Below are 72,089 nucleotides of genomic sequence, written 5' to 3'. Positions count from 1 at the left end.
GTAACATTGTACTACTTTGGGGAAGTGATCAGTATTTTTTTTTTTACACAATTTGCTTATAGCAAAGAATTACTTTCATTTACCTGAATGACATCGATTCATTCAGGGTTTTTTTTTTTTTTTTTGTGCTTAGCTGTGATTTGGCCACAGCTAATCACATGACATGTGCATGTGATTAGCTATGACCATTCACAGCTAGGCAGTAGTATACAGTGGATGGCATGAATGAAGCCATCCATTGTATACAACTGTCATGTGACCTGCTGTGATTGGTCACAGCAGGTCACATGGTACCGGCAACGGGGCCGATACTCAGATATGTCATCGGCCGTGTCCAAGGTACACGGCCGGTGACAGATCACGCCGCTGTGCGGCTCTGCAAGCGCAAAATGTGTGCATGTGCGGGAGGACGCCATTTGGCATCCACCCGGAAATCCAATACATTTTTCCGGCCGCCTTTTGGCTGTTGGACGTGCGTGTATTGGTTAATGAACAATTCAGCTTTTCCTGACACATAAACAAGACCTAATTTTTAATGTTACTCTTCCATTGAGGAGCTAAATGAAAATCCCCAATTTTTCACTATCTTGGTTTTGTTGGAACACTCCCCATTACAGATCACACTAAGCCTGGGTTCACACTGATGCAGTGCGGAATTCACACCAGTTTCTATGCAAATTCCGCACTGCATCGTACTCACACCCCATTCATGCGAACCGCTGTGGGGGTGTATGTTAACAACACCCCGAAATCGGTTTGCAAAACGCGGTGCGATGTGCAGAATCTGATTGCATGGATGTGAATACCGATGTGATCCGATTCTAGTGCAGACATGGTCTTGCGCCATTTTGGTGCGAATACGGTGGATCTGAGCCATACAAAATGTGTGGCTCAAATTGCACCGCACAGAATTCGCATGTGATTTGCACAAGAATGCGGTGCGTTTCTTGTGCGAATTACATGTGACATGTGGCACTGCAGAAGTGTGAACCCAGGCTAAAATACACTTCAGCCAAAAGTAAAAATCAAGTCTTGATATGCATACACTTTCAGACATAGCTGTAATGCACCAGTCAACCCTGCTTCTTACTTTCTTTGATTTGGTAATCTGTTTTGCTCACCTGTATGTAATGCATGAGAGCCATTCCCAAACAACACCCACTGTAGACTTCTTACTGTCATGTTGTTCAGATATGTATCAAAATTAATAGTCATTTCTCACAACCGCTAATTACACCCAAATCTGCCTTGCAAGTCTGACTCTAATTGACAATAAAGCAAGCAGAGAGAGTTACACGGCATATATTATATTAGATTAATATATAGGATTTATATTATCCAACAGTTTGTGCAATGCTTTACACAATAAAGGGAGACAGTTTGAAGGGTCCTGCTCATGAGAGCTCACAATCTACTAAACCCACCTCCCTCAAATAAGAGTTCTCTGGAGTTTGGCTGGGGTAGAATCCATAGGACACTTATAAGATCAATCTGTAAACTGTTAATGCTATCTGGCAAACACTGCAACTGTACAGAAAGTCCACTGGATTTGTTTTATTTGTCTTGTATTGTACTTTAGCAGAAAGCTGCCATAGAGAAATACAGGTGCTGCCATTGTTTACTTTCTTATGAAAATGCTAGTTGCATGGTTGTCATGCTGAATATGCGGAAACAGAGGGCCCTGCTTGTTAGAGCTTACAATCTAGGAGGGATGTGAGGTATGAGATTTACAGTGCTAGGACGTATACCTATGGGCTACCCTCAGACTTGATTTGTAAATATTCACACAAAAGATTGTTCCTGATTCAGAATCATTTTTACTGTATCAAAATTACTCTTTGCCAGACACACATGCAGTGGTGTCGGATAATATCCGATTGATGCTGATAAAGACAGTATAGATGTGCGTTGTGGGCATGCATAGGTATCATAAGATTCTAAATACGGATATGCAAAAAATGGTTTGTTGACAGAAACCAGAAAAAAATCCCAGCTCAACGTAATCCTTCTGTTGATTTATTTATACAAAGAAACACTCTGAAGAATAGACAGTTTCCATATTTTGTACTTACTATTCTATCTATATGGAATATAAAAGGTGCAGCGCTTATCTTTTATATTTCATTCACTAGTGAGGATACCAAAAGCGGTCCTTTAGTGCCAGCAGCTTATACAGACCCATAGCGCTCACTCACATTCACATATTCTATCTATATGGCTGTTCTTGGTGGTATAACAAGGTAATGGCCTCTAAACCAAACATTATATGTACGCAAATATACCTATGGATGTTTGACCAAAAATTTAGGTATATTGGTTTGTGACTTATGGATAGAGATGACACCAAAAATAGGACCGTATACCAGCAGATACACTCATGAAATACATGTTCTATTTTCTTTTGAGAGAAGGAAGGGACTGGTAATTGCACCGAAGGGAGAGAGGAGTGATCAGCAGAGATTGTCCAACAGGGAAAATCATTGATGATGGGCACTTCTAGGCCCCATAAATGTTTATAATTTCGCTCTTTTGATAACCTTTAGTGAGTTAATTCTTGCAAGTGAAGCTTGTATCCCTCACATTTTTTGCTTGTATCCCAGCAGTGATCACTGGATTGACTACCCTACAGTATATAGATCCTGTGGATAGTGCATTCAGCCTATGTCTAATAATCAGTGTATGTTTTCTATCAGTTTGTATCCGTGAAGATCAAAATATAGTAAAGCACACCCTTACTGCATCACGTGGCGATTCCTGGACATACACAGGGTAGTGAATGTGCACACAAGGTAGATGGAAGGCTTTTTCCAGGAACAATTGTTTTTTTCTATTCAGATTTTAGATGGCAAGACATATTCTCCCCTACCACTTGCTACCTTAGGCTGAGTAGATATTGATTAACATTCTTTCTTCCTCAGAGTAAGCAGAGGTCAGTTCCTTGAAGCATATCTGTGTCTTGCAGGTCACAAGTAGCTTACCTTTTGACCTAGGAGGTGACTAACTTATAAGCAAATACCATTGTTGGTTATTCTTATCTTTTGGCTGTTCCTGAAAAATAAAGATGGGTTAGATGAGTGGGCTGAATAAACACTCTGAGTAGACATTAAATATTTTTATCTGTTAATAGAACTGTGTTGAGTACTAAATCAACACTCTTTTAAAGATAAAAATAAAAACAGAAACCATATACACAAAAGTGTTTTAGAAGAAGTGAGTAGCTGCTAACCCACCTGAAAACCACAACTATCCATCAATAAGTCAAATCTGCTATAGATCTAACTGCCAACTGAGAAATATAACTGGATCCACTGGATTAGGATAGAGCTACATGGGCAACTTGTAGTAGTTCATTCACACAATTAAACTCCCTAGAGATTAATCACCAATAGTAATCACTGATCACTAATCAGATATAACAAATGGCTCCCTGTAGTGTAAGCTACATCGTTTGCAATGAATCATACTTGATTGCACAAGTCAAATTATGTGCTATTGATTGTTACTTATATAGTTGTCAAGCACCCGACCTGCAGCACACCCAGTGCTGTCTGTGGGTGTCTGACCTGCTGCGCATCTAGATCTCTGTTTATGGGTGGCTGAACTGCAGCACATCCAGTTGTCTGTGTATGTCAACAGATTTTTAAATTAAACTAAACCAGCACTCAAATTTTCATGCTGACTATGGGTACTGTAACTGTCATTCATTAGGGTGCAGCCATTAGAAGATTGGGAAATCTTGGTACTGGTAAAGAAAAGCAAAAACAGGGCACACTCTCTTTGTGCATTTCCGTGATGAATTACAAGTTTGTTTAAAAGCATATAAGTGCATACTCCCAAACCAAATGGGATTAAAACAGAGATTAAGAGTCAGCGGTGATGGTCCAAAGTAACGGGAGACCCTTATTGAGGTAGGCTGATGCGTTTCGGGAGACTTGCTACCTTCTTCAGCTCTGAACAAGGAGGTATGTCTCCCGAAACGCGTCAGCCTACCTCAATAAGGGTCTTCCATTACTTTGGACCGTCCCCTTTGGTTTGTGATTATGCACAGATTTTCCAATTGCTTCATAAAAGGACTGAGGAAATTTCTCAAAAATGGAAACTGAAGCACCACACCACTGCTAAGAGATCCAGATACAACTTTATTCCAATAAAAGTCAGGGGGACAATCCAAAATATATCCAGTGTGGTTTGGGGGTTCAAAGATGCCCCCTTAAAAACAGGCTGTCAAACAAGCTGCTGTCAAGGCATGTGCTTGTAATCACTCTGGAAGAAATAACATTAAAGATCCAATTCACTTCTGGTCTATTCACATTGTTTTCAAGCCCTGATGAAGGGGACATCTTTAGATTCCTAAAATGCAATGGATACTTTTTGGATTGTCTCCTTGACATTTTTTGGAATAACATATCTGCACTTTTTAGCAGTGGCATGCTCCTTCAATTTCTACTTTGTTGTATTACACTACAAGCTAATGAGATCATGGAGATCCTCATGTAGTAGCCACCTGCCCAGGGACCAGTTTATATACAGTATATCAGCATCAATACTTTAAGATAGTAATACCAATAAGATATCGATACAGGTCCAGTACTATTTTTCAACTTTCCTAAAATATCTGAAGAAAATTTCTCATGCACAGAATACTGGATGTATGTGTTGGGTGATCAGAAGCAATTTTCACCTGTTTGATTTAGGCAAACTGAAATGTGTTAATAAATTCCATTGTGAAACCCATGATAGTCATATATAAACTTGCATACCCGATGTGGAAAGTTTATCAAAGTGCACTTAGCTGTCATGTTGGCAAAGGACAATGTGTTCTTGCAGACAGTTAAATCTCAGCTATGTGGAGAACCGATTACCACCAAGATACAAATGGTGAGCTGGGATGAGCTTAATGAGGCCTCTTAGGATCAGCTGGATGGCTGAAAGACGCTTCATTTCCCGTGGATTTCTTGCCTTAAAAGCAGCACATGGCTCCCCCGGCTCTCACAATTATCACACTTTTTCTGCAGGTTTCTAAGTTTTCTACATTAGTCAGGTTGAGAAATTTGCAGTATTAATCATGACTGAAGTTGTTATTTATCACATGCTGAGTGAAAAATAATATTTTGGTGCTAGCAGGGCAGCAGGCCAGAGGTAAGAAATGAAGCAAAGCATCTAATCACTACTTAGAACCTTTTATCTGATTAATAGATTGCTATACAATTCTATTCATAGTGTTTCCTCAAAATGTTTATGAAGTAACGGTGGGTTCGTTTGTGACCTTATAGGTTTTAAGGAACTAGAAGTCCCATCTTGCCTTGACTGCCTCTTCAATTAAGTTGTAATGTTAGATTTTCTTGTTAAAAAAAAAAAAGGTTTTCAGAATTACAGAAGTATGGGTAAGCCTCTTTCAGACTACAGCAATTTGTTGTGTGTTTCCTGAAGTGTGCCAACGCTCAACATGAAGATTCCCATGTATTCCATGATGCCACCGGAACATCACACTGCCACTTATGTGCAAAAGAACATGAGCTTTTTTCAGCAGAATTGTTTTTGGCCTCACGAATTTCAATGGGATCTCTTGAAATCGTGCAAACTAAGCTATTTAGTGCATAAAAACTGGTCCTCTCCTACTAGCAATATCAGGCATGTGAATAAAATTGAGAATTCAGGAGTGCTCATACTTAATATGGGGACTTTTTTCAGTCTGGTGAGAGCCCACATGAACATCTATGGCTTCAGTGATGCCAATTACAAGAATCATGGCAATCTACAGTAGGCCTAGGAAGGTACTGGCATAGTGGACATGGTGCAAGAGCTCTAATAGCACAATACAACCCAGAAAAACTAGAAGCAGGCACAAGGAGGACAGCATATACACCCTGTTCCAAATTATTATGCAAATTCTATTTAGGTGTCACAAAGATTAAATATTTTGTTTTTCAGTTTAACTCATGGATGGTATTGTGTGTCAGGGCTCTTTTGATCACTGAAAACAATCTCGGACACCTGTGATAATTAGATTGGCAGGTGAGCCCAATTTAAGGAAAAACTACTAAAGGACGGTGTTCCACATTATTAAGCAGAGCACCATTTTCAAGCAATATGGGGAAGAAAAAGGATCTCTCTGCTGCCGAAAAGAGTGAAATAGTTCAATGCCTTGGACGAGGTATGAAAACATTAGCTATTTCACGAAACCTTAAGTGTGATCATCGCACTATTAAGAGATTTGTGGCTGATTCAGAGCACAGACGAGTTTGTGCAGATAAAGGCACATAGAAGAAGTTTTCTGCCAGATCCATGCATCAGATCAAGAGAGCAGCTGCTAAAATACCATTACATAGCAGCAAACAGATATTTGAAGCTGCTGGTGCCTCTGGAGTCCCACGGACATCAAGGTGTAGAGTCCTCCAGAGTCTTGTAACTGTGCATAAACCTTCTATTCAGCCACCACTAACCAATGCTCACAAGCAGAAATGGCTGCATTGGGCTGAAAAATACATGAAGACTAATTTTCAAACAGTCCTGTTCACTGATGAGTGCCGTGCAACCCTGGATGGTCCAGATGGATGGAGTAGTGGATGGTTGGTGGACGGCCTCCCTGTTCCAAAAAGGCTGCAACGTCAGCAAGGCGGTGGTGGAGTCATGTTTTGGGCCGGAATCATGGGAACATAGCTGGTTGGCCCCTTTAGAGTCCCCGAAGGTGTAAAGATGACCTCTGCAAAGTATGTGGAGTTTGACCACTTTCTTCCCTGGTACAGAAGGAAGAACTATGCTTTCCATAATAAAATCATCTTCATGCATGACAATGCACCATCTCATGCTGCAAAGAATACCTCTGCATCAATGGCTGCTATGGGGATAAAAGGAGAGAAAGTCATGGTGTGGCCTCAATCCTATTGAGAACCTTTGGAGCATCCTCAAGCAAAAGATCTATGAGGGTGGGAGGCAGTTTACATCCAAACAGCAGCACTGGGAGGCTATTCTGACATCTTGCAAACAAATTCAAGCAGAAACTGTCCAAAAACTCACAAGTTCAATGGATGCAAGACCTGTGAAGCTGCTATCAAATAAGGGGTCCTATGTTCAAATATAACGTGACCTGTTAAAATGTTTAAAAAGTTAAAATGTTGTTAAAAGTTTGATTGAAATAGCTTTTGATTTCAGTAAATATGCTGCAAACACAACAAATGACAATTTTCAGTTCTTTACAACCTATAAAGTGTTTTGAAACTTACTGTGTGAAATAATTTGGAACAGTGCATTGTAAGTTTTTTATGTTTAAAAAAAATCCTGTTATCATTAGGAGGTTTGTTCAATAAAATTTGAATTGTACTCTTAATAGTTGATAACATGAGAATTATGCTGACTGTTATTTACATCAATTATTTAGGTAAGTGAGAAAAATATCATTTGCATAATAATTTGGAACAGGGTGTAATGTCAAAGGTGATACTGCTTTGACAAAAACAGAATGCTTTAAAATCACTTGAAATCGCTCCCACTTGTGTAAATGGAGGCTAAAGCTTTACAGATCTGGTGTTTTATCTCTGCAACATATAGAATATTTGTGAATACACATATACAATGAGATGTATTTAGAAATATTACTGCAATGTAAGATCAGAAAGAAAGGAGAAAGTGTGTGCGAGTGGGGGGGTACTTTAGGACAGGTACTTCTATAGTGCCGTCAATTGTACGCAGCACTTTACATATAGTACATTCACATCAGTCCCTAACCCTCAAGGACGGTACAATCTAAGGTCCCTAAGTCACATTCATACCTACACATACTAGGGCCAATTTAGACAGGATCCAATTAACCTACCAGTATGTCTTTGGAGTGTGAGGGGAAACCAGACTCCCCAGAGGAAACCTGCACAGGGTCCAATGCAGTCTGGTTTTGATCACAGAATATGTGAAGAGTTCTAGACAATAATGTTAGTTTGATTTTAAAGGAGAGCTCCACTGACATGGAAGTAAACCAATATTGCCTGATTATGTTTCCTTTGTGTTTTTATGTTGTAACATACAGTTAAAAATATATAATGAAGCATTGGGGGCGATTTACTAAAACCAGAGCACTCAGAATTTGGTGCAGCTGTGCATAATAACCAGTCAGCTTCTAACCTCTTAGATTGTAAGCTCCAAGGATCAGGCCCTCCTAACCCTCTTGTATTGAACTGTATTGTTGCTGTATTGTCTCCCGTTATATTGTAAAGCGCTGAGCAAACTGTTGGTGCTATATAAATCCGGTATAATAATAATAACTTGTTTAATTACTTGCCTACAGGGCACTTATACTTTTTTTTGTTTCTATTATAAAATTTTGCAAACAGGTAATTTTTCTCCACTGATGTGCGTTGATGAGGCTGCACTGATAGGCAGCACTGATGAAGCAGCACTGGTGGGTGACACCGGGTGGCGCTGACTGACGGCACTGACTGAAAATCCTAACTGGCAGCACTGACTTGCACTGCTGGGCAGCACTGATGGGTGGCACTGCTGGGCACTGATGGAAGGCACTGCTGGTTGACACTGCTGGGTGGCACTGATCATCAGGGCACTGATGATCAGTGCTGATCTCCTCTGTGACAGCTGTCAGTTATCGGCAGTACTTTACTCACGCTGTGACAGTATGAAGAAAGTGCTACCGATACCCGGCAACTGTATTTACTCCGTGAACTGCTATGTCATTGGAAACAGCTGATCATGTGGTAAAAGGCCGCTGTGATTGGCCATTTTACCTCATGATGTGATCAGCTGTATCCGTAGATCGACGGCGATCACGGAGATCGACGGGTGCGCGCCTGTAGGAGTGCGCAGGAGGACACATTCTGGAAGGACGTCATATGACACCCTCCCAGAACTGGGCAACTGCGCTGTAGCCATCATTCGCCTATAGCCCGGTTACCAAGTGGTTAATTGAGCTTTGGCAATAAAACCTAGAAGCTAATTGGTTACTATAGCGGCACCAAATTCTATGTGCATTAGTTTTAGTAAATTATCCCCGCTGTGTGCAAATTTCAGTTGGACACACAGTAGGTTGTTTACATTGTTAATTTTTTTTCTCCCATTATACAGGCTGAAAACTTTGTGGATAATTGATTTTTGTATCAAATAATGCATCCAAAACAAAGTGAAGATCTAAGTCATTATATTGTATTTCTTATATATTTACATAATTTTTACTGTTGAATTAGATTTTTTTTTTTTTTTACTTTAAATATGTGTATAGGTGGGTATTCTATAAGAGTTAAGCTTTATGCAGAAAAATTCCACTAACTAGGTCCTTCCTACCATGCAACAAATATGAAGTTGCTGGACCTCAAGCAAGCCATTATTTCAATTCATGTTGTAGAAAACATGCACAAGTAGTTGTATCTATTGAATTGAATGGGCTATGGGCTTATTATGGTTTTAGGAGATTGTTGGGTTATTTTTGTATTTCTTTTGTGCCTCTGTAAGTGGTGGTCTTTGGGAAGAATTCCACCCTTACAGATAGGTAAAATGATCATTGGTGTCAATGGTTACTCATCTGAGAGGTAGGAATTGCTTATTGACCAAGGAACCCCCAGCAACCTCTGGGTGACAGGTAGGCTGCTCTCATGAACCAAGAAACTAGAACAGTCAGACTGTAAACATAATATTTGAGTGTGAAGATCGAAGTGCCACATCAAGGTTTAGAGAGTCCAAAATTAAGTTTTATTCCAAACATATAGCAGGTGCTACATCCAACACGCTTCAGGAACCACATGATTGTCCTGTTCATCAGGGCTTAAGATATTCCATATCTGTTGCGAAGACTCAATTTGACAATTTAAAATCTATGTTGCGAGCACTCAGCTATGTTCAGCAGCTGATGAACAAAAGACAATGCAATGTTTACTAGACACTTTGCTCTGCATATTCCTAAATTGTGCTTTTGCACATTTTTTTCTCTTTTTTTTAATTTCGCAATCTCTTTTTCCTCTTTGTCATGAAAGTTCTGATATGTTTATTGCTTTTTTCCTATTAGTATATGTAGCAATACCCCCTTAAGAGTTGCTGATGAATTGGGTCCCCCTGTAGTTCTGCACAGCCAGGCATCACGCATCTTCACACAGACTTGCATCCAGAGATCTGTCCTTGAGCTTTTGTTTTGTTGTTTTCTTGAGGGGATATTGAACTGGGGTAGGATCAGTACAACTTCCTGGAACTATTTACAAGCCTTCTCTGCAGCATAGTCTATTTTGGAGAGCTAGCCAGTGTCTCCTCAGTGTACTACCCCAGACCTCAGCTGAACTTCTCTTCACTCAGCAATTTGAAGGTATCCCTTAGCAGGAGATCCCGTTCCTGTCCCTTTTTAATAGGTGATCAGTCACAAGTAGGGGGCTAATCTGGTTTCCCACCAGAGTGCTTCTTTCCCTATCTCCCCAGGGGGTGTAGGTGTACTCACTCAGATCCTCTCCTGTACTGCTTGTGGGTTGGCTGCTGCTACCAGGCCTATCAGCTGGGCTGCTCCTTCCCTGCCATACAGGTGGTCCTCTCTCTGGGGGTCAGTGAGTTCTAAGCTTTCCACCTTTCCAGCTCCAGGCTCACAGGCAGGTTCCAAAACACTAGGCCTCCTGGCAGCCTCCTTCCTCACAGCCTCACATCTTTCTCTCTCCTTCTTCCACCTGACTCCTCTCCCACAGTCCTGCCACTGAGCAGGCTCCAGCACTTTTTAAGGGTGTCCAGCCCCTTGCCAACCTCTTGTTGGGGATTGGCTAGGACCCCTCAAGAGTGCAGCCAGCCACTCCTCAGATCCACCCACCGCCTCTATGGCCATCCTCCAAAAGCCCTACGGCAGGGGGAAATTCCAGAGGGGCTGGCCTGCAGAGTCTCTCAGCCCTGACCAAAATTTGACCCCTTTCTGGCTACTACACTTGGGCTGTTGCTCTGCCCCTGTCTAACCATTGGAGGTTAGCTCCCCCTAGCTAAACTAGGAGGGTGCTACATATATATCACACACTCCAATATATTGTACAATAAGAAAACTTGTTTAGAGCCGTACTCCTTGCAAATATCTAAATGCATATTTAAAATACATCTGTGAAATTATTTTTACTCTTGTTCGGCTTCTCTTGTGTTTCAAACACTCCTGCAGCACCGAACAACCAGTTTGATGAGCTCAGTTTTTCCACCTCAGACAAGCTATACAGCTTGGTCACTGCCTTCCCCAACCCTTCTAATAGGACTAGGAAAGGGCAACTCAACACAGACTCTCTACTCCCTCCTGTCAGTAAGTTCCTAGTGTTAGACATACAGCACTGTGCAATGCAAAAGAGCCTGACTTGCCCACACTGCTGCCACTCCTTCTAGTTTCTTGCTGTGTTGGGCATTCCAGAAAGAAAATATAGAGACACTCTGGTGCTTATACTGGCTGCATTATTATTTATTAATACATAGGTGGATTTATGACTGCCTTGGAGATCAGCTGTAAGACCATCTGAACATGTTGAAACAGTGCAAGGCCCTGCAACAGTGTGACTTTAGGAAGCAGATATAGAAAAGCCATGGGAGTCTCAAAGTTGCAGTTTGAGAACCTCAAGAGTATTTGTTATAAGCAGGGAAAATTGTGTTTCAAGCTTTCCCTGGGTTTTATAATTCCTGATCAGGGCCTGGCATTTGAAGGTTCCATAGTGACTTGGGTGGGATGGAACTGTCAATCCTGTGTCCAGGTTTTGCTGGAGGCTTACAGCGTGTGTGTACCCAGGTGTTGACAGGTGCAGTTAGCCAGTTTGCCACTAGGAGGCTCTACACCAGAATAGTGTCTGGAACAATACGTAGTGACATTAGGTCATTAGGTGTTAGGCCCCTTTTAGGTAGAGCTCTCCCATAAATGTCAGGGGTGAGTCAGCACCCACATAAAGGCTAGGTGGGAAGGGACACAGAACTGGGGCATGGGAACTAAACACCCCACATCTGTAAGCACGAAACCAGCATATGTAGGCCCTGAACAGGGCAGAAGGCCAGTTAGAGTGGACCTGAATGCAGCAGGAGCTAGCTGTAGTCATTCTGTCCTTTAAGGAGGTGCGGGCAGGGGCGGATTGCATAAGCCCTTTTACGCCAGGGTGGAGATCCCTGTATGAGCCTGCTTCTCTGGAGGGTTCCCGGGAGAGGTGTACCTGGATAGGAGATGTATACACAGAGCACAGTCCTGTAACTACTGATGACCGTGGGCAGAGGAGAGACTGAGGGAGATGGCTGTCAAGGTTCTGCACATTTTTTCTTCTGGGACTGCAGACTGTCCACTTTATGTGATTGTGTATATAAAGTGACCCCGGAGTGTATGTCCTTGTAGCTGTATTGCCACTCCCTGAAGAACACTAGTAAAGTGCAGTGAATCTGTTTATTGTGTGGACATTCCTTCTTTGTGATACAAAGGTATTGGAATGTCAAGAGGATGCCTACAGCAAGGAGCAGGGCACAAGGAGGAGTCAGTGGAGGGGTCAGTCTTAGCAGGTGGAATCGTGTTCTAGCAGTGCTGGGGAGGGGTTAGGGCTTTGTGCTTGGGTGCCAAAATCATCCAACCACAAGACACCTCTTACACTAATTTGTTACAAACCAAGTCTGAAGATAACACAGTGCTCACGTTTTGGAGATGGAGCCTTGTCAGGAGAGCTGTGTGTTCCTGCCAGAAACTATTTCCCATGGTGGGGGGGATTCCTTGTCACAGGATTGGCAAAGTTGGGACAGCTGTGTAAGTCTGGGAAACTGAGACAGCTAGTTAGTCCATGGGTGGTGGAAGGGATCTGGAAGTCTCTGGGTGGCCTGGAGAACCATATTTAGAGGCCAGGAGTGGGCCTGTGCAGTGTGGTGCTGCAACCGAGGCTGAGTGAGCCTAAAGAGCCAGAAAGTTGGGAGCTAAGAGTAGTGATGCTGCTGAAGCATAGTCAGGTGGATTGGTATTTTTGGTTATTGTGTTTTGCTGGAGAAGAACCCCTATTGGGACAAATTACCTTGTGTGAGCTTTTCCCTTTCTTTTGCCCAATAAAAGTGGGATACCATGCCCTTAATCTGCAGTTCGGGCTGATATGACTGACTAAAAATGCATCTAACACAAGAGCTAACAATCTCCCAGATCACAATGTGAACAACTAACATATTCTATGGTGGGGAATGTTTATCCGGTGATAGCTACTATGGCAACAACAGATTGGACCCCAGTGGCCTCCTCATTGCTAATTTATTAGATATTTCAATATGACAGTGAACTTGGGGGTCAGTACTCAAATTCCAATCCCTCCTCTCTCTAAATGTTTTTTTTTTAACTCTATTTTTTTTTTTCATCATGGAATCATTACCCATACTAATTCCTGCAGGTTAGAGCATGACCCTAATCTTTTCAGCAGCTCCAGTCAAATATTCACACTGGAATGCTATTTTCTTGCTGCATGTCAGAAGCCATCTTGCAGCAAATGCTTCACGCACCTCCGAGTGCAGCTTGTGGAACTGATGAGGTGAAGAGCACTGCAAGACAGCTCTGCGCTGGTAATCACGGGGCTGAGGAAACACATACATCATCTGCCACATAGGTTGGCATTTCAAGTAAAAACCTTCACATTGTGTAAGATGTCGGACAAATGATGGGCCATATGCAAGTGCGTCTCCGCAGATGGCTCTACATCTTCGGCGAGGGGGGAAAAGCTGAGCTCGGCACTTTCCTACAGACGCAATTTAATATTAGTGACACAGTTTATGTCCTCTGCAAAAACAATCATGGAAGATAAGGTGACATAAATTATTTGCAAATCATTTGACATATGCCGGGGTATTGTCCGTGCAGTAATCGGAGTCTGTCAGTTTACGATATGAACCGCGCCACTGCCATTTCACATCATTTCCGTAAATCCCTCTTGTGGTCTAAATTTTACATTTAAGCTCAAAAGGGTTCGGAAACGCATTGGATTTTATTAAATGTATTTGCTTCCCAATTTAACAGGAAGGTGGCTACAACAGGGCGCTGCGAGACTGCCCTGTGAGTATATTGTTCCACCTGTAGGGAGATGGGCATTACAGCTGAACTCCAGGCAAAAGGCTAAACCTAGAGATGAAATACACATATGGGGGCTGCTTTACCTGCGTTGGATTTCTATTTCTGTCTATCCAGTTCTAAGATTTACACAGCCTTGCCAAATTCCACAACCCTGCCCAAGTTTTCACTTAAAGTGAAAGTGGAACCTTACCCTACCGCCTAGGTTAGGGGTAGGCAAACTGCGGCTCTCTAGGTGTTGTGGAACTACATCTCCCATGAGGCATTGCAACATTACAAAACTGACAGTTACAGCTATGACTTGCAGAGGCATGATGGAACTTGTAGTCCTGCAACAGCTGGAGAGCCACAGGTTGCTTACCCCTGGCCTAGGTGATCAGACTGGAAGTACTCCTCCTCCACCTTCCCTGTCTGCAACCTTCTGGGACATGTCACACATACCAGAAGGCTGCAGGACCATTCATACAGCACAGCGTTGCTTTTGCATGCACAGTGGGAAGTCAGGTGTGAAGCTGCAAAGAATCACAGCCAGCATCCCTTGTTAAACATGCCAGTACCAGGGACCCAAAGACTGGTAAAGAACAGGCCTGGGTGAGGACAGCGCTGGATCTCTGTACAAGTAAGGCAGGCCATACAGTAAGCAAATGTTTTGATTCCTTCATCAACAGTGTTGAATGGGGGATTCTCACCTGCAGTGCTATTTTGTTCTGTCAGCTGGGAGCCTTCCCTGCCGGTAGAACATAATGATCACTGCTGGTGGCTATCCAACAGCCTGATTGTTCTGAAGTTAATTGATGGATCGACTTAAGTACAACCAGTCTGCTCCTAGATGGATCCAATCTTAGCTGGTCCCTGCTGAGCTGGCTGAGATTCGATCCATCCATGGCCTGCTTAAGTGTCCTTTTTTTAAAGTCAGCAGTTACAGTATTTGTAGCAGCTGCCTTTTTTATGTTTTGTTTTTAAGACTGAAGATCCTCTTTGAGTTGTCCAACCATGGCTAAAATTCATAGGAATCAGCCAAACTTCAAGCTATGGATAGTCCTGCAGACTCCACTCAGCTTGACAAAAACTTCAATTGAGAAATCCAAGGAGTCTGGTGGAAAAAATTTGGCTGAACAGTTATTGCAGCCAATCAGCTGTAGTCACTGTTTGGGTATTCTGTTAGCCGGGACTGCCGGCTGTCAGAATACAAGAGCTGGCAGCGGGAGATCCGTTCATCCACGCCATTTAATGTGGATGGGGAAATTGATAGATTTCTCTTGTTTAGTCCACCAAATGTAACAACAGAAATCTTTGTGTATGGCCAGCCTCTCAGGTCTTTTCCCTGATGAAGCATGTGGCCAGACAGTAAAAGCAGAAGCAGCATATTGATGAGATCATCACTCCCTCACTCTGCTCTCTTCTCCCATCAGCATGCTCCTGTTAGCACATGAGCACCGCAGCACACTTAATTGGCTCTTTGTGTTGCTTCTCCCTCGCCCAGTCTGAGGTTTACTGTACAGTGGACAACAAGGGGCTGATATCATGTCAAATACTGATATGTAGGCACCATGCACACTGGGCATTTAGCTGTAGGCAAAGGTGCCCCATCTGGCCTGCTGCTGGCAGTCTGTCAAACACTATGAGAAAGTGTGAGCTCTTCTGGCTGGACAGTGCACCTAGCATTATGTATTCCAGGCATTTGTCTCTGGGCACAGACTGCTTGCGTTCCAGGCTATCGCTCCTGGGCACATATTGCCCTGCACTGTCCAGCTTCACCCAGCCACAGCAGCTGTCAGTCAGTCATTGTTTGACAGATTTCCAGCAGCATGGCTGGACGGTACACCTGTCCCCTCTGCCTGCAGCTAATATCCCCATGCAGCGAGGGATAAATATCCAGCATGCATTGGAGTCCTAGGCCCCATGCACGTAAGGCAATCTGAAACCTTGGGCAGAATCGCTGTGATTATTTATTGACATCCCAAACGTGAAGAGATTATGATTATTATACAGGATTTATATAGCGCCAACGGTTTGCTCAGCGCTTTATAGTGGGAGACAATACAGTAACAATACAGTTCAATACAAGAGGGAGTTGAGGGCCCTGCTCCTTGGAGCTTACAATCTAGAAGGGAGGGGCAAATGGTACAATAGGTAAAAACTGAGGGGGATGGAGTGGTTGGAAGAGTAGAAGATTCCAGTATTAGCAGAGGGCGGGATAGGCTTCCCTGAAGAGATAGGTTTTCAGTAGAGTAGGCGATAGTCTGATAGATTGGGGTAGGGAGTTCCAGAGGATGGGTGATGCCCTGGGGAAGTCTTGGAGACGAGCATGGGAGGAGGAGATAAGGGAGCTAGAGAGTAGGAGGTCTTGCGAGGAGCGGAGAGTACGGTTTGGGTGATATTTAGAGATAAGATCGGTTATGTAAATTGGGGTAGTGTTGTGGATGGCTTTATATGTCATTGTTAGTGTTTTCAATTTTATCTCTTGGGCAACTGAGATTCTGCGACCGTTGTTGAGAGACAGAATCACATGGCAATCACGGTAAAACGCAGGTAAAAATCACACTAAGCTTGTAGCCTAAAAAGAAGCAGCAACTTCTTATGGGCGACAGGTGCACATAGAGCAGCCCATTGAAGTGAATAGGCTGTCCTATGCGCGACATGTTTCCGCGTGCAAATTTTAAATCATGAGTGGGAAGGCTGATTCCCACTACGCGAGGTCTGAACTGGACTTTACACTGCTTATATTTACAAAATACATTAATTAATGCTATTATTATTTATTAATTATTGAAATGCTGTTCTACATCACCAGGATTTCCACAGGCACCTAAAAATGTTTTTCTATCTCCTAAAATGAGACTAACGAAGAGCTGTGTCTTGTAACATATTATAACCATAACCCACATTGATTTATTTGGTGCCTGTTTGGACAGATGCTTAATAAGGGGATGGCACTTTAGCTAACAAGAAATGGCAATCTGTGTGTTTTATTACAGAACAGTGAGTGCTGATGGAACTATTAGTGCAAGCAGAGAAGAAAAGGTCAACAGATAGCATATTAAAGAACAAGTGACACCTTTTCATTTTCTTATTTCTCATTGCTGTCTGATGATGATAAGCAAAGACTTCAACATCTTCCACATAACTCCCTCACGTTTTTGTATTGCTCATTTTCATTCCCTTATGAACCATTTTAAAGTATTTCATTTCTCTTTAGATTCAAACAGATTTCTTACTATGAGTTAAAGGATAAATTCACTTTAAAAAAACAAACAAACAAATGCCCATCTTTTTTGCATTTAAAAAACTTTCACAGAACTCTGTGAATAAATGACACGGCTGTGTAGGCAGAGCCCCACATTGGCCGTGCTGTTTTCAAAAAGTTATAGCTAGTACGGGGAACTTCTCCCCATACTGCTGTCACAGGGAGGGGAGGGGGGAATGCGGCAGCTGCAGCAGCGGTGCAATATGTTGACAAAGGTGAACTTATCCTTTAAACTAGCCATAGAGGGCTCAAATTTCAGCAAATTCCTGATGAATCAGCCAAACTTTAAGCCATGGGTGGCCCTGCAAGCACCACTCCTCTCGACAAAAGTTTTTAATAATCAATTGAGCTGGGTGTAAAATTGTTGGCTGAATTGTTACTGCATCCTATTAGAAGGAATCACTGATTGGGTATTCAGGCAGCCGCTAGTGCCGTGGCTGCCAAATACAATAGCGGGTAGAAGAGGTTCAGCACCCCTAAATATCTGAGCAAGAGAAATAGAGGTGTGTAGAGTCAGCTTGAAGCTGGCCATATACCAGCAGAATTCAATTTGGAAATCTTTGTTTTCTGAACATTTGTTCAATTTTATAATGGTTAGTGGGGTCAAATCAACAATCATTTTTGACCATAGCGATGAGAAAGCTATGAGTAAGGCTTTGCAAGCTGAAACGTGTTAGTTTTCTGCTGTATCTTGAACCACTGGACTTTTAAAAAATAAAATCCACCCTAGCTTTAACTTTTTTGCTGTGGTGAGAATGTTCAAAGGAGCAGGATGGAAAACATTTGCTTCAGGGGAGGAAAAAGCATCTTAGAAAATGTACCTACAACCTCATTTTGTAAATGTGTTTAGGCACATTTAGGTGTGTCAAGCTGTTGGCCATTCATTCGTTCCATTGGCCAGAATATTAATTTATTCTGGACATTGGAAAAAAAATGTCCTGTGTATGAAACCTTAAACCGCATTTAAAGTGGTAGTAAGCGTGTTATTGTTATTTTTACCTACAGCTAAGCCTGTAATAAAGCCTACCTGTAGGTAAAATGAATGTCTCCTAAACATGCACTATTTAGGAGATATTCCAGCGAGCAGCAGCTGGTGACGTCACCGGTGCATGCGCTCTGAAGTAATGGCATACCGAAGCTGTTCCTTCAGAGCTCTGTGCCATGCCGGGGCTCCCGTGCGCATGGGTGGGAGTGACGTCATCACGGCTCAGCCAGTCAGATAGCTGGAGCCCGCAAACTGGAAGGAAGACTGGGTGAAGATGGAAGCCCTGTCAATGGTGACAGCATGCCACTGGAAGGCTTAGTTTTAAGGGAAGTGTTTCTTAGTGTGATAGCATGCGGTGCATACTAGCAAATTATAATATTACCTTGCAGGGGGAAATTTTTTTTTTTTTTTTAAGCTTTACTACCACTTTAATAAGGCTCAAGCAGAAGTCGATAAAACACATTCACAAACCTGTATTGAGCTACATTAATGGATGCTGGCAAAAGCCTGCTAAAAGCTGTTAAAAGCTTCCCCACACACTCCTATTACAACCCAACTTTATCAAAATTGTTTTCTTTGGCAGAGTGGGTAAAGATTATAACCTGGCAGGTTTTAAATGCATTGAGAATGATTTTCTGTTTGAATGCAAAGCGTTCCCTGATTTGACGAGGTGGAGAGCATGACATCACTACCCCTCCTTTCCACCTGGTCCAATCACAGAAGGCTTTGCATTCATTCAGAAAAGGAAAAGCATTCTCTGAATGTCGCCCATGATGAGCAGCCAACCTCCTGTATTCAGAATGAGCAAAGCAGCCGCTCAGCACAGGACTTGGAAGTAATGCTGGCCATAGACTGGTCGTTTATCGGCCGAATTGTCGGCCGATAAACGAAAAATCGGTCGATGCTGCCACCAATGCTTACGAAAAATGGCAGTTTTTCATAGATTTTCCAGCATGACCGATAAAAATAAACGAGAAGAACTGTGAAAATCGGCCGACGACATTGCCCCACTAACGGTGTGAATATCGGCCAATTATTCATTCGGACAAAAATTCAGCCGATAAATGACCCATCTATGGCCTGCATAAGTGAAGATCATTGGAGTAGCGGTGTCTACTAAAGTGATTTTCAGCTTCCAGGAGCATCAGCCAGTTATGGTTTATTATTATACAGTATTTATAAAGCGCCAATAGTTCGCTCAGCGCTGTACATTACAAAGGGGGACAGAACATTTGACAGAACAATACCAATACAATGCAAAACATGAGGGGATCAAGGTCACTGCTCTTTCGAGCTTATACATAGTTACGTTGGTTCAAGCTGGACCAATGCAAGCAAGTATAAAATATCTTTACCTGGAAAACATCTTTACTGATTACTAAATAAATATACTGTTTAGCTGGATAAATCACTGATTATAACTGCCAGAAGATAATGCTTTTGCATAAAGAAACTCTCCAAAAAATGTAATGGGCAAGAGCTATTGCTCTAAACTGCAAATGACCTAAAGTAGAAAATCTTAGCAAGATAAAGAAAAATTCTAAAAACCACTGAAAACATAAACAGACCCAGTAAAAGGGATATTCAAACATATTGAAACTGGTAAATTCAAGCAAACCACCCAAAAATATCTGATTTCTGGGTGTTGGAGCACTTTGCCCAAGTCTATAGACTTAGTTTTAATGGTGGATACGTCTGTAAACAGCACTGTATAAATATCACCTTTAGATCTGTATATATGATAACTACTGTATCTTCCCATTGACTGTAAGGGCATAAATAATTTTATATAGAAATAATGAAATAAGTCCTGTGTGAAAACAAGGCACAAGCAATGTGCAATTGTAGGCCTTATCTTCCAAAGCACTTTGTGCGTGATGTGAAGCCTCTTGCAGCAAGCAAATATGTCAGCCTGTGATCATCCGTCATAAATCATCAAGATCTATACTATCAGCGGAGTTGATAATTCTGAAATATGATTCATTGGTGCCAACAAGGTTTCCTGGGCACATATGACCTCAGCCCATGAAACGGCACAAGCTAACCATTTCAGATACTGATGCAATCTTTCAGCCACATCAGGTTGTTGACTTTTCATTGTTTAACTGTAACAGCAAATCTGTCCACATTAGATGTCATAATATAGAAGAGAAATTAAATTCTGACCCAAGAAATAAGGTGTGTGGATGGAGGAATACCAACAATGATAACAAAATGCTAATATGTAAAAGACCAGGAGCAGGCATATTGTTGTATACCCTGTACTATACACTGGCCAGGAGTCTATGTTTTCTGATGAGACAGCAGCTATGCATTTCTAGTTGGCTATGCAGCAATGGCTCTTTTGTAACATGTTGGGGTAAGGAAGAGAACAGATTGTATGTGGTTAGTTTTCCCAACACAACATCCTGAAGAGAGGTGCCACCATTGAAGAGTTTTGTGCCAGGGTGCGTGACTGCTCCAAAAATTATTATAGGGTACCTTTCCTTAAAGTAGTTGTCCCCCCCCCCCCAAAAACACAAAAAAACCTGTTGTCAGTTATAAAGTGTCGACACCTAGAGGCATCTGCAAGTATCTACAGAACCTTTACAACCTTAACTGTCATGGTGGAATGGCGAGCCATAACAGGTGGCACTTCGATACGCGTTGGTAGTGTTAGAAATTGCTGCTAAGTCTCACACCACACATGTCTATTAGTCCATCACTATTAATGGGCTGCCCCACTGGCAATTTAGAAAGTGCAGGAGGAAGGAAGAGACATGTAGGAAGAGCTTTTTGGACAAAAGCAGTCCATACATGCATAGATTTCTTTAATTCACCCTTTTATTCACACTAAACAGTGGAAATGGACGAATCTCCTCTGCCAGGTATTTTATTCTGTTAGCCAGTGCATGTGGCTGTCAGAATACCCTATCACTGATTGTATCTTATTGGCTGCTGTGACAGTTTTTCAGCCCGCTCTCTTTGATCTTCAGATCTAAGATTGTTTTTTTTTTTTAATTTAAATATTTATTAAATTTTTCATGTTAATACAAAAACCCAAAAAGGGAAGTAATTCTCATACAAATAGACATTTATAACATTTCTGCCTTTCCCTTACTAAAAACTCTTTTCTTTCCCATCCCACTACCCCTCCTTCCCTCCCCTCTTCCCCCCTCCTCCCCCTCTGCAGACTCTAACCCATTCTATTCTCTTGAGGCTTTTTAATTTTTTGTTAACATCCTAGTTCATGTTTTCCTATATTTCTCTTTCAATCCTGCTCTTTCCCACTTTTCCCATCTCCTGAGATAAACTCTCATCCTATCTTCCTGCATATGATATGATCTTTCCATTCTACCTATCTGGTTTACTCTGTTAATCCAGTCCATCTCCTTCGGTACCTCGACTTTCCGCCAAAACTTGGGTATCAACCCTTTCGCCGCATTCAAGAAGTACCAAATACCTGAATCTTTATATTTATTTACAGATGTCTCCACATTGTGTAGGAGACACGTCGTTGGCTCTAATCCTATGTCAATTTCAGTTATTTCTTCAATCAACTTGACTATTGTCTTCCAAAAAGCCTGGATTTTCGGACATTCCCACCATATGTGAAACACCGTGCCTATATCTCCACATCCTCTCCAACACATATTTGAACTTTCCCCATTCATCTTGTGTTCTGCACTCGGTGTGATGTGCCATCGTGTCACACACTTATAATTAACCTCAACCTCTCTCATACTAACATTATCGTGTATCAATCTAAACATCTTTCTCTGTCTATCTTCATCAAACCCAACTCCCATATCTCTTTCCCAATTTGTCATAAAGATTAACTTTGTGTTTGTGTCTAATTCTGTGAGTATTCTATACACTTTTGAAATACCGTGCTTCCCATCCCTTCGTGTCTCTAACAACCTTTCAAACATATTCCACTCCTGTTTTATTCTCAAAGGTTTCGGTAGTTTTCCAATAAAACTTTTCAATTGATGGTATTTCCACTCATCCATTCTAATAAAAATGTCTCCCTTCTTCTCTATTAACTCTTTAAGTGATCTCAATTCCCCCTCCACCAATACATCTCTCAGTTGGGTGTCCTCCTTTCTAAACCATCTCCCCGATATCTTGTTCTTTCCCGGAGGAAAGTACTCAGTGTTTGTGAGAGGCATTAATATTGAATTAAATTCCCATTTCATATTTTTATGTAAATTGTCCCATACCCTAAAAACATTTAAAGTGTAAATACTTGTGCTTTCTTTAGTTCCCCTGAACTGTGGTGGGACCCATATCATCTGACTCAATCTAATGCCACTAAGATCATTTTCAATTGTTACCCAACTTTTCCCCTTATGGTTAAATGTCCAGTCATATATTCTTGCCAAAACCACTGCTTTATAGTATCTCTTGACATCTGGTAAACCCAATCCCCCTTTCTCTTTAGTCCTACTCAATGTTTCATATGCTATTCTAGGTTTTTTATTCTTCCATATGTATCTTGTTAACATTTTTTTCATTATCTTAAAGAAGGCTTCTGGAATTTTAATTGGTACCATTTGAAATCTATACAGTATTTTAGGCATAATTACCATTTTGACTAAGTTTATACGTCCTATCCAGGATGGATTTCCTCCTTCTAGTCTTTTTAAATCTTCCCTGATCTCATTTATCAAAGAGATATAGTTTAATCTATACAAATGCTTAGATGAGGCAGTGAGTTTTATTCCTAGGTATTTTATCTCTTTTTCTCTCCATATAAAGGGGAATTCTTTTTGTAATTTTTCTTTTTCATTCTTTGATATATTAATATTCAGGATCTCTGTTTTCGTTGGATTAATTTTTAAATTTGATAGTTCACCGTACTCCTTCAGAATCTTCATTATATTTGGGAGAGTTATTCGGGGATTCCCCACGTAGAACAATAAGTCGTCCGCAAAGGCCGCTACTCTATGTTCTATGGATTCTATCTGAATTCCCTTTACCGATCCACTATTTCTTATTATTGACAACAGGGGTTCGAGTGACAATACATATAGCAGAGGGGACAGAGGACAGCCCTGTCTTGTACCATTTGACATTCCAATGGGTTCTGATCTCTCCCCATTTACCGTGATGATTGCAGTAGGCTCCCTATATAGTTTACTTATCCACTCTCGCATTCTATCTCCTATCCCCAACACTTTTAAGTTGTCCATTATAAAGCCCCAGTCCACTCTATCAAATGCCTTCTCCGCATCAATTGACAAGAGCACCACCGGGGCTTTCCCTCTTCTACTCTTCTGAATAAGCATCAGGGTTCTCAAGCCGTTATCTCTACCTTCTCTCCCCAGTACAAAGCCCACCTGATCTCCATGGATCCATTCAGGCATCACATCTCTCAACCTGTTTGCTAACACCTTTGCATACAGTTTAGTGTCTGTGTTCAATAGTGAGATAGGTCTATAGCTGGAGCACTGAGATGGGCCCTTTCCCTCCTTGTGAATAAGTACTACATGTGCCTGTAGGGATTCTCTCCTTACTTCCATCCCACCTCCCAAAGCATTCATATATTTCTCCAGCTTGGGTAACAATACTTCACTAAATTTTTTATAGTACTTATCTGTATAGCCATCCGGACCTGGACTTTTTCCCCCTCCTGTACTTCTTAATGCTATTTTAATTTCTTCCTGGGAGATTTCTACGTCTAGGGAGTTCAACTGTGCTTCGCTTAGTTTTGGTAATCCCGCATTTTTTAAGTATGTCATCCTTTTTTCCTTAATTCCCTCTTGGGCTTCTTTTAGAGGGCCTTGGGGGCTAATATATAACTTTTTGTAATACTCCGTAAACACTTTAATAATCTCTTTATTTGAGTGGACCAACTCCCCCTTTGAGCTTTTTATCTTTTCTATATAATTCCTATTTTTCTTTTTATTCAAAGCTCTCATTAGATATCTTCCTGGTCTGTCTCCCCATCTATACCTCTCGTTCAAAACCCTGTTGTATACTCTTCTCTTCTCCTCATCCATCAACCTCTCTAGCTCCTCTTTTTTATCCAGTAACTTCTGTCTCGTATCTTTTGTTATTTTCTTCTTATGGATCTGCTCCAAGTCCAATATTTCTTTTAAGAGCCCACTGACCCTCTCTCTTCTTTCCTTTTTCTTCCTTGCTCCAGCCGCAATCAAGATTCCTCTTATGAATACCTTATGACTTTCCCAGACTGTAGCTATCGATACTTCCTCTGTTTCGTTCTCCTTAAAGTATACCTTGATCTCTTTCTCGATTTTCTGAACTACATCCTCATCCAGAAGAAGAACCTCATTTAACCTCCACCCTAATCCTCCCGTCCACCTTCTTCCCCATCCCAACTTCATCACGACCGGAGCATGATCCGAGAACGTCCTTGTCTCTATGTCAATTTTTACCAGATGATCTATTAGTTGATGGTCTATTAAGATGTAATCTAATCTCGAGTATATCTCGTGTGCATTAGAGAAGAAGGTATAGTCTCTGTCTTTCATATGCATTATTCTCCAGGTATCCACTAGTTGATATTCATGCATCACTTTTTTCAAAGCTCTCAGAGACCTGCTCCCCTCTTTTTGCACAGAAGAGGTACTATCCTTTTGTGGGTCCATACAAAAGTTTAGGTCTCCAGCTACTATCAAGCGCCCTTTTTTAAAGTCCATTAATTCTTTCAACAAGCCCTTCATATACTTCTCCGAGTTTTTATTGGGGCAGTATATATTGGCTAAAGTACACTCAATCCCCTGAAGTCTACCTTTTAAAAATAAAAACCTCCCCTTTGGGTCGGTTCTTCTATCCTCCAACTCAAATCTCATGTTCTTTGCCAAACCTATTGCAACCCCTTTTGCATCTTTTAATTGGAGAATCTGCATAGTACCATGTTGGATAGTATTTGGATTTCAATTGCACGTTTGCCTCTCTCAAAATGCGTCTCCTGTAAAAATACCACTGACGTAGCCCTGTGATGTAACTCATTAAACAACCTAAATCTCTTCCCTGGACAGCTCAGCCCGTTCACATTATAGGTTATAAACTGTATTTCTTCCATCTTTCCCAATTAAGTCCATCTCTCTTCCAGATTGCCTCTTCCTCTTTATCCCTTCTGTCCTGCAGAGTATTGACCCAATACCTCCTCCCCTCCCTTCCTCCCACCCAACTCTCGTCCCCCCCCCCCCCCCCACCACCCCTCTCATCCTCCCTTCTTTTTCCCCTACCCATTTTTAGGCCTATAAACTGCCTACAAATCATTTGTGGATCTATTTCCACCATTGATTTAAAATTTGGGGCGTCAGCTCCGCCTATGTACGGTTCACCTCTCCTCCAACCGCCCCGATTCCCTCTCTCTGTCATCTAGATTCAACAAGAGTCTTTACTCTTTACCTCCCTGCCTTAATCGGAGCCTCCAAGCGGGTCTCAGCATCCGGAGGGGGAAGGCTAGGGGCGAGAGGGAGAAGTAAGAGAAAAAAAAAAAATTAAATTTCTACTTAATTCTCCCTCTCCTCCCCCCCCACCCCCGAGGCCTCCCTCAGCCCGACCTGTTGCCAGTCCTCTTTTCTTATAACATTTATGTTTCCTTTATCTTCTTTTTCTTCTTCCCACCCAGCTATCTCCATTCTTTGCAAGTCCAGTCTATCACAGAAATCTCTTAATTCATCCGGAAATCTCAGATACGCTGTGACCCCATTTTTCCAGCCAATTAGAAATGCTGAGGTACCCCATCTATACTGAACATTCTGTTTTCTCATTTGCTCCAAGAAGGGTTTCAGGGATCTCCTTCTCCTTAGGGTCTCTACTGTTAAGTCCGCATAGATTTGGATAGTCAAGTCTCCACACTTAATTAATGATCTTCCCTTGGTCTTCTTCCAGATCTCGTCTTTGGCCCCAAAATTTTGGAACTGGACAATTATGTCCCTCGGTCTTTCCTTCTCAGTAGCCCGTTTGAACTTTCCTACCCTAAACACTCCGTCCAAATTGATCCCATCAGATTCCGGTTTATCTCTTATGGAGTTTAGGATTTTTTTAACTAGTTCATATAGTATTTCCCCTTTAGCAGTCTCTGGGATTCCTCGTATTCTAAGATTACTCCTTCTTTCTTTATTTTCTTGAACTTCCATCCTAAAGATAATTTTTTTCTGGTTATTTTCTAATTGGCTTATTCTTTCCCTTAAATTATCTATTTTCTGGGCCTGGATTTTAACTTTCTCCTCCGTTTCTTCCATTCTTAATAGAAGGTGACCTAAATCATTTCGAATAGCTGTCATTTCATGTTTTATCGTTTTTTCCAGATTTTGAAACATTTCTGCCATCTCCTTCTTATTTGGTAATTGTAGTTCACCTTCTGACTCTTTTTTTTCCCAAGCCCTCCACTATTTGTTGGCTACCGCTGCTGTTCATGCTCCATGATAATCTAGGGCTATTTCCTGAACTAGTGTCCATTTCCCCCTTTGCACTTTGGGCCCTTTCTGGCGTAGTATTTCCACATGATGTAAATTTCTTTATTGTTCCTGTTTGGGCCCCTTTGGGCCCTGCTCCCTTGGGACCTTTGTTCTTCATATCTCTATATATCTTGATAGCCTTGCAATTTTTCCTATATCCTTTACTCTCCTGGTACACCTGGGCCTCCTTTCTTCTTCTCTTCTAACCCCTAGGAATCCTCCCCTCTTTGACCCCTTGGACGCCTGTATCACTCAGGGGTTCACCATGCAATAAGCCCCCAACAGTTTTCACTCACCCTTCCCTTCTCAGGACGGTGGTTCCAGGCTTATGTGGAGGGCCTTCACTGCTGCTCAGTCCTGGGGGGGATTCCTCGGGGTATCCGATACTTTATTTCTTTCTTTCCACCTCCTTTCTCTCTCCTTGGGGATGGTCTTGGGGAAGAAGAGTAGATGTCCTGATATTTATGGGTCTCCCTGACCCAGGATCAAACAGCCGGCCAGGGGGATACAGGCAACTATAAGCCGGCAGCACTTTATTTAATTAGAGCACCAACCAGCCTCCTCTTTCCCACCGAGGTCCTCCTCAGCTGGTCCCTTTCTCCTGCTTCACTCCTCCACTGGCTGCACGGCTTTCCAGTCCTGTAGCACAGGGGGAGCCGACATGTCACTGCCGCTCTGACAGGGAGCCGGCCGGCGTCTCTGCCTCCCAGTGATGCCTTGCGGCGAGCAGCGTGCTCACACCGCCCTGCTTCTTCTCCCCGGCAACCCAACAGCTGCACTGGAGTCTCCGCAGCGAGATCACCTTCCGGAGGTCCGTGCCCGCTCTCCTCTCCCCTCCACGCGCCAGTCTGTCCCCGCTTGGAGCCCTCCTCAAGCAGGTAGGGCTTCACTCCATGAGGGTCTCGGAAGGTTAGTTTTGGAGGTTATCGGAGAGCACTCACATCGTGCTCTCCGACGCCGCCATGTTTAGGCTCCACCCCTCCAGATCTAAGATTGTTGAGCCTGGTGTAGCCGGCAGGGCCACCCGTAAATTGAGTTTTGCCCAATTCCCCAGGAAATGACCAACATTCTTTTTATATGGCCAGGTTGAGTAAAAACCTGACTTTTTGCATGTATAAATGTTATATTAACTCTCAAACATCAAGAACTTTGTGCCTGACTCCATTCCCATCCACCTGGGGGTTTTAAGATTCTTTAAAATAGAACTACACTGCATCTGAGCACCAAAAAGCAAAAATGCTATTTAATTCATGTTTAATATTCCAAGCAAACTCACCCATGTCTCCATGCTTTATTTTGCTGAGAAATCACTTTGAAAAAACAACCCGTAGTGTTTCTGGCCGTGGCCATCTTGAGTAAGGGCAGATGATTCACGTAGTGTTGATTTCTTGGAATTCATTTGCCCTTAGTTCAGGCTACAAGCAGGTGGGTGTGCATAGCTGAGAAAGCCCCTGCTCCTCTCCTGAAGACTCTTGGGATGTATGACATAATTTGTCTAGACAAGAAACCGGGAAGTAACTGAAGAAATGTACAAAAAATTGCTTAAAACAAGGGTGTCAAAACAGTTGTGGAACTACAAGTCCCATCATGCCTCTGTCTGTGGGAGTCATGCTTGTTACGGTCAGCCTTGCAATGCCTCATGGGACTTGTAGTTCTATAACAGATGGAGGGCCACCAGTTTGACACCTGTGGTTTAAAACAAATAAATAAGATATACTTTCCTATCTATTTACTGATGCTAGCAGCATAAGGATTAAAAACAGTCAATGTTGATTGAGTGAAGTTTCACTTTAACGTCTCGTCTCCCGCTCTCCATTAGGAATTGGCACCTTTGGGGACTGGAGGAGGGGGGAGAAGAGGGTACCTGATTTAGAAAAGTACCTGCTCCCACTTCTGCTCCAACTGCCTAGGCGATCAGAAGCAGAAGTTCTCCCCCCCCACCCTGCAATCTTCTGGGACATGTGACAGGTCCCAGAAGACTGCAAGACCATTCACAATGAGCAGAGCTCGTGTAGTGGGCACCCGGCTGTGAAGCCACAGGCTGTCACAGCTGGGTGCCCACACTTAAGATGCTGGGGAAGATCATTGAACCTGGCTGTGGTGGGCACACTGCTGGATCAAGGGACAGGTGAGTGGCTGTTTTTTAAAAGTCAGCAGGTACAGTTTTTGTAGCTGCTGACCTTTATTTTTTTCTCCGGAAACTGGAGCTCCGCTTTAGGTAAGGATACGTACATTTGACAGCTTATGAGTACATATCATGGGTGTGGTACATACACTCCCAGAGCCAGATAGTTGCTAATATACCCAAAGAGTTCAGTAACAATAACGAAAGACCAGGCCAGGCTGGCCACCAGATGCACTTGAGACTGTGTAACCGCCAAAGCATGGAGAGATTTTTATAATATGTAAGTGGGAGGGGGGAGTGGAGAAAAAGCAAAGGGTTTCAAAGATGGGGGGGGGGGAAGGTAGCACCTCTCCCTCTGACCCAGTGGCCGGGCTCCATCTTCACGTTTTTTAGTCCTCTAATTGTGAAGAACTAGTGTGCATAACAGCCTCATACTTCAAAGTGGTTGAGAACTCAATCCAATAAAACCAGATTGACCAAAATGTATCAAAAGCATCTCTGCTTGAGGCAACTAACTCTTCCATGTGTTTAATATCTTTCCACCCATCTTTTTGAGTCATACCACCTCCTGTTGCCCTCTCTGAAAAATAAAATGAGGAAAAAAAATCCAGCAGGAAGAGTAGGACCCTTTTATAATGGTCACAGCAGGTGTGCAGTCCTGGGAACTCAAGCACGAGTATCTTACTGATGAAGTCCCCTAGAGAGTGCATGTGTGGACTAGGTGCATCGTTGTCAGAGCTCCGGCTATGACCAGAGATGTGTGGCCCGACACAGGGAAACACAGACTTCAGGTATAGCGTGTAAAACAATATAATTTATTAAGGCAACACAGACATAAATGCAGTGCAACAAACCAAACCCAAAACTAACACAAATACGTACAACAAGGTGCAACAAACCCAAACCTTAACTGATATATATATAAATATGGAGCACAACATAGTCAGATGGGCCGGGTCGGTAGCAAACGGGCAGATAAGGTACAAGGAGTAGGCAGAAGATTGGTCAGGAGTAGCCGAGGTCAGTGCAGGCAGAGTTCAAGCAGAATCAGGATCAAGCAGAGTCAGGATCAGGCAGGAAGCAGACAGGATGCAGGTACAGGGGCTCATGGGCACAATACACCAAGGCCCTGACTGCAGGCCTGGCCATTCCTTAAATACACCTCCTGCAATCAGCCTCAGATGATGGCTTGATTGCAGGAGTGAGCTTCTGACTGCCGAGAGCACCCGCTGGCCAGCCCTGGTACTGCAGCCCACAAGGCAGGTGAGTCCCACCACCATTGGCGAGTCCATTCCTGACAAGCCTGGTGTGACTGCAGTAATGTCCCTGTTGCCTGGGAAACAAAAACCAATGTATTTAAGAACTTGCAGAACGCTTACAACTCACAGTCAATGCAGCGGAAAGTCAGTGGTAGTAGTACCGAGCTGAAGATAGCATCTGCTGAAGGAGGTGGAATGCAGTGCTGCCAGTCCAAGCAAAGAGGGAGCTTGCAGAAGTTTAGACGTAGGCCCTATGCTTTCCCTACTCCTTAGGAACCCTCCCCTACCGCAAGTGCTGTCCCTGACCGACGGTTGAACTCTCCCTAGACTAGCCACTTCCTAAATGCGCACCAAAATCTGGGGGAAGGGACTTAAAAGAACTCTGCTTGGCCCAAGATGGCTGAATGGCATAGCCAACCAAAATGCCTCTCCCAGGAACTTAAGAAACCATAGAGAAACAATGTTTCTCCTGACTTCCTCTCCAGTTGCAGTACTGCTCTGGTTGAGCACCACCTACAGTAGAGAAAACAGACTGCACCTATCTACACATTTACAATATTCTGATTTTGTTTGTCAAATTATTTGTCAATTTACTTTATGGGTAAATCATTATGTAGCCAGATTGTCACTGGCCACCTGTGGTGATGGCCGCTACATGGAGGAACAGCATATTTAGAGTGGAACCCAACTCATTTACCCAGAATGGGGCCCTCTGATGTCTATGCCCACCCTTGTACAAATTATTTTAGAAGGAAATCTGCAGCTGTAGCAGCAGTCAGTGTTACATTTATTTTTGTTCTGCGTTCTCTTTCTTTAATACATTGGATGTAGATGGCAGTTTCACTTTTAAAATATAAACGATTTCTTATTTAAATAAACTGTGACGAATCTTTTAGAATTAAATTGTTTTACCAGGCAATAAAATAAAACAAATGTACCTTCCTCTTCTGCTTTTAGAATAAATTTAGTTCAATGCAATGCCATTCCTGATTTCATTTATCTGTGACGGAAAGCTAAATAAAGATAATGGAATTACTGACAACTCCAGTCTCCTCTCTATCGCTGCACCTGAAGCTGGTGTCTCCTTCACTAGATCTTTCCCGTCACCAAGATGAAGAAGGAAAAGGTGTCATTAATTTGTGGAACAAGAAAACTCGGGAAGAAATCGTTTAATAAATCATAATGATCCTGACTACCTTATGGCAGGATTTTTCTTTCAGTCGTTTTTCAGAATATTGTATCTCTGTGGGAGGGCACGTTCTACACTGTAGCTAAAAAGTATGTCTAATACAGTGTGTTTCTGTAGGCAAATACTGCATTTTGTAAATATGTGTAGATGGTATAGTGCAGCACAGGGGTCTCCAAACTATGGCACAAGATTTTTTCTGGCCAGCAGTAACCTGATGTGATTGGGGACTTCTAATGTGATTGGGGGAACTCTGATGTACAGGGGGGACTTCTGATGAGAAAGGGGGGATTCTGATTTCAAAGGGAGATCTGATGTGAAAGGATGACTCTAATAGAAGGGGGGCTTCTGATGTGAAAGGGAAATTCTAATTTGTGATGGGGGAGCTTATAATAAGAAAGCAGGAACTCTAATGTGGTGGGAGGGGTTCTGACTTGAAAGGAGATCTAATGTGAAAGGGGAACTCTTATGGAAGGGGGTGCTCTAATTGGACGGGGGAGCTTCTGATGTGCTGGGGGGACTTCTGATGTGAAGTTAGTTCCTGGAGCATGTTTCTTCTCCATTTAAACTTTAATCATCCATTTATAAAACTGATATTTTTTTTCAGTCTGTGAATATTTGTCAAATACTGTATATAACGTGGTCCTCGTACTGAAAAGGTTTCAAGCCCTGGTGTAGAAGTTTCGGCTGAAAAAAAGTGACTTTCAATGTAAGCATCCATGCCATTGTAGGAAGCTGCTGCCCTCTACTGTCTGAGTTCATAAATGTCTGTAAATATATTATGCATGCACTTCCTGCCCCTGGTTGTTGGCTTTGAAACCCCAGGAGGAGGAAGTGGAGAGAGAGAGAGAAAGAAAGTCTCAGCCACATGTCTTGTTAGTACTGCTAAATCCTGGAGCAGAAAAGACTTTTAAAATCTACTAGGGAGGGGCTAAAGTTCAGAGTAGATGGGCACTGCCATTTTTATTATCAAGCCCACTCTTCCACTTAGTGAAAATTTTGGTTCTCTTGTTCACCTACAAAGGAGGGCTACACTATATAACTTTATCTATTCTTAAAGCTGACAATACACAGATGTTTGTTTGAATGTCTGTAGAAAAATCATTTATCAGAATATTATTTCTTGCCATCATTGAGTGAACTAGTTTACAAGCTCTTAAAATTTCCTCCAAACCTGCTATTTGAATGGAAATCCAGATACACTATATTGCCAAAAGTATTGGGACGCCTGCTGTTTTTACACGCACATGAACTTTAATGGTATCCCAGTCTTAGTCCGTAGGGTTCAATATTGAGTTGGCCCTCCCTTTGCAGCTATAACAGCTTCAACTCTTCTGGGAAGGCTGTCCACAAGGTTTAGGAGTGTGTCTATGGGAATGTTTGACCATTCTTCCAGAAGCACATTTGTGAGGTCAGGCACTGATGTTAGACGAGAAGGCCTGGATCGCAGTCTACGCTCTAATTCATCCCAAAGTTGTTTTATCGGTTTGAGGTCAGGACTCTGTGCAGGCCAGTCAAGTTCCTCCACCCCAAACTCACTCATCCATGTCTTTATGGACCTTGCTTTGTGCACTGGTGAGCAGTCATGTTGGAACAGAAAGGGGCCATCTCTAAACTGTTCCCACAAAGTTGGGAGCATGAAATTGTCCAAAATGTCTTGGTATGCTGACTCCTTAAGAGTTCCCTTCACTGGAACTAAGGGGCCAAGCCCAACCTCTGGAGAACAAAACCCACAACATAATCCCCCCTCCACCAAACTTTACACTTGGCACAAAGCAGTCAGGTAACTACCGTTCTTCTTGCAACCGCCAAACCCAAACACATCCATCGGATTGCCAGACAGAGAATCATGATTCGTCACTCCAGAGTACAAGTCTCCACTGCTCTAGAGTCCAGTGATGGCTTGCTTTACACCACTGCATCCGATGCTTTGCACTGCACTTGGTGAAGTAAGGCTTGGATGCAGCTGCTTGGCCATTCATTCCATGAAGCTCTCTATGCACTGTTGTTGTGCTTATCTGAAGGCCACACGAAGTTTGGATGTCTTTAGCTATTGACTCTGCAGACAGTTAGTGACTTCTGCACACTGTGTGCTTCAGCATGTGCTGACTCCACGCTGTCATTTTACGTGTCCTACGACTTCATGGCTAAGTTGCTGTTGTTCCCAGTTGCTTCCACTTTGTTATAATACCACTAACAGTTGACCGTGGAATATTTAGTAGCAAGGAAATTTCATGGATGGACTTGTTGCACAGGTGCCAACCTATCACGGTACCACGCTTGAATTCACTGAGCTCCTGAGAGTGACCCATTCTTTCACAAATGTTTGTGGAAGCAGTCTGCATGCCTAGGTGCTTGATTTTATACACCTGTTGCCATGGAGGTGATTGGAACACTTGAATCCAATGATTTGGAGGGGTGTCCCAATACTTTTGGCAATATAGTATATGTTAAACAGGTTTCATTGGAATACGTACATTTTTTTCTTGAATGACACAAATGCCACCACATTCACAATTAGAATATCCTTCATTCGAGAAACATTTTCAATCCTGCGCCTTCAAATGTTCTTCTCACCAAAGTTGAAAACCAATGTAGATTTAATTCCACTAAACATTAGAAAATAAAACAACTGTTCCAAAAAATGTAAAAATTCTATCAGTACATGACCAGCTTAACACATCCTCATACGTAATGCCATCTCTCCCGCAAATTTTTCACAGCTATCAACTTTACATTATTTGGGAAATGAAAAGAATCCAGGCAAAAAAAACCATCCAACATGATATAGGCATCTCACATCCACAAGACATGATGGTCGAAAAAGTGTCTTAAAGAGGAACTTCACTCCCTCCTCCACACACATTTTTTTCTTTCCTATCTCATCTTGTCTGTAGAAAACACACACCCAACCAACCCAAATCAGCATTGTCTGGTGCAATCTGCTGCCCTGTTGCTGCACACCATGTCCTGTACCTACTGCTGTGTTTCTAACGTCATCAGGGAGTGTCTGTCTCTTCCTGGTTCCTGAAGCCAGCCCCCGATGATGCTGCATATGTGCAGTGTGGTATTCTGCTGCACTCCACAAAAGAAAGGTATTTAGAAAAAAGTGTATCTGTGATTTCATGAAAGGAGGGGGATAGGAACAATATTGTCAATATACTTTTTATTTTTTAAGAAAAAAGGGAGTGAAAGTCTACTTTAAAGTGGAATAAATCCCTAACTATAACTATTCTTAAAATGTCCCCACCTCCTAAATATCCTGCATACTGTATATAAAAAAGATCTGTGTACTTACCTATTTTTACTCCGCTCTATTCCATTCATGTGACCCTACAGCTATGTGTAAGGGAGTACTTGACAATAGTTGTGTATTCAGGCAGCCATAATGTCACCCTTAGGCTTCCATGGTCCAGTTGTGAAGGATTCCACCTTCCCCTTGCAGCTGTCGCTCACTGGCAGAGGGGATCTGGAGCTGCGGGATGACCAGACTTGGGCGAAGTGGAAATAAGTAAGGTGAATGAGCCCTTAGTGAAAGGCATTTACTGACCTTGCGAAGCTATGTTTTAGAAGAGTCACATTTCCTAATTTGGATATTATTTAGCTGGGCTAACAGGAAACCATAGAAAATTTAATTCTTTATATTAGTTATCAGTAGATGTAATGCATTTTTACTAAACACCCCAGCTTTTGAATATATCAAATCACCCTATGTCTCAAAATCATTACAGAATACTTGGTGACTATTGAGTGATCATAAAGTGCAAGGATGATCAGGAAGACATTCCAGGGACTCAATGCCTATGCAAGGTGTGAAAATGCAAATAGATGGCAGAGGAGACTGACAACACAGATAGAGTCAGATGGGAAAATTGCAGTTGGGGCTCGAAGTGTTCTGGGTCAGTGTAGATAGAAGGGGCTCCCTTGATGTAAACATCCTAAAGCAAGCCAGTTCCTATTCCTTGCCCTACAAACAGAGGGTTAGAAATGTCTGCAAGGTGTATTGCAGCTCTCAGATTTGCCTCATTGGTAGAAACAGAAAAAAGAGAACCAGGTATACTATGAAAAGGTCCAGATCATTAGTGGTACCACGCCAGGTAAATTAGCCATAATGTCAGGGTCTGGAATAGCCTGGAATGCTGGCTAGCCTCCTGTACAATTTCTTGACTTATCCTGCCTTGAACCTTGTTTGTCTTGAAGTTTGAACCTTTTGCTCCTCCCATGAACTGCCCATTACAGCCATGCCTTTGCACTTCCTGTTTGCTAGATCAGGGCTTGAAATTTCCACTCGTCTGCTTGCCAATGGAAATTATGGTGGGGGCGAGTGTGTCCCCCAGGGCCGTCTTGCTGAGCAGGCTTGGAGCTCAGGCCGGATCTGTCATTGGCACTGGGAGCCGTCAGGCTGCTCAATAGTTGAGCGCAGTGAAAGCAAAGCAAGGAGTGTGTGCTGTGCTCTCTGCCTCCCCCTAGAGTGCAGTACCCGGATCTGTGAGTGAACAACGAAGTACTGCAACTCTCTATGGGTGTGTGTGTATGTGTACATGTGTGTGTGTTTGTGCGTGTCTGTGTATGCATGTACAATTGTACATGTTTCTGTGTGTATGTACATGTATGTGTGTGTGTGTCTGTGTGTGTGTACATGTGTCTGTGTACATGTGTCTCTGTGTGTGTGCATGTACATGTGTGTGTTTGTGTGTATGTACGTACATGTGTCTGTGTGTAAATGTGTTTGTGTATGTATGTATATGTGTCTGTGTATGTATGTACATGTGTCTGTGCGTGTGTATTTCTGTGTATGTACATGTATCTGTGTATGCGTGTCTGTAGGTGCTTGTGTGTGTATACATGTGTCTGTATGTGTGTGTGTGTATAGGTGTCTCTGTTTGTGTGTGTTTGTTGGTGGCGAGTAACTCTAAGGCCTGGCTAGTAGCTCAGGACTTGAAATTTTAAGCCCTGTGCTAGATTATTGTGCTGCCTCCAGTCAATGTCTTGTTCATGTCACTCCTGCTGCTGTCCATATCTCTGCTACCACTCATTACTGACCTTTGGCCTGTTTCTTGACTAGGCTTTTACTTGATCCCAACCTGCAACCACTTGCTACTGACTTTTGGCTTGTTCACTGACTACGCTTCTGCTCATGCCTTTCTGCTAAATCTGCTATTGGACCCTGGCTTGTTCACCTCCTGGCGGAGCAATCCTGAGGACCGCATCCTGGTACTTACATACAGCGAAACCCATCACCAACATCAGGAGCTCCGGTGAGCACTGGTTAATACTTAGATTCTGCATCTCAGGTGAGGTGGGTACCTCTCAACTGCTATAGCTACTGGTCTCTGAGCCTGACTCCAGATCGTGGACACATAATCAGTGATTTACAGAATACTTGTCCTCAGAAACAGAGAACTTGGATGGACAGCGACTGCACAGATCTATATTAGAACCAATGTAACGGTAGTTAAGCAGCAACAGAGCTCAGCCACTGTTACATTGTTACACCATGAGGAGAGCTTTGTACTGGTTTCAATATAGATCCGGTCTGGTTCCAGTATATATCCATGGTTTATCTTGCAGAGCCCTGATGAAGGAAGAGTGGTGTTCCCGTAACGTGTTTGATGCTTTATATGATTTATTTACCAACAAATGAAATGTTATTGGACTCATTTATCTGTCTTTCTATGGTTTATATTGTCTTTCTATATTTCTATGGTTTGAGTTACTGTCCAGTGCCCATGGAGGGAAGCCGTGCTGTGTGGGAGAGATATTGAGCTTGTTGGACATTTTCCTTCATCTAACTGCACATACTAGTTTGTAAGTTGCCAACACCTCATCTGTTGTTCTTGATAAGAAACACAGAGGCTGACAAATTTTGACCTCGCTTTCTCAAAATACTAATTGCCTGACTGTTGTGGTGACCTTCTTGATTTAATATTTTGAGTTAATAATCTGGAACATGTATGTAGGTAAGTCATTCTGATTTGTTCTTGAACTGGACACGTGTTCTCAGTCAGTACTGAAGCCAGTGGGTTAACATAACAAACTGCTAGCATTTTCAGAAGGGGGTCAGGAGGGGAGTCTTTTGCACGCTTGAGCACTTTTCCTGCATGGATGAGGCCCAGTTGCTTATGTGCACAAGCAGGTGTCCGGAACCAGCTTTGCATGGAAGTTATGCCTGCCATTGCTATGTACTGCGATGTGCTGAGAGAGGATTTTCAGCACTATTCTGCACGCTGTCTCTTTCATCCAATTTATTATGAATTGTACTTATTTTGTTTCCAACTGTTTTGTCAATCTCCGTGTACATTGAATTAGATTTCACAGTATGCTCTAATTATTACTGCACTTATTTATGGCCTTTATTTTAATTAGGAACCCCTGCGTATCCTATAAAAATACAATTACATGTACATACGCACCAGGCTCTCCATCACTCTAAATCATAAGCCTATTGGAAATGACTGCTTGCATGGCTCCGGCTCATCTTCAGGCATATGCTGGTGAATCTGCCTAGCACGGTCTGTTTAAGCTGCAGCATCCATTGCAAGGGAATGACCACTACTTGTCCACCTCTACAAGGAGAACTGGAGCGCCACATGGTCATGTGACCCAACCTTGCCATCAGGTCACATGGATTGAAGAAGCTCTGCATTGTGGTCACTGAGGTCAGAAAATTGTTCTTTCACGTTGGCTGAAAACATTGCTGATGTCAGCACCCTAGGACACGGCGTTCACAGTATTAGCACACATGACAAAGAAAACAAAAGGAAATTCATGGGATCCCCTTGTTACAGTGGCCAGGAACATTCATGGTGCTTCCAATACCCAGCATTCTGAAGACATTTTTAATTGTTAAAGAGGATCCACATTTTGCATTCAAAGGAAAACTGTACTGAGAGAAATGTCAAAGCCGACCTGTTTCTGAAAATGCTAGTTGTCTGGCTACCATGCTGTTGCTCTGGGTTCAGTGCTTGCTGACTTACTAAATAGGAACACACATTCAGTCAGAGTAAAAGTAGAGTCAGAAGTTAGTGACATTGTATTAATGAGACTGAACAAGCATGACAGCCAGGCAACTAGCATTTTCAGAAAGAGAACTCAGCAAAGACAGCTTTCTTATTTTTCTGCAATCAGGTTTCCATCATTAATAAGAATAGAAATGTATGTAGCCTGCTTTTGCTGACCTCTCTTTCTGAAAATGCTAGTTGCATGGCTCTCATGTGTTTCTAATTGCCTTAGGGAGCAGCCAAAACCTTGTACTAGGTGGAGAGATCTCACAAAAAGAAACATCCAGGGCAGACTACTGCAAGAGCAAAAACAGTTAAAAGTGAACGTAGTATTAACCACTTGCCCTGCAGAGGATTTACCCCCCTTAATGACCAGGCCTCTTTTTGCTACTCGGGGCTGCACTAATTCAACTGATAATTGCGCGGTCATGCAATGTTGCACCCAAATGAAATTTACGTCCCTTTTTTTCACACAAATAGAGCTTTCTTTTGGTGGTATTTGATCATCTGTGCGCTTTTTATTTTTCACGCTATAAACAAAAAAAGGCCAAAAATTTTGAAGAAAAACAATATTTTTTACTTTCAGCTATAAAAAAAATATAGTAAACTCAAAGTTGGTTATAAATTTAGGCCAAAATGTATTCTGCTCCATGTTTTTGGTAAAAAAAAATCCCAATAAGTGTATATTGATTGCTTTGTGTGAAAGTTATAGCGTCTACAAACTATGGTATAGATACTGCAATTTACGCCATTTTTTGCTATACAGCGCTGCGCTAGTTTAACGGACAATTGCGCAGTCATGCAATATGGTACATAAATGAAATTGACATCCTTTTTTTCCCCACAAATTGAGCTTTCTTTCAGTGGTATTTGATCGCCTGTGCGGTTTTTATTTTTTGCGCTATAAAAAAAAGCTGACAATTTTGAGGAAAAAAAACAATATTTTGGACTTTTTGCTATAAAACATGTCCAGTAAAAAAAAATGTAAAAATCAAATTTAGTCATAAATTTCTGCCAAAATGTATTCTGCGACATGTCTTTGCTAAAAAAAAAACCCAATATGTGTAAATTAATTGGTTTACGTGAAAGTTATAGCGTTTACAAATGGCGGGAAAGATACTGGGATTTTTAGTTTTTTTTTTATACTAATAATGGCGGCGATCAGCGACTTATGGCGGGACTGTGGCGGACATTCTGACATTGGGGGGTACTGACTTGGGGTCACTGACATCCACAGTGACACCAATACAGTGATCAGTGCAAAAAAACAAAACACTGACACTGTACTAATGGCACTGGGGAGGAAGGGGTTAAGTTTATTTTTCAGGGAAAGGGTTAACTGTGTGAGGGGAGTGTTTTACTAGGGGGTGGGGATGTGTACTGCACAGGACACCGCTGATCGGGAGAGAGAAACTCTTCTGTCCCGATCAGCTTGTCCTGGAGCTGTCAGGGAACTGACAGAAAGCATAGCTACTGCAGGTGTGCTCTCTGTCAGCGATTGCCGCTGATCGCCGGGACATAGCCGGTAATGACCGGCTGTGACCCGGCGACTGTAATCCGCGGCTGTGATCGGCGGGACAGGTAGGGTGGCAGCGCGCCTCGCGCGCGCCCCCTACCTGTTTACAAAATGCACGTTTTAAAACGTGCTTTTGCCCAGCCGTGCCGCCCTGCCACCGTGTTTATACAGTGGCTGGGCGGCATGTGGTTAAAGCCAAAAACTAACATTTTTATATTGCAGCTTGCCAATTCTTAGATGTGATGGCTGCATTCATTTTCTTTTTAGACTTTCTTTCTTCTATTTTCATCTAGTGATCCAGCCAGTAGGTCTGTTATTTTTTTTCAAAAAGAACAAGCTCTCTTGCAGATATACCAGTTACAAGGATGAGGCAAACCATTTAACACTGACAGGGGGGGACCACAATGCTTACAATTTATGTAAAAACTTTATCCTAAAAGAAAAAAACTGCTGTAAATGATTATAAAGTGTTGTCTAGGATTTGTTATTAATTTGTTAGAGTATTTAAATCTTCTAGTAAATCTAATACACCCCTAGGACCCAGTGATTGACAGCTGTAGCTGCCAATGACTGCGCAGGTAGAGCGGCGTGTGCATGCGCTCCCCCTACCCGGAAATGCAAAATCACGTATATATACATGATTTTGCACAGCACTGCCGCCCTGTAGCAGTAGTTCTGTGGTTAATATCATATTAAAAATAAAGCTGAACTTCACTCTCTCAATCAACATTGACTATTTTAATCCTTATCCTGCTAGCTTTAGTAAATAGATAGGAAATGGTATCATATTTACCTGTTTAAAACTTTTTTTTTACATTTCTTCGATTACTTCCTGATTTCTGGCCTAGGCCAAAGTGATGTCATACATCCTAGAAGTATTCACGAGGAGAGGAGGGGTTTTCACAGCTAAGCACACCCTCCTGCATGCATGCCTGAGCTAAGGGCAGATGCAGGGGCAGACTGACAACTCATGGGGCCCCCGGGCAATAGGGGATCATGGGGCCCCTGTGTCCTTGCGCAAACTCAAAAAAGCCTATGAAAAAGGTACCAGGGGCATCTCATGGGGCCCCCTACTGACCCTGGGCCCTCAGGCAGTGCCTGAGTTTCCAAATGGTCAGTCCGCCCCCGGGCAGATGGATTCCAGGAAGAAAATGCCACAAGAATCATCTGCCCTTATTGAAAATGGCCACAGCTAGAAATGCTAGGGGGTGTTTCCCAAAATTATTTCTCATGGGTATATTGATAGATGGGAGTTTTCTTTAAATATTAAAAATGGTTTGTGGTGCTTAGATGCAGTGTAGTTCCGCTTTAAGAACAATATTCATTTCAAAAGAAAAGTTTCAAAACATATTAGTATTTAGCTACAAAAGTATGTAAGGGAACAGCTAGAGACACATTTCTTTTTTGGTATCCTTAAAGTGATTCTAAAGGATAACAAAGGATATATATTTTAAAATATCCAACATACTTACCAGCTTGGTGCAGTGATTTTGCACAGAGCAGCACCAATCCTCCTCTTTTGGGGTCCCACGCCAGCACTCTTGGCTACTCTCCCCTTCTGAGTGACCCCACAGCAAGTCACTTACTATTGGGGCACCAGTGCAGGCTCAATCCTGAGCCACGCTTTGTGTGTCCATTGACAATGTCTGAAGGACAGTACATTGGCCCTTTGTTTAGAAAGTTTGGAGACCTCTTCAGTAAAACATATTTATTAATTTTGTTTATGAAAGGTATTTCTATAGTGATGTCAATTTCAACATATTTTACACGTACAGACATACTAGGGCCAATCTTAGCAAGGAGCCAACTACCTAAGCAGCATGCAATGCAAACACAGGGAGAACACGCAAACTTCATGCAGATAGTGTCCTGGCCAGGATTCGACTTGAGGACTCAAGTGCTGCAAGGCAGAAATGCTAACTACTGAATCACTGTGCATACTTTTTTCCTAGTACCATTCAAGATATGGAGATAATGACCAGCATGGGAATTAGGCTAGGTTCACACTAGCCCATTCGCTGAAAAGTGATCCATGATGGACTACTGTTCAGAGTGCAGCTACGTGGCCTCTATTTGGTGTTCAGGAGGCGATCTTGCTGCCTCGCGAATGCCAATTTTTGACAAACAGCAATTTACAATGGGACTAAGGCACCACAACCGTGAGACAAGTGTTTGGTTAGCATTTGCAGCACAGCCCAGTTGACCTGACAGGTGGTGACACTCGTCAACTCAACCTGCCACAATAAATTTGATTAATGAAATAGGTTCAGTGGTTAGCATTTCTGCCTTGCAGCACTTGTTGATGCAGCATGTGAATGATGGCTGTATTGTGGACTTTGGGTGGGTGGCCAAGGTGAGGTAAAACCATGGTTCAACTGCCTGTTTTAATTGCCTTCCTGGCCACCCATGTGAAAGATGCCCTATACAGTTGCAAGAAAAAGTATGTGAACCCCTTGGGATTACGTGGAGTTTTGCATGAATTGGGCATAAAATGTGCTTTGAACGTCATCTAAGTCACAACAATAGAAGAACACAGTCTGCTGAACATAATACTACACAAACATTAGATGTTGCCATGGTTTAATTGCACATAACATGTAAACATTCACAGTGCAGGGAGGAAAAATTATGTGAACCTTTGGACTTAATAACTGGTTGACCCTCCTTTGGCAGCAATAACCTCAACCAAATGTTTCCTGTAGTTGCAGATCAGACCTGCACAACAATCTGGAGTAATTTTGGACCACTCCTCTTCACAAAACTGTTTCAGTGTAGCAATATTCTTGGGATGTCTGGTGTGAATCGCTCTCTTAAGGTCATGCCACAGCATTTCAATCGGGTCGAGGTCAGGACTCTGACTGGGCCACTCCAGAAGCTGTATTGCAGCCATTGTTTTGTTGAATTTCTTGTATGCTTTGTGTCATTGTCCTGTTGCATCACCCATCCTCTGCGGAGCTTCAGTTGGCGGACAGATGGTCATACGTTTTTCCTGCAAAATGTCTTGATAAACTCTGGAATTCATTTTCCCATCAATGACAACAATCCATCCAGGCCCTGAGGCAGCAAAGCAGCCCCAAACCATGATGCTCCCTCCGCCATGTTTCACAGTGGGGATGAGGTTTTGATATTGGTGTGCTGTGCCTTTTTTTCTCCACACATAGTGTTGTGTGTTCTTCCCAAACAACTCAATCTTGGTTTCATCTGTCCACAGTATATTTTGCCAGTAGTGCTGTGGAACATCCAGGTGCTCTTTTGCAAACTTCAAACATGCTGCAATATTCTTTTTGGACAGCAATGGCTTCCTCCGTGGTGTCCTCCCATGTACTCCATTCTTGTTTAATGTTTTCCTTATTGTAGATGTGTCAACAAAAATGTTAGCATGTGCCAGAGATTTCTGTAAGTCTTTAGCTGACATTCTGGGATTCTTCTTTACCTCATGCAGCATTCTGCCCTGTGCTCTTGCAGTCATTTTTACAGGACAGCAACGCCTAGGGAGAGTAGCAACAGTGCTAAACTTTCTCCATTTGTAGACAGACTGTCTCACCGTGTACACATGAACATCAAGGCTGTTGCAGATACTTTTGTAACCCTTTCCAGCTTCATGCAAGTCAACAATTCTTGATCGTAGGTCTTCTGAGAGCTCTTTTCTGCGAGGCATGGTTCACATCAGACAGTGCTTCTTAAAACCAGTAAATCCAAAACAGGTGTGTGTTTTTTAAGGGCAGAACAGCTGTCAGCAACACATCCAATATCATCACACTGATTGGAGTCAAGGTTGGCTCACTCCTGGCTCCAATTAGCTCTGGGAGAAGTCATTAAGCTAGGGCCTCACATACTTTTTCCTCCCTGCACTGTGAATGTTTACATGTTATGTGCAATTAAACCATGGAAACATCTAATGTTTGTGTAGTATTATGTTCAGCAGAGTGTGTTCTTCTATTGTTGTGACTTAGATGACGTTCAGAGCACATTTTATGCCCAATTCATGCAAAACTCCACGTAATCCCAAGGGGCTCACATACTTTTTCTTGCAACTGTAGCAGTGGTAGCGAACCTATGGCACATGTGCCACAGTGGGCACACAGAGCCCTCTCTGTCAGCACATAACCAAGTCGCTCCAACAGCTGAGCATCAGATAATACGGCCATGTGCATGCTCAGAAAGGAGTAGCGGCACCACGCGATGACGTCATGAGCCGCAATTCATTAGCAGCGACTCGTTCAAACTTTCGCATTGCCAGTCAGTGCACTGCCAAGAATATATATATTGGACTGGCTGTGAGTTTTAATACATTAATTTTTATTAACACAAGATTTTAGCTTGTGCTGGTGGTCAGTGGAACTTTGTTCCCTTGTGCTGGTGGTCAGTGGAACTTTGCTCCCTTGTGCTGGTGGTCAGTGGAACTTTGCTCCCTTGTGCTGGTGATCAGTGGAACTTTGCTCCCTTGTGCTGGTGATCAGTGGAACTTTGCCCCCTTGTGCTGGTGGTCAATAGAACTTTGCTCCCTTGTGCTGGTGGTCAGTGGAACTTTGCCCCCTTGTGCTGGTGGCCAATGGAATTTTGCCCCCTTGTGGTGGTGGTCAGTGGAACCTTGCCCCATTGTGCTGGTGGTCAGTGGAACTTTGCCCCCTTGTGCTGGTGGTCAGTGGAACCTTGCCCCCTTGTGCTGGTGGTCAGTGGAACTTTGCCCCTTGTGCTAGTGGTCAGTGGAACTTTGCCCCCTTATGCTGGTGGTCATTGAAACTTTGCTCCCTTGTGCTGGTGGTCAGTGGAACTTTGCCCCTTGGGCTGGTGGTCAGTGGAACTTTACTCCCTTGTGCTGGTGGTCAGGGGAACTTTACTCCCTTGTGCTGGTGGTCAGGGGAACTTTACTCCCTTGTGCTGGTGGTCAGTGGAACTTTACTCCCTTGTGCTGGTGGTCAGTGGAACTTTGCTCCCTTATGCTGGTGCTCAGTGGAACTTTGCCCCCTTGTGCTGGTGGTGAATGGAACTTTGCTCCCTTGTGCTGGTGCTCAGTGGATCTTTGCCCCCTTGTGCTGGTGGCCAATGGAACTTTGCCCCCTTGTGCTGGTGGTCAATGGAACTTTGCCCCCTTGTGCTGGTGGTCAGTGGAACTTTGCTCCCTTGTGCTGGTGGTCAGTGGAACTTTGCTCCCTTGTGCTGGTGGTCAGTGGAACTTTGCTCCCTTTTGCTGGTGGTCAGTGGAACTTTGCTTCCTTGTGCTGGTGGTCAGTGGAACTTTGCCCCCTTGTGCTGGTGGTCAGTGGAACTTTGCTCCCTTGTGCTGGTGGTCAGTGGAACTTTGCTCCCTTGTGCTGGTGATCAGTGGAACTTTGCTCCCTTGTGCTGGTGATCAGTGGGTTGTTTTTTTTCTAAACAAAAACCTCAGTATTCAGGTTTAATTGCAGTGTTGGCACTTTGCAATAACTAAGTGGGTTTAGGGTTGAAGTTTGGGTACTTGGCCTCTAAAAGGTTCGCCATCACTGCCTTATAGCCAGCCTGGCTGACAGCTGCACAAGATGACACCCAGTGGTGAAGCTGTGTTTCAAGTCCATAAGCACTGAATGGTACATACCAACACTCCTTCTGTTATCAATGGTGCCCATTTTACCATTACACATGCTGCGTTTGCTAGCCCCTCATCCTCCTCTTCCCTGCCATTTGCAGGAGGAGCTGGACACAATAGTGTGCCCCCTAGTGGCCACTCTGTGCCATTCAAACTGCACACAGGCATTGTGCGCCCTTCTCTGCTCCAGGTGAGTTCAGTAGCAGGGGCTCAGGGCCATTAGAACTGCACATGTGCACAGTGCGTATTCTCCTTCTCTAGCTGAGCTTTAAATGTAAAATATTTATGTTTAACTGGAGTGTGCCTCTCCTTATAATGACTAATTATAAACAGATTCATGGAGACAGCCCTAACACCGTGAAATGTTAGAACCTGCAGTACATTATACTCTCAATCTATACATTCAACATAAACCCAACAAAAACATTCTAATGATTTTTCTTCTGCTCTGCCGGCATTTGCCCTGCAGTGTTCGGGTGGCAGGCTCATTTCAATAACACAGATTTTCTACCTGAGAGATTGCGTTGAAAGCACAACTACAGCAAGGATCTAAAGAAATGAATGTCACAATAGAGCCGGACCCAGTCAAAACATAACATAAATAGATGTCATACTACACAAATCTCTGAAACAACTTATTTGATTTCTGTAAAAGCTTTTAATAAACATTGCTCATATTACTATCCTGGCCCTCTATCAAAACACACTTGTCAACACACAATGTAATTCCATCAGTCTCATTTTTCTTACTTGGCTTTGAGAGGTTTTCTTTTTTCCTTTTACAATCTACAACTTGTATGGTTATAAGAACTACTATAAATATTTACATTCAATTTACGTCTTCAGCTCCTCTATTGAAGTGCCTCCAAGACTCCATCACAGACTTGGAAGTGCCATGTTATGGTGCCCTTACCACTGGGTGGTCAGAAAATCATTTGTTTTATCTGGAGAGCAACCCAACAAGCTTTTAAGGCAAGATAGAGACCTTCATGGTCACTCAATCCTTAGAAAAGGGTTGTGCCATGTTCAAATTAAACATTGGTGGCAGTCAAAACCATAAGGATCTATTCACATCGATGCCAGAAAGCACCTTACCTAAAGCTGGCCATACACAAGTAGAATTTTGTGGAAAAATCTGGTGAGCCACCTATCGGGCTTATAAGGTAGGATAAAGGCCTCCATGGTCACTCAATCCACAGAAAAGGGTTGTGCCATGTTCAAATTAAATAATGGTGGCAGTCAAAACTACAAGAACCTATTCATACTGAGGCCAAGGAGCACCTTACCTAAAGCTGGTCATCAGGGCTCCTGTTAGAAACCACAGGGCCCCATACAGCTGACCTGACAGGCCCCCTCCAAAAAAACAAAAACAAAAAATGATTCTTCAGTTATGAATGAATACAGTGAGTGATCGGTACCAATCACTCACTGTCTTCATTCAGGAAAGAAAGGGGCTGGTAAATGTGACATATTTACCAGACACATCACCCACTCTCCATTCTGAAGGATCCTAATGTGTGCTTGCAGCTGCCGGTGGGAAGCAGAGGAGGTGTCAGGAGCTGACTGGTGGCAGCCTCTAGCGACCCAGAGGCCGGAATTCCCCAAGGCGCGGAGTCTAAGCCTCAGTCTGCTGGTTCACCAGAGCCCCTGATGGTGGGGATGGACTTGAAGCAGGCTTGGACTTGAAGCAGGCTGAGACCAGGTCGCGACCCCCGAGTACAACCAGCTGTGGTAGAGGTAGCCACCAATGGCAAGTGGCAGGTGAGAGCCAGATGTGAAGCGGTAGTAGCGTAGTCAGACAGGCTGGATCGGCAACAGCGGAGGCACACGGTACAGAGCGACAGGCAAAAGGATAAATGGGTCACAGGCCAACTTCAGCAACAGGAGGTCAGACAATCAGGATCAGGCAGAGAATAGTCAGGACGAGCCAAAGGTCAGAGCAGGACATGAGCAACAGGATCGGGGTCAGGCTGGGTCGGCAACAAGGCAATCACTGGACAGAAACGAGCAGGAACACAGGAAACAAGACCATACGGCAATTTGGAGATGCACAGGGCTGGTTTAAATAGTGCGCCCTGTGCACTCATTGGTGGCAGGCGCGCGATCACGAGTGCGCATGCGCGGCCGCCGCTGTTGCCGCGGTTGCCTATGCCCTAGTGCCCGCCGGCTAGTGCGCATCGGCATTCTGCGCATGCGCAGACCCACGAGCCGCCGCGATCCCTGACAGGAGGGAAGCTGTCAGCACTGCAGGGGGTGGGGGCACACGGGGACGACGACCGGGCAGCACAGGGAAATGTATGGTGCACAGGGAGGATGATGGGTGCAGGGGGGGGCAATTACTGGAATTGATCGCCTGTATGACTATCTCTGCAGCAGCAGGGAGGGGGAGGAGAAGAATCCAGCTTTCAGCTGCTGCAGGAAGAACCATACAGGGGATCGGTTCCAGCAATTCGTGCTGATCACCCTCCCTGCCCACATCCAATTATCCCAGCTGCCTGGGCTCCCCTGCTGGCCTGGGCCCCATACAGGAGGACTGGTGGTACCCCCTTATCCAAGGCCCTGCTGGTCATACACTAGTAGAATTTTGTGCAAGAATTTTTCATTTTAAGAACATTTGTTTGAATTTCTAACTGTTAAGCTGGCCATACCCTGGTAGATTTCAGAATAAGCACTCATCTGAAAATTTTAAGTACATTCATTGACAATTGTTGTTCGAAAATACTTCAAAATTTCATTTGCTTATAACATTCAATTTTGGATCAAATATAATTTCCCAAATGAAAACTACATGCACTGTTAGAAGTTCGTTCATTGAAGAAAGATGTTACATCCTACCCCTTAGAATTTTTTCCTCACTGTGGTCGATAATGAATGTCGATATGACGCCACTAACAGAAAACAGAACAATGGATCTCAAAGCAAAAAATGTCTAACTAAATTCTACTAGTGTATGGCCAGCTTCAGTGATGTTCATTTTTGACTGCACTGATAAAAATTTTAAGGATCACGATAGAGAATGTTTCTTGAAAGAAACACATTTCTGACAAATGTGGTTTTCATTTGAGAAAGTTAATTCATTCCAAAATTGAATGTTTAAAGCAAATGTTTTTGAAGTACTTTTGAATGGCATTTATCATGTCAACAAATGTACTAATGAGAATTTTTGTATGAATGTTCATTTGAAAATCATCTGGTGTATGGCCATCTAATGTCTATGTGTTACTGAATTAAACAATTATCTGAAGTGGGACCTGACCTTTTGTCAGATATTTTATGGGATGTTATGTAGGGTGGGTGTCCACAGCAGCAATGAAGTGGAAAACAGCACACCTAGAAGAAGAATCTGAAGCAGAATTTACTGAAGTCCCATATCAGCAAAAAAAGTTACACAAAAATTCCAAGAGCATGGTGGCCCTCTTTTCCAAGGTGACAGATAGGGATGCATCGATACCATATTTTTTACTGCGAGTATGAGTACTGATCATTTTGTGTTTTGTATTCACCGATACCAATTACCGATACCTGCAACTGTTTTGTTTATACTTCAGCTGTTAGCAGGGGAACCACACTGACAGCCAAATGAGTGATCAGTTGTTAAAGATGTGGCAGTCCCCCTCCTTATCCACTTCGGCTGTCACACCTGCTCACCCCTTATGGACCAGAGCAATTTTTTCATTTCTGCTATGAATAACTTAATCCATACAATAACCTAATTACTTAAGATAACAATGTAATACATGCTCTATATTGTTTTTTTTTTAAAGAAAAAAAGGCTTTCTTTTCACAAATACTGTCTTGCAACAATATTTTTTCACAATCCTTAGACAATGTACAAAAACTAAAAAAAACGCACTTTTTCTTTCTTTTGAGCAGTGTTAGTTTAAAAATAAATAGTGTTACTACACATAAAAAGTGCACATTTTATTCTGTAATTTGTCCTTTTTAAAATGACACTAAAATTAGTATTCTGATGCAAAACATTGAAAAGCTATTTACAAATGAAATACATTAATTTTTTTCAATTTTGCGCCTTTTCAATGTGAAATGTGTAAATATATGTTAAAGCTGTAAAAATATTAATGAGCAAAGCAAACAAGAACAAAAAAAAGTTTGAATTATTAATAGTTTATAAAATAGAAATAAACAAAAAAAATCAGGAGGAAAATAATAATTAAACGGAGAAGGAGAATAAGGAGTTAATTTAGGATGATTAGAGTAAATTAAGGGTTCATAAGGGGTTAAACAAACATTTAATTAAAAAAACAAAACAAAACTTTTTTTTGACAAGTTACCTACATCTGCAGATTGAAGTTCATCCCTTTGATCTGTAGATGAATAAACAGGAAGATACAAAATGAAACAATGTTTCTTTTTATCTTTCTGCTTTAGGCTGAACAATATTGTTTATTGTCAGGCTGTTTTTTTTTTGTTTACAGCTCCAATTGCTCCAACTGGGTCCTTTCCTTTGTTTCCACTTCAGCTGTCAGCAGGGGAACCCCACTGACAGCTGAATGAGTCATCGGTTGTTAAAGACGCGGCAGCCCCACTCCTTAACAACCAGTAATTGCTGGCTTTTTTTTTGTTTACATTTCAGCTGTCAGTGGGGGAATCCCACTGACAACTGAAAGAACCGAGCCTGAAGGTATTGGTTTCAGGTATTGGAGCATTTGGGTACCGATACTTGTGCAAATGCTTAGTATCGGCACTGATACCAATATCGGTAATGGTGCAGCCCTAGTGACAGACATACTGAAAAAGAGGGCTACTATGCTCTGTTGATGTAACCTTTTTTCTGATGTGGGACTTCAGTAGGTCCTGCTTCATAGTCTACTTTTTGATGGTTTACTCCTCATTGGTGGATTGTGTATAGTACCACCATAAAACCATGCTCCTGTACTAGAGTTACCTATGAATGTCTGTGTTTGATGAACTGTTAATCATAAGGTGTCCACAACAAGCTAGAAATCTACCTTGACCAGGGCCAGCCTTAGTGAATTTGGAGATTTGGAGGAGCATAGGAGCAATAGAAGGTACTTTTTGGAGTTAAGAATTCACATTTGAATAGTTTTTTTTAAACCAGAGTTTAGTGTCTTATGTATGCATGGAGTTTAATGTATTCATTTTCTGTGGGTCCTTAACACACGTCCTCAGGCCAAGAAACTTACCTCATTTTGTTGCAAAACATGTTCTTTGTTACATGTGCTGTGCTACTGGTGAGTTTATTATATGTTTGTGTGTTGAGGAACCAATGGAAAAAAATACATGTTTATTTATTACAGGTATTTACACAGCACACTACACTCACATTGGTCCCTGCCCTCAAGGATCTTACACCTAAGGTCCTTATTAGGGATGAGCTTGGGTCAAACCCAGAAAAAAGCTGTCAGTGCCAATCACCTGCAGGAAGGGGACATAGGGGCAAGGATGCTAATGACATCATTGTGTACATTGAGCTGATTGGCCTGGCATTGACAGCTTTTTTCCAGGTTTGGCTAAGCATGACTTTGGACCAAACCCTAGCTCATCCCTAGTCCTTATCTCACATGCATACACATACTAGGGCCAATTAACTGACCATCATGTCTTTGGAGTGAGTGAGGTTCCTACACAAACACAGGAGAACATGCAGACTCCATGTAGGTGGTGTACTGGTTGGGATTCAAACTGAGAACCCCAGTGCTGTAAAGAATTAATACTACCCACTACGCCAGTGGTCTCTAAACTGTGGCCCGGGGGCTGGATGTGGCCCTTTGCTTGCCTTTATTAGACCCTTGGTACATTATTCCTCCCACTGTTACAAGGCATTATTCCTTCTACATCAGCAATAGGGCATAATTCCTGTCAACGGCTCAACAATAGGACACTATGCCTACCGCTAACACCAATGAAGGGGCACTATTCCTACTCTGGATACCAATAATGGGGCAATATTCCTCCCACTAATACCAATGATGGGGCATTCTTTACTAACATTGATGCCAGGGCATTTTCTAACCACACTGGCCACAATCCAACCTCATCAAAGTCTGAAGTAAACCGGCCCTTTGCTCAGAAAGTTTGGAGACCCCTTCACTAGGCCACTGTGCTGCATACAGATTTGTAATGAGGAGTACCTTGTACAAAAGACAACATTACTTAAAAAGTATTTTTCGAATGTTTGTGGTGGCTACACACAAGACATTTCAAAAGGAAAAGGTCCCTCTTCTTGAGCACTGGAAGGTAATAGAATCACAATATTTAGAGGACCTAAATTAAGGCTTGATAGAGATGATCATCTCTTAATAGCACTAAGATGGTTGAAAATAAATAGAAACATGAGCAATGCGCATACACTGTGCTTTGATGCACCCATATGTGTGAATGTGGCCTCTCTGAGATCATACTAAGAAAGGGAACCAAACATGATCTCATTTGTTCATATACTGAGATATGAGAAGACCCAACAGGTAAATATCACTGCTATAGTGACACAATGTTGGCCAATCAGAATGTCTATTCTCAGATGCCATAGTTCCTGTCTTCCTGTCTTGGTTTGAAGAGGTTTGGTCTCCTATCACTTCTACTAGAATCTAGAGTGTCCTGCTGTCCACCATCTGTGGAGGTGCCCAGTGGCTGAGGCTGATCGCACTATAATTTATGAAGCAGATCCTGACAGCTGACAGTAAGTTAGCAAACAATGATGGGTAACTGCTTCGTGATGGAATTACAATGTGAGTTTGTTGCCTGGAAACCAGCCTGAAACCGGCTTAATTTCCTAGGTTTTACCTAATAAATTATCTCAGATGTGTCTCCATGCCTGTAAATTTGGTCCCACACTTTACAATCTGATTGTACAATCTCTTTTAGAGCTACCAAAGCAATGTAATGAAAGCCCTGCCTAAACAATCTATTTGTATCCAGTAGCTTGCCTCTCATATTTCATCGTTTTTGGTAGATCCAGCACATATTGCACAATTAGGCTGCAAGGCATATGGCCATTTATTGTTACTCTGTGCCCATCAGTCAAAAGAGTGTCAATGCCAAGCAGTACTCTTATTATCTGGAGAGCCGTGCAACTATAAAGATGGCTATACACTTTACAATCTGATTGTACAAGTTCTTTTCAATCTCCTTTAACCCTTTTACTTCCACTGCAGTGGGGTGGGGGGTGTTTATACACACTCCCGCTTGTGGTACACTGCTTTTTGTGATCCCTGGAACTGTGCCCCCCATGCAACCTATTCCCTTCCCCACAATGCTTCCCAGGCCCTGGTGTCCCACCTGCAGGTCAGGGACCCACATGGCGAGTGTCACCGGGTGGAGAGGAGGGAGATTAGTGAACATTCGTGCAATGATACTGATCTCTCATAGCTGCAAAGACAACCTAAAATGTTACTTCCAGTTTTTGTTGTCTCTTTCCTTAGCCACTGCAACCAGGGATGGAGCTAAGGGAGCGCAGATGGAAGGCCGGTGAGACACTGCATGCCCGACATTTCAATATAGAGAACCTGTCACAAAGATATGATATCCCACAGGGGACTTGTTGTCCCATATTTAATATAAATATGCTTTAGTGGCAAAAGGGTCAAAAATAAAGTTATACCTAAGCAGTTATAACTCCCCTAAAATGTTTAATTCCCTCCCCCCACCTCAATGTACGTGCACATATGAATGTAAGCACCCATTGGGGGGTGCCAATGTTTAAAAATGTCGCTTGTGCTACACATGTTACATATTGTTGGACACCTCAGAGTGAGAGCAAATATTCTAGGGCCAATTTGCAGAGTTAAAGTAATTGTAAATGCTCAATCTTTGTAATAAAATAACAAACGTCATACTTTCCTGCTCTGTGCAATGGTTTTGCACAGAGCAGTCTCGATCAGGGGCGGACTGACAACTCATGGGGCCCCTGGCAATAGTGGATCCCTGTGTCCTCGCCCACACTCAAACCACACCCAAAAAAGCCTATGAAAGGTACCAGGGGCACCTCAAGGGGCCCCTTACTGACCCCGGGCCCTTGGGCAGTGCCCGAGTTTTTGAATGGTCAGTCCGCCCCTGGCCTCGATCCTCCTCTTCTTGGGTCCCCCACTGGAGCTACAGGCTCCTTCTCTTCTTGGGTTCCTTGCTGAAGCTCCTGCCCCCTCCTCCCCTGCCGATTACCCCCATAAAATGCCACTTGCTATGGGAGACTCATGCAGGCTTGCCCTGAGCTGGCTCTGTGTGTCCATTGATACATAGAGAGTGGCTTGGCCCTGCCTCTTGCTCCCTTCAATAGTTCCCGCTGCTGTCCAAGCCAATGAGGAGAGAGCTGAGAGCTCAGAGCCACACCACTGGATTGAGATTGTGCTCAGGTAAGTATTGGGGGGCGGGGGTGGGTAGGTATTGGGGGTGGGGGGTTCTGTGCAAAGAAGGGTTTTTTTGAACCCTAATTCAGAGAATGCCTTTACAAACACTTTAACCCTACACTGAAGACCTGTGGAGGCTTTTAAACTGTTGCCTATTAATATACAGGTGAAACTCGAAAATCAGTCTGTGTTGATTTGGGGAGCCATGTCATCTGCTGGTGTTGGTCTACTGTGCTTCATTAAGTCCAGGGTCAACACAGCCATCTACCAGGAGATTTTGGAGCACTTCATGCTTCCTTCCACAGACGAGCTTTATGGGGATGCTGACTTCATTTTCCAGCAGGACTTGGAACCTGCCCACACTGCCAAAAGCACCAAAACCTGGTTCAATGACCGTGGGATTACTGTGCTTGATTGGCCAGCAAATTCGCTTGACCTGAACCCCATAGAGAATCTATAGGGCATTGCCAAGAGAAAGATGAGAGACATGAGACCGAACAATGCAGAAGAGCTGAAGGCCGCTATTGAAGCATCCTGGTCTTCCATAACACCTCAGCAGTGCCACAGGCTGATAGCTTCCATGCCACGCCGCATTGAGGCAGTAATTGCTGCAAAAGGGGCCCAAACCAAGTACTGAGTACATATGCATGCTTATACTTTTCAGAGGTCCGATATTGTTCTATGTACAATCCTTGTTTTATTAATTGCATGTAATATTCTAATTTTCTGAGATTGTGGATTTGGGGTTTTCATGAGCTGTAAGCCATAATCATCACAATTATGACAAATCACAGCTTGAACTATCTTGCTTTGCATGTAATGAGTCTATCTCATATATTAGTTTCACCTTTTAAGTTGCATTATTGAAATAAATGAACTTTTGCACGATATTCAAATTTTTCGAGTTTCACCTGTATACAGGGGTGTGCACAATTTTAAAGCTTGACATGTTGGGTATCTATTTACTCAGCACAACCTCATTTCAAATGTCCTAAAAAACTGGGTATTACATTGAGCTTGTGTGCCCTAAAATGAACCTTAAAGCGGAGTTCCAGGGAAAATAGAAAAAAATAAAAGTCAGCAGCTAGCTGCTGACTTTTAAAAAATGCACACTTACCTGCCCCTCAATCCCATGGTGCCCCCCCCCCCCATCCTGTTTCCTCAGCTTCCCTGTATTCCTGGCACCAGCACTTTCAGTGTGGGCACCCAGCTGTGACATCTTGCGGCTTCACAGCCGGGTGCCCACTACGCATGCGCGAGTAGCGCTGCGCTTTGTGAATGGACTTGTAGCCTTCTGGGACCTGTCACATGTCCCAGAAGACTATGGGGGGGACAACTTCCACTTCTGATCGCTTAGGCACCATTCCTTAACAGGGATTGGGGGGACCACTCCTTAAAGCGGAACTTCCCCTTCCACTTTAATTTATTTTTACTGAATATTTGCACTTGATAAACTGTTGCTGCCACATAAAATATGGAACTACCACTATTTTATTTGTGCTTTCTGAAGATTTATAATGTTTTGGGGTTTTAACTAATCTTCAGGCCTAAATGACTTTATTAAAACACGTGGCAAAATACACAAAAATGGCTCTGACAGCGAAAGGGTCAACGCTGGCCATACATTGGTCAAAAAAGTTGAGAAGGGACTCAATGAATTTAAGTAAGCTCCAAGGAGCAGGGCCCTCCTATCCTTCTTGTATTGAACTGTATTATTGCTGTATTGTCTCCCGTTGTAAAGCGCTGAGCAAACTGTTGGCACTATATAAATCCTGTATAATACAATAATTCAGTGTTTGGCTATCCCACAGAAGTTGATTGATTGACCGACTTCTGTTTAAAAGGACATGTTGGAAAATTTTGCTCAAATTGGCTGTAGCCAATTGATATTGGTATTGTGTAGTCTGACAGCTGTTACAATACAATTTCCCAGCGGGGGGGATTCCTCCATCCACTTTGTGTGGATGGAGGAATCTGTTTTTTTTTACATTCATCTTGTTGAATAAAAAAAAAGAATACCGTGTACGGCCAGCTAAAACTGAGCCTACATTACACAATCTGATTGTACAATCTCTGTTCAATCTTCTTTAGTATTACCAAAATTGTGTATATGAGGACAAATCTAAATAATTAATTCAATTGGTAGCAATTCAGACAGCCCCTTGCACTACATAGTTAACCACTTCCCGTCTGGCCGTTGTATATAAACAGCCAGATGGTGGCAGTGCAGGTGGTCGTTTATAAACGGCCTTCCCGCCCCCTGTTTGTGCGCTCCCTGGGAGTGCGCAGCACTGCGATCCGGTGCCGGTGTGTCCTCCGGACACAGTGGAACAGCGATCGTCGTACGGGACCTCTGTGTGAGGTCCCGATCATGTGATCACTGATTGGCCAATCTGTGATCACATGCAGAGTAGTAAGCAAGATGTCACTTCTGACATCATTGCTTACTATGTGTGAAATCTGTGAATGATCACAGAGGTCACATGGTACAAGGCTATTCACAACAGCCTTGTACCATGTGACAAGCTGTGACCAATCACAGCTCACACAGTATTTCTCATGGGCTGCAAGAATGCAGCCAGAGAGAAGGAGAAATGATTGCTTTTACAGCCTTTATGGATGTAAAAGCAATCCGTGTGAAAAAAAAAAAAATCCTCATCACCCCCACAAGTAGTACAGTGTCACCATATACTGCTAGGGTGACAGTATGTTAAAAAAAAAATAAAAACATAAATAATAATATAAAAAAATTAAATAAAAATGTAAAACAAATGTTTTAAAAATTATAATTTTTGGTTATAAACTAATTTGAGGTTTTTTTTTTTTTTACTAAAAAGATAACTGAATAAATTTTGGCTAAGATTTATGATTAAATATTATTTATTTGCAAAATTTTATAAGAAAAACACTCTTTTTCAAAATTTTTCTACTTTTTCATTTATATAGCAAAAAAACCCAAAAACCCAGTGGTGAATAAATACCACCAAAATAAAGCTTTATCTGTCTAAAAAAAATGCTAAAAAATTCAGATGGGTACAGTGTTGCATGACCGCGCAATTGTCATTAAAGTGTGAGAGCGCTGAAAATTGGCCTGGACAGGAAGGGGGTAAAAGTGTCCGCACTTGAAGTGGTTAATGGTAGATCTGAGGCTCCTTTCACACTGTCAGGTGATTTTTCAAGCTTTTTTTCAGGCGTTTTTGAGTGTTTTTTTTAGCAGGTTTGCAAATATTATAGGCGTTTTTTCAGGCATTTTTGCTATGGCCAATAGAAATATAAATAGCTGCTGTTTGAGATAAAAACACCTGAAAAAACACTTGAAAAAGTGAAAAAATGCTCATTCCCACTGTTCAGGCGTTTTATATTCAAGTCTATGGGGACAAAATGCCCAGATCTGCCTGAGAAGTAGCTCAAGTACTTTTCTGAGTGCAAGGCGTTTTGCTATAGGCGACAAAATGCTCATATGTGAACAAGGGCCATAGAAATGAATTGGCTTTTGCTTGTTGAGCGTTTCTGAGCATCAGGCGTCGAGCTGAAAAATGCCCTAGTGTGAATGGAGCCTCTAGGAGATTATACAATCAGATTGTAAAGTGTATGGTCAGCCTTAGATTTACCAAAATGATGACATATGTGGGCAAACCTAAACAATCCATTCAATTTGTATTAAACCTGGCAGGCCCTTGCATTACATGATTTATGGTAGCTTTAAAGGAGATTATACAATCAGATTGTATAGTGTATGGTCGGTATTAATTTTGATGAATCGGATGCTCTTGTACCCGCCAACAAATGACTAAGCCAGTCAGTAACTGCTATAAATATATTCATCCTGGGGCGTCATGTATTTCTAAGGTCTAGGAAAATCTGAAGGTCTAGGAAAACACTTGAAAAATTGAAAAAATGCTCCTTCCCACTATTCATCCTGGGGCGTCATTCATTTCTAAGGTCCAGGAAAATCTGAATATCCTCATAATTTGGGGAGGGAGGGGGCAGGGGGGAATGATCCCAATATAATAGAAAGAAGAGGAAGGGAGGCAGAGAATTACAGATCACATCCTTACCAACAATGATTTTATTGTAATTAGTGTTGGAAATCCAATCAGAGCGGATTGTAATATCACCGCACCCTCCACCTTTACCTATGGCTGTAAGCAGCTGATAATAACCGTGTGCTGCCCTGATAAGACTCGCCGCTTTTCCAATTATTCTATGTGTGTGTTTCCTTCCTCCATCCTATGGATCATCTCCCCTCCCCCACACATGAGATCCATCCTTTAATATTTCATTCAGCTCTCCGATTCCCCCCTTCCATCCCCGGCCCTCTGTACACTCAGCACCTTATGGGGTATGCTCTTCATGGTCAGCTCAGAACATTTGAATGTCATGTTTAGAAAACACAATGATGAAGCTTTGATTCCAGGCTCTCTATGTGCACACGGTCATTATGTTAACAAAAGGCGCCAACTAGTGGCTAGCTTCAGATTGCAGACACGGATGAGCTGTTGCTTCGCACTTACGCTGGCCATACTTGAAACAACACGATCGTTCACTGTAATGACCATGTCGATAAAAGAATTGTATAAAGCCCATCACACTACAATCTGATTGTACAATCTCCTTTAGATCAACCACCAACTATGTAGTGCAAGGACCTGTCTGATTGGATACAATTGAATTGAATATTATTATGATTATAATACAGGATTTTTGGAGCACAGCTAGTTACAAGACAATAAGATATAAGAGGGTCCTGCTCACAAGAGCTTACAATCTAATCTAATATTATTAATATATTACAGGATTTATAGAGCGCCAACAGTTTGCGCAGCACTTTACTTTAGAAAGGGAGACGTTACAGTTACAATACAATTCAATACATGAGGGTTAGGAGGACCCTGCTCCTTAGAGCTTACAATCTAATAGATTAGTTTAGGTAGGACCTATACTACATAGTTTTGGTCAATATGAGGTTTAAAGAGGAAGGATTGTACAGTCAGATTGTCTCATGCCTCACACTAGTGACAAAGGGGCAGTAAAATCAGGGAGCTGATCCATATGTTTACCAGCCTCCGACTACCCATCTTCAAATTAAAAGGCGGATGGAGTTTCCTTTGCAGTGCGACAATTTTACCTTGGCATGGGCAGCACAGCGGCTAAATGGTTAGCACTCCCACCTGGCAGTACTAGGGTTGTTGGTTCGAATCCCAACTACGACACTACCTGCCTGGAGTTTGCATGTTCTCCCTGTGCCTGTGTGGGTTTCCTCCGGGTACTCCGGTTTCCTCCCACACTCCAAAGACATGCTGGTAGGTTAGCTGGCTCCTGTCTAAATTGGCCCTAGTATGTGTTTGTATGAATGTGAGTTGGGGACCTTAGATTGTATGCCCCTTGAGGGTCAGGGACTGATGTGAATGTACAATATATATGTAAAGTGCTGTGCAAATTGACGGCGCTTTATAAGTACCTGAAATAAAATAAATAATGTCAATCTTGACAGGCATCACAGCTTGTCCTACTTGCCCATTGTAGTCAAGGGGACCACTTGAAACTGTGTTCCAAATATGTCTATGATGGATGCGGAACATTTAATATATAATCCCTATTGTGATAGCAAAAAAATCTCCCTTGGGACTGAAAAACAGACCTGCAAGAGGCAGCAGAATCACCACAAGAACGCCTGTAAACTGACTGTCAGCCACAGTCTGAAAAGCAGTCTGCCACAGGTTGCTTTTCAGAGGACTGTAAAGTCTGCTGCCTTTGTGAAAAGGGTCTTAGGCTAGGTTCACATCTCTGCAGGTTGTGGTAATGCATTTTTCTGGTGCGTTCTGCATCTTTGAACACTCATTTTTGACTCTTTTTTTGGCTAATAGGAAATTATGCCAATTCTGTTCATGTAGTGTGGCTTTGATGTGACTTTGATGCTACTTTGATTTTACTTGAGTGCCAGAGAGAGTGAAGTCGCATCAAAATTGCATCAAAGTCGCACTACATGAACTGTCATACTTTCCTATTAGCCAAAAACAAAAATGCTTAACTCCTCAAAATGCATAAAAATGCAGCACTTGCATTTTAGGGGCTGGTCCATTGAAGTCTATTACACAAAAAATGCAATCTGCTGTGTGAAAAAAAGTCCCTCCCCAAAAAATGCACCAGCTCAAATTGCTCAGACATGAACTAGATCCATAGGAAACCATAATAAATGAACTGTAGTGTGTTTCTGCAAAACACACTAAAAATGCAAAGTGTGAACCAAGGGTTAAAGTTTATGTAGAGGCAATTGTTTTTAAATTTTGGACTAGTCAAGGGTTATATCAGGTTTATATTGCTGCCTGTGTTCCTGCTGAAGGACATTCACCCATCTATCTGCCCTGATGAACAATGCCACCAAGAGGAAAAGTAAGGGGAAATCATCCAATGGGATGGTGACAGATGTCTAAGACGGGAACTTCCCTCACTCTAGACAGGAATCTCCTAAATGGGACACAAACAGCAAATGACCTGACAGTGGTTTTAACCCTTCCCTACTCTACCCATGATGACCCAATGAAAGATGTAACCCTTCTTGCTTTAGGAGACTTACGTTTGACCTCAACCACGAGAGAAGGATTGGGTTTCCACTGTTGGCCTCCTGAAAATACTCAGTGTCTGGCTGTCTAATTTTGAGTCACTGAATCAGGAAGCACTTACAATAGCATGACAGCCAGGCAATGTGCATTTTCAGGAGGGAGTCAGCAACGAGGGCACTTTTTCAGTAGGAATGCGGGGGAACACCTCCAGCACTGAATGTATGTATTGATGCTGACTGCAGGGGGATCTATTTTTGCTGGAGGGGTCTAATTCTGTAGGGGGGTGTCTATTGATACTGGGGAGGTTTATTGTTGCTGCTTGGGGATATATTGGTGCTAGGGGAGTCTAATTTGCTGGGGGGGGGGTCAATTGTTCCTAAGAAGGATCTACTGTTGAGGGAAGGGTCTATTCTTGCTTGCTACTGAAGGGTTCATTGATGCTGGCTGTGGGGAGATCTGTTGTTGCTGTTGGGTGGGTCTGCTGTGCTGGGTGGGGGGTGGTATTTTGTTTCGGGTGGTCCATTGTTGCTGGGGGGGGGGGGCTATTGTTGCTGCATGGGATATATTTTACTGCTTTTCTTGTTATCATTTACAAATTCCATACAATTTACTTAGCACCACAACATTATACTTGCTTTAGTATTCTTTCAAAGGGACAGGACTGGGAGATGGGTAGGGGGTGGAACCAAGGAATGGCGCTCAGAGGTGGGTAAAGGTGGAGACAAGGGGTGACTCAGAAAGGGGGTGTTCCTGCACCTATTCTTTGAGAAAAAAAAAAGCCCACGATATATATATCTATGCACTCACTGGCCACTTTATTAGGTACACCTGTTCAATTGCTTGGTAACACTAATTGCTAATCAGCCAATCACATGGCAGCAACTCAATGCATTTAGTCATCTGGACATGGTGAAGACAACTTGCTGAAGTTCAAACTGAGAGTCAGAATGGGGAAGAAAGGGGATTTAATTGACTCTGAACGTGGTTGTTGGTGCCAGATGAGCTGGTCGAAGTATTTAAAAAACTGCTGATCTACTGGGATTTTTTCTAGGGATTACAGAGAATGGTCCGAAAAAAAGAAAATATCCAGTGAGCAGCAGTTGTGTGGATGCAAATGCCTTGTTGATGTCAGAGGTAAGAGGAGAATGGGCAGACTGGTTGCTGCGACATTCAGATGGTAGGGTCAGAATTTGGTGTAAATAACATGAAAGCATGGATCCACCCTGCCTTGTATCAATGGTTCAGGCTGGTGGTGGTGTAATGGTGTGGGGGGATATTTTCTTGGCACTAGCAAGGTGTACCTAATAAAGTAGCCAGTGAATGCATAGCATATACTGTATATAAATTAGTTAAAGAACTTATAAACTTAAAAGAAAAAGCAAAATATTATTGAACCAAAACCATTACAGTAAATTGACTTTCTGCCAATGCCTCTTGTAAAACACTGGTGGTTGACTGTAAATCAACGGCGACTCGCTAAATTCCTATATAAACTTTACAATGTTAACATCATTTCAAAATACATTTTCAGTATCTGTAGCCTTTTCTAAATTAATTATTGGTATGAACAAATGTGACCGTCATACAACATTACTGTTCTTTTATTTTTGACCTGTGAGTCCACTGTTTGGTGGTTGCCCCCCCCCCCCATTCTAACGTTTGATTGTACCCTTTATTAATCTCAATTACTGATATTTAATATCTTCATCTGCACGAGTCTTTCCTTTTCTTTTCCATGGTTGTCCTCCCTATCACTCCAAGATCATTGGGGTTTTTTTGAATGTTACACCGACATATGTAAAATGTTCTCCATCACTATCTCTACTACAGATATCAATTGTTAACACAAACTATCAGCTGTATCTTATCCATTATTAGATCTGTTTACATACTGCTGGATGTATCCTTGATGAAGTAAAAATAAAGTTTATATTTATAGAAAAAAATAAATAAAAATACTGGACTCTTAAAGTACATCCTGTTAGGGTGACAACGCTCTGTCATTGTCTCCATGTTGTGCTTCTGTGTTGTCACCCTATCACATGGCCTTCTAATGTAGACTACAAGCAGCCATTTTAACACACTTTACACAGACATGGTCCACTATTGTCACCATCATGAAGCCTGCCCTGAGAAATGGCATGGCAGTTATCACTGGATTGCATGTATGTAGACATGAAGTGGCTGTAAAGACCTTGCTGGAGCCAACGGCATTGAAATGCAACAAATAATAAAAAAACTAAATTAAAACCTGAAGTATTTTATTTAAAAATAACCATTGTAGGCAGTGGTGTATTTAGGTTTTGTGCTGCCCTAGGCAACACAAAAATCAGATGGCGCCCCCCCTCCCCTGCGGAGAGAGCCTGACACTGACAAGAGAGGGAAAGACCCTCACCTTCATAGCTCTGAACATCCCAAGGAACGACAACCGGGCTCTGCATACACCATCAAGCAGCCTGCAGCCTCTCTTGGATCCCACCTGGTCCCCATGCCACATATGTTCCTTCTTCCCGGGTGCAGTGCTGCCCCCCTAAAAAATGCCGCCCTAGGCAAATGCCTTGTTTGCCTTGTGGTAGATACGCCTCTGATTGTAGTTACAGTGGGGATTGAAAGTTTGGGCACCCCAGCTAAAAATTTGTATTAATGTGCATAAAGAAGCCAAGGAAAGATGGAAAAATCTCCAAAAAGCATCAAATTACAGATTAGACATTCTTATAATATGTCAACAAAAGTTAAATTTTATTTCCATCATTTACACTTTCAAAATAACAGAAAACAAAAAAATGGCGTTTGCAAAAGTTTGGGCACCCTGCAGAATTTATAGCATGCACTGCCCCCTTTGCAAAGCTGAGACCTGCCAGTGTCATGGATTGTTCTCAATCATCATCTGGGAAGACCAGGTGATGTCAATCTCAAAGGTTTTAAATGCCCAGACTCATCTGACCTTGCCCCAACAATCAGCACCATGGGTTCTTCTAAGCAGTTGTCTAGAAAACTGAAACTGAAAATAGTTGACGCTCACAAAGCTGGAGAAGGCTATAAGAAGATAGCAAAGCGTTTTCAGATGTCAATATCCTCTGTTCGGAATGTAATTAAGAAATGGCAGTCATCAGGAACAGTGGAAGTTAAAGCAAGATCTGGAAGACCAAGAAAAATATCAGACAGAACAGCTCGCAGGATTGTGAGAAAAACAATTCAAAACCCACGTTTGACTGCACGATCCCTCCAGAAAGATCTGGCAGACACTGGAGTTGTGGTACACTATTCCACTATAAAGAGATACTTGTACAAATATGGTCTTCATGGAAGTGTCATCAGAAGAAAACCTCTTCTACGTCCTCACCACAAAAATCATCGTTTGAACTTTGCAAATGAACATATAGACAAGCCTGATGCAGTTTGGAAACAAGTTCTGTGGACGGATGAGGTTAAAATTGAACTTTTTGGCCGGAATGAGCAAAGGTACGTTTGGAGAAGAAGGGGCACAGAATTGAATGAAAAGAACCTCTGTCCAACTGTTAAGCATGGGGTTGGATCAATCATGCTTTGGGGTTGTGTTGCAGCCAGTGGCACAGGGAACATCTCACGAGTAGAAGGAAAAATGGATTCAATAAAATTTCAGCAAATTTTGGATGGTAACTTGATGCCATCTGTGAAAAAGCTGAAGTTAAAGAGAGGGTGGCTTCTACAAATGGATAATGATCCTAAACACACCTCGAAATCCATGGGGGATTACATCAAGAGGCGTAAACTGAAGGTTTTGCCATGGCCTTCATAATCTCCTTACCTCAACATAATTGAAAATCTATGGATAGACCTTAAAAGAGCAGTGCGTGACAGACAGCCCTGAAATCTCAAAGGACTGTAAGACTTTTGTAAGGAAGAATGGGCAAAGATACCTCAAACAAGAATTGAAAGACTCTTGGCTGGCTACAAAAAGCGTTTACAAGCTGTGATACTTGCCAAAGGGGGCAGTACAAGATATTAACTCTGCAGGGTGCCCAAACTTTTGCAGACGCCATTTTTTTGTTTTCTGTTATTTTGAAAGTGTAAATGATGGAAATAAAATCTAACTTTTGTTGACATATTACAAGAATGTCTAATCTGTATTTTGATGCCTTTTGGAGATTTTTCCATCTTTGCTTGGCTTCTTTATGCACATTAATACAAATTTTTAGCTGGGGTGCCCAAACTTTTGATCCCCACTGTACTTAGGATGCAAAGATATTGAATGCTCTCTGTTATTTTTTAATGCTACATTTGAGAAATTGTTATTATAATCAGGGCAAAGTGACAGGTCATCTTGTTGGGGCATCCCCCCTCCAATTGTCTGCTGGAGACATAGGATCTAATCTTGGAGTGAGCTCTCAGATCTGAGCGATGAATCCTAGGAATATGGAGAAAGGATCACATGCTCCCCTATACAGCTGATTTCTAAGGGCTTCAAGAGAAGGTCAGAGTGTAGGGGAGCTCAGGGAGGCCTATCCTGCCAGCACCTAACAACTGTACATGTATTTTGTCTATCAGCCCATCCCGCACAGTATTACCTCTTAGATTGTAAGCGCTATCGAGCAGGGCCCTCTGAATCCTCTTGTATTTTTTTGTATTGTAATTGTACTGTCTGCCCTCATGTTGTAAAGCGCTGCGTAAACTGTTGGCACTATATAAATCCTGTATAATAATAATGATGATGGTTATTATCTATGGGAGTCAAACCACTGAGAGCTGCCTGCCACTTCCGATCCCCCAGATCTATCTGGGACACAGCAGACTAATGTCACCCACAGTCATGTTCTTAGGGCAGGGCCAGTGCCAGCATAAGGCAGTTTAGTGTGCCAAGATGGGGGGGGGTGTTAAAATCCAAATCCCCAGCCATTTAATGGGGATTTGGACTTTTAACCATGCTGCAGATATCTGTGTGTTAAGACACTCCTGGCCACTATACCAGGAGGGAGTGTTTGTATTTTTGTGAAGCTGACTTTCATCTTTCAATGTGGAAGTGATATAAGTAGTTGCAAAGCCGCCGATCGCTTCCACAATTGCCGCGATGTGCCGCCCCCTCGTATGACACCCCTCCTGCCATTTTTACCGGCCTCCGCTGTCCCACCTTTGGGCCCAGTGTGATCATGGTGGGTGTGGCTGTGAAGGGTGGCAGCAGCTCAGCAGATGGGTGTCCGCTCCTGTGTACAGACCAGGAAGTGACATGTATGACATCACTTCCTGGTCCGACTGTCAATCATGGGGATCAGTGCCCAGTAAAGCTGCTGATAGAACACAATCTGTGCACTGGGGCGCCTACATACAAAAACAGTGATTGCCCTACATATTTCACATATCGCTGCGCATGCTGGACTGAGATCAGTTATTTTAGCTCCACAGTTTCTTCATAAATCTAATCTGATGACCTGTAGGGGCTTTTAAAGCATTGCCAATCAAAAAATATAGGCTACTGAAGTTTTTCACCGCTTTACAGGCACACACAATTTTAAAGTTTGACACGTTGGGTATCTGTTTACTCGGCACAACCTCATCTTTTATATTTTACCCAAAAAAATGGGTAGTAAATTGCATTTATGTGCTCAAACAACATTAACGTTGTTATTTTACAAATATTAACTAGTGTATTTTTTACTGAAATGGCCATTGCTCTAATATCATGCAATTAAGAAAAAATTGGAAATACCACCATTTTATTCCACAGGGTGTCTGCTTTCAAGAAATATATAATGTTTTGGGTGTTTTAAGTAATCTGCAGGCCTAAATGATTTTTAAAATGCGTAAACAAAACATTTACAAAATTTTAAAAAATGGCTCCATATCTCAAGCAGTTAAAATGCCTTCCGTTTCCTAAAACTGAGCCCTATCTCCTAGCAAGGAAGTTTTAGTTTGCCTCACCAGCCAGCTGCCCGTAGCCAGTGAGGGGAAGCGGGGAATGGATAACTCTCCCTCATTACACACTGCCATTGTGGAGGAAAGGGGGGTGGCGGGAAGACGTGGGTTAATGGGGGGGGGGGTGCCAAAATGCACCTTCGTCTGAGTAGATAAGAATTCTTGCACAGGCTCTGATGTTGGTAATACATTGCTAGATTTTGTGTGAATGTTTAGAGGGAGATCATTCATCGGAGCATTCAACAAAGCCATCAGTGACTATACAAATTGCTATAAAAGTCCTAACATTTTTTGTTGATTGCTGCAGTCGAAAATGATTGTCTATTTGTCCACACTCACTATTAAAAATCGAGTGAACGTTTAGGCTAAGTGACAGCTGATGACTCATTGCTTGTTAACCACTTGCCCTCCAGTGGATTTACCTGACCAGGTAATTTTTTGCATTAACCTCCCTAGCGGTATGATTATGTCAATATTTTTGTGCTCAAAGCGGTACATTTTTTTGCATGGAAATATGTCTTTTTTTATTGTAGGCCTTTAATTTTTAGGAATAGCTCACTGAAATCTGTCCGAACAAGAGTCTAGTAAACATCCCGGGTATGATAAAATTTGAAACACGAAATCATAAATTATAATATAATAAATAATCATAAAAATAATAATATAATAATAATACATTTAATTCAATAATATAATCAAACCAAAAACACTAAAATTTGAAATATAGCGGCAAGTTCACACATCACTGAGCAAAGTCGCAAAATTGTTTTCAGTGTCTGATGACGAATTTCCCCACGAATCATTATCACTCAATTCTGCAAGTGGTTCTGATTTACTATCGCTGTTCTCTAGCTGGTCTAAAACCACTTTTGACCTAAAGGGACGCTTTTTGGACGCCATGGACTTTTCTCAGTTTCAAGGCAGAAAGAACAGTAAAAATGCAGGCAGGGCACAGGACAAAGCAGTAGGGACAATATGTATGTGAAATGGTTTGATACAGTAATGTTATACTATGTGATTTTAGTGAATTTTGTGAATGTCACTTTTTAAAATTTTTAAATTTCCCGCCCCCGTACATCCTGACGCTCGCAGGGACTGGAACCCAGAAGACGGATGCCGGTATCGGCCGGAGGAGATGGCCGGGACGCTGCAGGGGACACATCGCAGGAGTGCAGGACAAGGTAAGTGAAACTGGGAATCCCTGAGCAACGCTGCAGGGTAATCCCGAGTGCAGCTCGGGGTTACCGCTTTTGGCATTGATAATTAACCCCGAGCTACACTCGGGAATACCGCTAGGGAGGTTAAGGCACTGTGTTACTTTAACAGACAATTGCGCGGTCATGCAATGCTGCACCCAAATGAAATTTACGTCCTTTTTCCCCATGAATAGAGCTTTTTTTACAGTGGCATTTGATTGCCTGTGCTTTTTTTATTTTTTGTGCTATCAAAAAAAAAAATGACCGACAATTTTGAGAAAAAAAAACTATATTTTTGACTTTTTGCTATTAAAAATGTCCAGTAAAAAAATTTAAAAAATCTAATTTTGTCATAAATTTAGGCCAAAATGTGTTCTGTAACATGATTTTGCTAAAAAAAAAATCCCAATACGGGTAAATTAATTGGATTACATGAAAGTTGTAGCGTTTACAAATGGCAGTATATATACTGGGATTTTTTTTTCATTAATAGTAATGGCAGTGATCAGCGACTTATAGCGGGACTGTGAGACTGCAACGGGCATTCTGACACTGGGGGAAACTGACTTGGTATCACTGACATCCCCAGTGACACCAATACAGTGATCAGTGCTAATAAAAAGCACTGACACTGTACTAATGGCACTGGGCATGGAGGTGTTAACATCTGGGGCAATCAAAGTGTTAACTGTGTGCTGTGTGTTGTTTTACATTATATTCTGTGTGTGTGTGCTTCACTATAAGCACACTGCTTTGCATGGCTGTGCTGTGCGCAGCCATGTAAAGCAGTGTGCAGAAGCTGACGGGGAGAACTGTTTTGTTTACTAACAGTTCCCCCCCCATTGGAGATCCTCGGCAATCAAGGGGCACCGGCGAGTAATCATCAGCCAGGACCCGGTGACTGACAGCCACGGCTGCTACCCGAAAAATGGAAAATCACGTATATATACGTGATTTTATGCACATCTACCACTCTGTAGCAGTATTTCTGCTATGGGGCAGAGCTAAAGCGATTAAGGATGTGGAGGCTGCCAGCTGCTTAACGACCATGTTGTTTACTGTTTGTTAAGGATGCCTGCTCCTTAACAATCACAAATCACACAAAGCACCAAAAGCAAAATGCCACATGCATAAAAAATGCATCAGAAACGCAACAATTGCATTTTTGGTGCAGTTCCATTGAAGTCTATTACTTGCAAAATGCAATCTTGCAATCTGCTGTGGGAAAAAAGTCCCTGGTCCTTTCAAAAATCCGCACTGGCTCAAAACGCACAAAACTAGATCCATAGGAAATCATGTTAAATGGACTGTAGTTTGTTTCTGCAAACTGGGAAATGCACTGAAATCCATATGTGTGAACCTAGCCTTTAGAAACAACCATTTTAGAACAAGAATCTACCTGTGTATGGCTAATACAGTGCTCAGCATAAATGAGTACACCCCTTTTGAAAAGTAACATTTTAATCAATATCTCTATGAACAAAATTATAATTTCAAAAATTTTGACATAACTGAGTTTTATGGAACATTTGTTTCGCTCATTACAAGTAACGTTAATAATATAACTTAGATGACAAAATCTTCAGTTTTACTCAAATTAGTTGATAGAAAAATGAATCCACCCCACAAAAAACTACTACATCTAGTATTTTGTATGACTTCAATGATTTGTAAGGACAGCACCAAGTCTGCTAGGCATGGAATGAACAGGTTGGCGACATATTGCAACATCGATCTTTTTCCATTCTACACGAACGACCTCTTTTAGAGCCTGAATACTGGATGGAGAGTGATGCCCAACTTGTCTCTTCAGAATTCCCCATAGGTGTTCAAATGGGTTCAGATCAGAAGACATACTTGGCCACTAAATTAATTTTACCCTATTCTTCTTCAACAGTGGCCGTAGATGTGTGTTTTGGATCATTGTCATGTTGGAAAAGTTCACGACGACCAAGGGCATTTTCTCTTTCAATATAGAGAAGCACATCTGTGAATTCATGATACCATCAATGAAATACAGCTCCTTGACACCAGCAGCACTCATGCAGCCCCGCATGAGGACACTGCCACCACCATGTTTCACTGTAGGCACCATGCATTTTTCTTTGTACTCCTCACCTTTGCGACACCATACAGTTTTGAAGCCATCAGTTCCAAAAACATTTATCTTGGTCTCATCAATCCAGATTACAGATTCCCAGCAGTCTTCTTCTTTCTCAGGATGGGTCCTGGCAAATTCTAGGCATAGGCTTTAGGAGAGGCTGCCTTCGTGGACGACACACATGCATGCCATTGCTCTGCAGTGTATGCTGTATTGTGTCACGGGAAACAATCACCGCAGTTTGGCATTCTACTTTTTTACCTAACTGCAGTGAACTTGCACGGTGAATTTCTTCAACCCTTCTCATCAGAAGACGCTCTTGTCGAGATGTTAATTTCCCTGGACGACCTTGACGTCTCTGTGAGATGGCTGCAGTTCCATCTTTGTTAAATTTTTGTATCATTTTTGCTACACTGTTCTGACTGATAAGAAAAGCTTTGCTGATCTTCTTGTAGCCTTCATCTTTCTTGTGTAAAGAAATTATTTTCTTTCTCAGGCCTTTTGATGTTTCTCTTCTATGTGGGGCCATTGCTGGCATCATGAAATGGGAGGGGTTTTCTTTGTCAAGTAACGCACTTTTATAATGAACTGTCTCCTGGACACCCATTTAATGGATAATTAGACATACCTGTAGTTGAACTCTTGTTAATTAGGATTTTGTTGTCTAAAATTTAGCTTTGCTCCTAAGACTTTCATTGTATTCATTTTTGTAACATGGTCTTGAATGAATTTGTTAGGAAAACTACTTTTTATGTGTGTGCAAATTAACAAATCTTGTTTGCAATCAATGTCCAGCATTTGTGGAAGTATTTTGTAGAATGGTGTCTGAAAGGAAAGTAAAGGTTTTCTGATAATTCTGTTGGGGTGTACTCATTTCTGCTGAGCACTGTACTTGTACTGAGAAAAATCATAGACTACGATTGGTAACCTCTTCATAAAATGTTAATTGTCTGGCTAATATTGTGGTCCAATAGCTTTGATATTTTTTGAGTCGCTGAACTAGAATAAAATTGCAGATCTTGTGATTTGGCTTCTTTGGCTGTAGGCTTGTTTTAGGTCAGTGACTCAATGTATTCAAGTAAGACAAAACCAACATTTTAGAAGGTCTATATTATAATCTCACATATTTGTCCTGATACAAAACTGAATTTTGGACTCGGAATAAATGTCTAGGCCTCTTCTAGCATCAAACATGGTTTTCATTGCAACTGTCTTAGTCTGCTTAGCAAAACGTTTTTAATTTGGTGGGTTGTTAAGCCAGTTCCCTTGTCAAGGCCTACAGTTACAATTTCAGGGATGGTGGGTCAAAGACCCCAGTACCCATCCCTCCAGTTCACTACTTTATCAGTCTTCTCATAGTAAGAAACACATATCACACTTTTATGAGAGCCCTCGCCCTTCCCAGTGGTTCCAGGTCTTGTCCGCAGGAGGTTTCACTCATGGCCCGTAAGAATCAGGTTTCCGGGTGTTTGAACCTAGGGAAACCCTTCCTACCACTGCCAAATAGGGTTGACCCTCCTTCACTAGGCCACCACTCAATACTGATTAAAACAGTCCACACTCCCCAGGTACTGGCTGTATTGTTAACATCTCAGAAAGGACAAGTGGCAATATGTTTGTACCCAGAACAGAACTTTTACTTAAAGCCAGACTCAAAGCCATAACAAACCCCTTCCCATCCCTCCCTCCTACCCTCTAGCTGAAGTCTGAACTACACACAAAAAAACCCTAAAAAAAGTACCTGCTCTACCCAAACCTGTAGTCACATGCCTTTCAGGACCCAATCCTTCACTCCTCTTCTGCTTCTTTCTATTGGCCATCCAGCAGTTAGGTCCTCTCAGGATCCAGAAGAGTGATGTCATTTGGAGGGGACTGTAGGGGAACAGATGTGGAAAGACAACCTGCACATCTGGATCAGTGTTCCCCACAGCAGGAAACAGCAGTTGTGAGGGACTTGGATGGTTCAGTTATGGTGAGTATTTCTTGCTTCACCAGGTAAGCCAAAAATCCCTTGCATGATGGGTTAGAGATAGATGAGAGAAGGAATGTGAAAATGTCAGTTTGGCTTTAACATTTACATAACAGGTACTTTTCCTTTCATACATTATCACATCAAGACATACTACAGAACATCTTAACAGTGCAGAGCACATCATTTTTCACCACAACTCAAATGTTTTCCTTTAGTCCAGTTCTTATCCGTAATTTCTATGAGGGCCTAGCCCCTGGCACCAGAACGAAGGCACAGCAGACACAAATTTCATGTAGTCCTAGTCCATATGTTTAGCTAAAAATAACATGACATGTCACTACATTGGGATTTTAAAAAATGATCATCCTTCCCAAAAAACAGGCGCAGTACCACTACTCTCTACTGCCCCACTAGCTACTCCTCACTCTCTACCACGACATAGCTATATATCTCTTACTTAGCTCAGATGATGGACAGGATGGTCTACCTTGCAACCCATAAGTGAGACAAGTCAATAAAGGGGACTTACACCCTGTTACATGCACTTCTGCAGTTTTTCTTAATGCAACAAGCTTTACTGCATGTAGTGCAAACCCACAAACCCATATTGCGGCACTGCACTCACCGCCAGATCCTCTCCTACTCCTTCAATGCATTTCGTCCCAATAGTGGCTTAGTCATAAAGGGGGAGACATTGGAGTTGATTTACTAAAACTAGAAAGTGAAAAATCTGGTGCAGC

The sequence above is a fragment of the Staurois parvus genome, unplaced genomic scaffold (assembly GCF_062004578.1).
Source record: "Staurois parvus isolate SC_StPar_1 unplaced genomic scaffold, SC_StPar_1.0 ptg000530l, whole genome shotgun sequence".
Lineage (NCBI taxonomy): Eukaryota > Metazoa > Chordata > Amphibia > Anura > Ranidae > Staurois > Staurois parvus.
The sequence above is the reverse complement of the archived record's forward strand: the minus strand, read 5'-3'. Positions refer to the sequence as shown.